The sequence below is a fragment of the Vulpes vulpes genome, chromosome 3 (genome assembly GCF_048418805.1).
Source record: "Vulpes vulpes isolate BD-2025 chromosome 3, VulVul3, whole genome shotgun sequence".
Lineage (NCBI taxonomy): Eukaryota > Metazoa > Chordata > Mammalia > Carnivora > Canidae > Vulpes > Vulpes vulpes.
Window position 1 is genome coordinate 46312922 of NC_132782.1, and position 72089 is coordinate 46385010.

Consider the following 72089-nt stretch of genomic DNA (forward strand, 5'->3'; position numbering starts at 1 on the left):
AATACAGGGAAGTCAAATGTGCTATCATTTCCCTTATATGCTGAGATATTTTGTTATTTTTAAAGAAATATTTCTATGTTTCAAAACCACTGCCTCAATATCTATTACTGAAAAATCCATTCTTTCTCTCATATTGCTACACCATCTTTTCAATATGATATATCTCTGCATATGTGTGGTCTGTGTAGTCTCCTGATGCTTTCAAATACTGTTTTCTATTCCTACACTTTTAAAACTGCTATACATTTATAACATGTAGTAATTTATGATAGGACTGGGCCATTTTTTCCTCATGACTTTGATAGTTAGAGCTTAATATATTTTAAGGCTATGTTGTTAAATGCATACAAGTTCATGCTGCCTACATCTTGTGTTTTTTTTTAATTTATTATTATATAGAGTCTATTTTGATTTAATTGGATTCTATTTTAACCAATAAGATTTAAAAAATAAATAAATAACCAATAAGTTTGTTCTATGAGCTTCCTATTGGTAAGAATTTACACAATTTATCTTTTCATTTAGCAAAAATATCAATCTTTTGGTAATTTTAGTTTTAGAAATGTTTCTTATAAGCAGCAGATAAGTATAAAGAGCAATTATGAACATTTCTTTTAAAGGGCTAGTGTTTTCTAGGCATCCAAATTGGAAAGAAAGAATTAAAGCTGTCACAGATGGCATCATATTATACATGGAAAAACCTAAAAACACCATTGCAAGTAATAAATGAACTCAGTAAAATTACAGGACACAAAATTAATGTGCAGAAACCTATTGTGTTTCTATACATTAATAACAAAGTAACAGGAAGAGAAATTAAGAAAAAATGTCATTTAAAATTGTTCCAAAAAACATAAAATACCTAGGAATATATTTAATCAAGGAAATAAAAGACCTATGCTCTGAAAACTATAAAATCCTGATGCAAGAAATTGACGATGACACAAACTAATGGAAAGATATTCCATGCTCATAAACTGTAAGAATTAATACTGTTAAAATGTCCTTACTGCCCAAAGCATTCTATAGATTCAGTTCAATCCCTATATCAAAATACCAATGGCATTCCCCACAGAACTAGAACAAATATTACTAAATTGTATGAAACCACGAAAGATCCCAAATAAACAAGGCAATCTTGAGAAAGAAGAACAAAGCTGAAGGTTCACAATCCCAGATTTTATGTAATACTATAAACGTATAATAATCAAATGAGTGTGTACTAATATCAAAATAGATACATAAGTCAGTGGAACAGAATAGCAACATTTTTCTAGGTTTGCCTTCTCAGGCAAGAGAAACAAAAGGAAACATAAACTATTGGGACTACATCAAAATAAAAAACTTTTGAACAGGGAAGGAAACAATCAACAAAATGAAAAGGCAACCTACTGAATGGAAGAAAATATTTGCAAATGATATATCTGATAAGGGGTTAATATCCAAAATATTAAAGAACTTATACAACTTAACACCAAAAAAAAAAAAAAAAGAAAAGAAAAGAATCTGATTAAAAATGGGCAGAGAACCTGAATAGACATTCTTCAAAAAAAGACATCCAGATAGTCAATAGACACGTGAAAAAGATACTCAACATCATAAATAATCAGGAAAAATGCAAATCGTAAATCACAAGATACTGCCCTACACCTGTCAGAATGGCTAGAGTGAAAAAGGCAAAAAAAACAACAGTTGCTTACAAGTATATGGAGACAAAGGAGCCCTTGTGCACTGTTGGTGGAAACACAAACTGGTACAGGCACTGTGGATTACAGTACGGAGTTTCCTCAAAAAAATAAAACTAGAAATACCATGCAATCCAGTAATCCCACTCTCATGTATTTACCCAAAGAAAACAAAAACATGGATTCAAAAAGGTATACACATAAGTTTATTGCAGCATTATTTGTAACACCTAGGATATGGAAGCAACCCAAGTGTCCATCAATAGATGGATAAAAAGTAATTGTACATATACATACATACACATAAACACACACAATGGAATATTACTCAACCGTTAAAAAGAATAAACTCTTGTCATTTGTAATGACATGGATGGACTAGAGGGTATTGTGCTGAATAAAATAAGTCAGAAAAAGAAATACTATATGATGTCACTTGTATATGGAATTTTAAAACCAAACAAAAGAAGAAACAGACCCATAAATACAGAGAAGCAGCTAGTAGTTTCCAGGGGGAGGAAGGAGGATCAAAGACAAAAATGGAAAAAGGCCAATGGGAAGTGCAGGCCTCGAGTTATGGAATGAATAAGTGACAGAAATGAAAGGCACAGCATAAGGAATATAGTCAATGTTACTATAATAGTGTTGTGTGATGACAGATGGGAGCCACACTTGTGGTGAGTGCAGCATAATGTAGAAATGCTGAACACTATGTTGTACACTTGAAGCTAATATAAAATTGTGCATCAATTTTAATTTTTAAAAAAACTGTTTTCTGTCTACATTTAAATTTTTCATTATCACAATATACTTTTTATTAAAATTTAAGATTTTAGTTTAACCTTTTAAATATTAATAAACATAATAATAAAGGATTTCTATCATCCTGATAATTGTTTTTAACTGTGATATTAGACCTTAGTCTTTCTAAGCTTAAACCTATCATATTCTTTTTATTTTCTTTTGTTTGTTCCTACTCTAAAATACAGTTTAGCTGAGGATAAAACTCTAAGTTTGGCAACTATTTTCCTTTAATACTTTGAAAATATTCATATTTTTTTCTAGTCTCTATAGTCGTTGAAGAAATACCTAAAACCAATTTCAATAGTATTCCTTTATAAGAAATATGTCTTTCTATCTGGGAAATATTTAAAGCAATTCCATTTTAATGTCACAATTTGAAGTCTGACAATGATATGTCAAGTTGGGCGTTTATATTTTTATTTGACACAGTAACCAAAGAGTTCTTTTATACAAAGATACTAGTCATTTTTTTTCAATTCTGGGAAAGAAAACTGCTATTTTTCTCCTCAATTATTACTTCAGTAATCTTATTTCTATTTTTTGCAACTAGATTCCAATCAGAGTTGTTTGGAGCCTCTCTGTTTTCCATCTCTCTTTTATATTCTTTCCTTATTCTATTATATTTGTCTCCTTATTTTCTCTTTTACATAAATTTCTTAAAACTAATTTCCAGTTAATAAAATTTTTCTTTGGGATCCCTGGGTGGCGCTGCGGTTTGGCGCCTGCCTTTGGCCCAGGGCACGATCCTGGAGACCCGGGATCGAATCCCACGTCGGGCTCCCGGTGCATGGAGCCTGCTTCTCCCTCTGCCTGTGTCTCTGCCTCTCTCTCTCTCTCTCTCTCTCTCTCTGTGTGTGTGTGTGACTATCATTAATAAATAAAATAAAATAAATTATAAAAAAAAAATTTTCTTTAATAGTATCTAATCTAGAGTTTATTTTTTCTTTATCCTTCAGTTTCCAAATACCATTAATTTTATTCTATAGACATGAATACACACACACACACACACACACACATATTTTTGGCCTTTTTGTGTCTACTTTTCTACCTAAGAAAAAATAACATTGTACTTACCTTTGTGGATATTCTAAACATTTCACATTTTTTGCTCACTTTACTGTAAAATTACTTTCAACTGAAATGAATTCAAATACTAGTTATTCATTTTGTTGATAAAATCTTACTATTGGACATTTTTATGCATTTTGGAATTTGGAGTTGCAGATCCAAATTCCAATATTTATGTGAGTTTTTTTGTCTTTTACATCTTTTTATTTAATAATAATTTAGTTTTACCTCTTTCTGCAAGTCAGTTTTGTAGTTTTATTGTATAATGCTATTCTGCATTTCTTTTTACACAATACTGTACAGAATATCTTAGTGCTGGGAGTAAAGGGAGAAGGGCTGTGGTTAGCACCTAGATGCAGATCCTCAATTGCCTATAAAGATGTAGCCCTAGCCAACAAGTCAATGCATTCTTGAGTCACCATTCTACAGGTTTCCAACCAATTCCTCTAAGTCAATAGTCAAACTGGCTGTGGTTTGGAGTCTCAGAAATATCTCATATTAATGCTCTTTCCTCTTAAAGAGTAGGTTTCTCACCTACTTTCTTCTGGACTCAGATCCCGACAAGCCTGTGGCTTCTGTCCACTCAATTTTTTTGTGATCCTGTTCTGTTTCTAGTCCATAGAAATGTTTATCTTGGTTTGTCAGTTATGTTCTTATTTTTATATTTGATCTTTTGTTGCTATGTGTTTATAGTATAGAGAGCTAAATCTGAGTATGAACTAACTAAGCCACTTGTACAGAAGATATGCTGTCTTGGTTTTTTTTTTTTTTTTTTTTTCCATTTTAAACAGGACAGTTCATAAACAAAACAAAACAACAAACAGAAGGATATTCTCTCCTTACAAGGCAAGGGGAAGGAGAGAGATGTGAACACTTTCCCTTTACTATTTCCGTCCAAATACATCATATTATTAATACGCATTATACTTCATAGAGTTGTTGTGAGAGAAAATGTGACAATGTAGAAAAATGTCTAGCATAGGCCTGATGCAGAGTAAACCCTCAATAAAGTTAGGTCATTATTACTAATATTTATCTTTAAAAAATTATTTATTTATTCATGAAAGACACAAAGAGAGCAAGGCAGAGACATAGGCAGGGAGAGAAGCATTACTCATCTTTAAACCTGATTTGCCTATGGCTCAAAACATTATCAGTGCTTTTTACAAATAGATAACAAACATCCCACTGTCTAATAAAAACACAATTCGGGAGTTAAGAATCTCTCAAATGCTCAGTAACAATAAAAGAAAATAAAATCACTCATTCTTCTGGTCTTGCACTTTATTCCTACAGCTACTTTATAAACTGTTATTGGCAATGACTTTTCTTTCTTTCACTCACAGAAATGTAAATAATCAGCAGAATTTTAAAGATCATCTATTTGTACCCTCTCAGTTTGCAGCTAAGGTTAGTCCCCAAATAAACTACTTTGGTCCAGTTTATCTGGCTAATAATTATCATAAGTCTCAAATTCTGGTTTGTTGTCCCTAATCTTCTAATTTTCTTTTCTGTTACCTTAAAAAAAATTATACCTCTCACTAAACCCCATTGTAGACCAAGGAGCCATCTACAACAAAGATCTGGAATAGATATTTTTTATCAGACTAGCTGGATACAAAATGATACCACATCTTTCCCATTGCCCCAGTCCAAATTCCCAACTTCAGCATTAATTTCTTGTTGTATAAATGGAAAGCTTGTTTCCTACTTTTTAACTACCTTCATATTTTCACATACATTTTAAATTTCATGCTATTACAAAAAATGAAGGGCAATGAAATTCCACCCAAACTTATTATGAGCCACAAATAGATCATTTTCAAGTCTTCCAGAAGTTATTACATGCCCAATGATCAAAGCCATATTGCAAAATACTTAAATGTTATGTGAGAGGGAACCTGGAAGATACGTTTTCATTTACTAATGTCTCCCCCTCATGTTCCAACTCTGCCTAATTAAGGAAAACCATATGGGGCACATGCTGCCAATGAATGAGTATACAGTAGCTACCATACTATAATGGATGTGAACATACTGCATGTATCTAATATAGGTATTTTTCATTTTACATAGACCTAAATTTATTAGTCCACTTTTTTAGGCAACAGAATCTCTAATAGCTCCTTCCCCAGGAGAGCTCTTCCTGTTGACTGGCACTAATTATTATAATCATCCTACATAAAAGGCACGACACTGCTGCCATTATGCTCCCTCCTTTTCACAAGCAGGTCCCGATTTTAGAACTGAGCATTCAACAGAAAACTGTCTCAAGGAAGCTCATAAAACTTCAACAAACAAAAGTGACTTGACTTTTCCTATTTCTACAGATACTATAAGATATTTTAAAGCCTAAATTTTCTCAGTTCTGAGGTCTAGAGATGTAAACAGAAAAATCTCACCTGCCCATAAGAAGTATTTACCTTCAAAGCTGAAGGATGGCTTGATGGACATCTAAAAGAGAATTTATATAGGCACGTAAATTCTAATTCTATATATCCTAAACTCTCACTCTCAGAAATCCATTCAGGTCATGGCTGAGTTTAGGAAATTGCATAGGAAATTGATAATGCTGTCTTTGCAATAGTCAGCCCTGCTTTCTAGGGCTTTCCCTCATTTCAAGGCCCCAATTTCCTGTGAAACCAAGAATTCAATTCACAGCCCAAAACTTCTCTCCTCCAATCCCAGCAGCCATGGCTATGTAGGATTTCTTATAACTGTGGAGGAAGTGGGAATAACTCTTAAAAAATAGTCAAAAAACAAATTTTATTAGCCAGGTAACCTGGAAGAAGTTACTTTGCTTCTTAGATTCCTAACCTATGAAACACAGGTAAGACTTACTAGGTTATTATGAGGGGTTTTATAGGTGATACATATAATCAAGTATTACAAACAGTAAAGTAGTATGACATTATGTTAGTCATGTATACATCAGTACAGGTTTTAATTAGTGCACTATCTCTGCACATTGAGTATTTTCTCTAATTATCAGTGTCCAAATTTTTTTAAGTGTCTAAGACTAACAGGGCAGTTTGGGGGCTCGGAGAGCCTTTCTTCTTGCCATGGAAATTGGCAGCTGCCTTCTACATCTGGATGTCTGACATTGTCTCTAAGCCAACTCCGGTATAAAGAACTCCACAGTTGGCAGAGCAGGATGTTTTTTGGTGTTAGGCTGATGAATTTTCATATTTACATTGTTACCTAGAACCCAGAGCTACTTGCTCTAAATCATGGAGTTGTCTAGGAATCACCACAGTTGCCCTGTAAAATAGGTACATGAAATAGCGAGAATTTTTCAACAAGTGGAGAAACCCAACTGAAACTGGCTTAAGCACATAGAAATTCCTCAGCCAAGACATAAACTGGCTTCACGCATGGATGAACCAATGTACTCAAATGATGTCAGAAATCGGCCTTTTTCCACCTCTTGTTTAGCTTGCCTCTGTGTTGGCTTCTTTCTCAGGAATGGTCTCCCCACATGGCAAAATGATTGCCAAGCTTTCATCCCTTGAGATCAGCCACCCCAACAGAATGAACACTTTCATTTTCCAGCAGTTTCCAAAAAATCCCCAGGGAGAATGCACATTAAAAAGGTTTGAGAGGTCTGGCTTAGATTTGGGGCAAAATGGAATTTAAAACAGAGAATAGTTGTTATGAGAAGAATGAAGAGTGGATACTAGTCAGGCAAAAACAACAGATGTCCACTACATCCCTCAGTCTCCATCATTCAAAACACCCTGGGCATAGACCACTGAAGTTTTATCCCTCTAGGGCCCACTTTGTATTTGTTTTCAAAAATCATATTTGTTGGCCAAGTATACAATTACTTTCATAGTCCATTCAGAGGACTATATTAAACAATTTATACAGCAGCAGTGTTGTGTATCATGAAGAGAAGAAACAAACCCTACAGACGGAATCTGACCTTGCCAGATCCCACAGGAAAAGAAACTCGCTTTATGTACAGCTAAGGTTGAGCTGCTGGATAATAACGTGTCATACAATTGCACGTGAACTGTGCTAAATGCCAGGTTCTACAGAAATCAGTGTGATATTTCTCCTAGAAATGAAGTCAACAATTATTTTCAAATTTAGTGCTAGTTAAAACTGATTGTTATAGAATAATTTCTTTGTACAGTTTTGGGAAGAAATGGGTTTTCTTTATAAAAATCATACTACATAAAGCCAGAGTGTCTGCTATATTTTCAAGTAATCTTCTGTGGGGAAATAACTTTCTAAAATTTAGGGAAATGCAGATTAATATAAAATCCCCAAGGTATCACTTGAAAATTCTATAACCTTGGCAAAATTTCTCCATCACCAAAGCCTCAGTGGTCTTACCTGCAAAACAGGAACATCATGTAATTGTTTGAATGTAGGAGAATAAACTAAAAGAGCTTTGAGCATTTTTAATATGAGCAAAGCAAAGAGATACAAAATGCAAAATAAAGCCAAGAGTATAAAAAAATCTACATACTCAAAGAAAACTTTGATGAAATAACATTTTACATAAATATTAAAACATAGTATTATAGAGAAATACTGACTTTTATCATTCGTATGTAAATGTTTTAGAATAAAGTATTTTTCTATAAGCCAATGAGTTATCACAATGGGTTAGATGGCAAAGACAGTTTAGAATTTTTTCTAAAAATAGAATAATAAAATATATATAGACCAAAGCCAAGAATATTAGTCTTGGCTTTCTCTGCAACTTTTTAGAAAACTTGAAAAGTAATTTGGATTCTATATGCTACTAAAGACAGTTCTCCTTGTGTTCTCACCAAAAATGGTTGTATTGGATGCAGGGCGTTACCAGAAGCTAAGGGTTGAGAGTTCAGGATTTTCTCATTTTAGTTCTTCTAATCAGGAACAAAGATCAAACCCACCCACTGGTGACTATCCATCTGGGGTGAAAATTTCTGGCCAAAACAGCAGTGTTCGGGGAAGAGGGATTACCTGCTTACTAGAGAGCATCTCCAGTTCCTCCAGCAATAGCCACAAATTCTCCAACTGTGAGACTGCACTCTCACCTTACATTCAGACAACAGGAAAATCACTGGTAATTATATAAAATTCTATAAACTAAACATAGAGGGAAAATCCATTATAAATACAAGGGAAAATTTTTTTGGTGAGGGAGAGTTCTTTAGAAATCTATTTTTTTGTTACTTCCATGAGTCTTGCCAAACTAGAGATTCAAGCTTTCCGCTCAGTCCATACTTTGCCTTCTGCCCTGGAGTTCATTTATATTAAATCTAGTAAAGTGGCTAAGGACACAGACTCTGTTATCAGGTAAACCTGAATTTCAATCCTAAAGACATCACTTCTTAAGTGTGAGGCTCTAGATAGATTAAATAAACATTCTACTTCTGCTTCCTCATCTGGGAAAGGAGGATAATATTTTTATCTCCCTCACAGAATTCTTATAGGAATGTAACAAGGTAGCACATTTAAAGAGATTTTCAAAGAGCTTTCCCCCAAAATAACCTCATGATAAATGTTACATTATGGATATTATTCCTATTTATTATAAGAAGCATTATTTTAGTGCTTAGCTGAGACAGTAAGTTCAAGAAATCAATCTCATGTAGAAACTCATCATTTAGTAGCAAATGCCATCACTAAGTAGATGCAGATTTACGCAACACGAAATAAAGATAAAGTGAACCTTAACTTTCACTTCAAGGTGCAAGCTGCCCATGGATAAAATGTACATTTTTCTCCTATTGAGGAAAACAAGATCACATTTCTTAGCCACACTGAAATGCAAGAAGAATCACTAATATTTTGTTCTCCCAGCATTCACGGGTCCCATCAGTAAGCAAGTCTGGAAGGACGGACAGTCGTTTCTGTGATGAAATGTTCACCCTTCAGATCTTCTCTCCTGCCATCACCATGTACTCCTTTGAATGTTCTACCTTGTGAAGGTCTTCGTTAGAGGACTTACCACACTATCTTGCAATTTTTTTTGGTTTCGTGTCTGTCTCCCTTATTTGACAGAGAACCCTTTTAAAGATATCTGAATGGGACTCATCTTGTGTTTCCAGAGCTTCACACGCTGCCTGGTAAATCATAGGCAGGCAATAAAAGTTTATCAAATTTAATTTATTCCTACAGGGCCTTTTCAAAGCTCCTTTAACTTATGTATGAATGATTTCTTTCTTTGGAAACATAACAGTCGAGCCATTATTGCAAGCAGATATTCTCCTCCTTTAGGTGGTAAATGAGCAATGTCATTGTCTCCTGCATGAAGCATGTAAACATAGGTGAAAAACACTGATTTTAAAGTTCCCCTATATTTTTTCAAGTTGTTTTCAGGCCATGTCATTCAAGAATACATAAAACTAATTTTACTGTTTTACTGAACCTCAAAACAGCAGGATTTTAAGTAGCCTGTGAGTCATTTGTATTAGTAAATTAGTTATCACTTTGCATATGAATGAGCCTCATGGACCACATTTTAGATCTTATCTGACACCCCAGTAATCTGTTTATGGATGCATTCATCTAGATTTCTCTTTGAGCTTAATATTGTATATTAAAATATTAAATATAGTCCTTAATATATATATATATATTTCTTAATGTGGGTTTAAAATTTTAACTTCAAAATATTTTTTTAGCATGTCCTCTAAAATTTTAACGAGGCTACCCAACTATATGATCTCTCTTCATTATGCTTCTAATATTCTGGCAGAAATATTTTGCGACTCTTCACATCTGATACTGTCCTGGGATTTCCCACTTGAACTATTTTCATCACATTTTCTAAATTCTAATAAATGAAATAAAAATATGTATCTCTTTAAGCTGATGGAAAGTTAAAGCTTAAGCATTTAAGTGTGACTTTTCTTTCAACCTCAAAATAGGTCTTTTTTTCTTTGGAAAGTGATAGTTCTCTTTCCCTAATTTTAAGTATTAGTCATTTTTAGTATCTCATAGTTTTGAAAGTATTCTAACATTTTAACCCATACCGTACCATTTCAGAGCTAACATGCTTCCTCTACAGGTTAGTATAAGGAAAAAGAAATAAGCCAAGGAAACAGAAAACCTGAGTTGTTTCTGCAGCCTCATTTTAGTAGCTAGATCATAACTTGCCTGCTCTCAGGACAAATTTGCCCACCCTCTGCTGCTCACTACTACAGTTCTCACTTTCTCAAGGACACCAGTGATCTTTCTTTGGGACTATCCAGTACTGGCCTACAAGACAAGAGTAAAAGCCAATTATAGTAGATCCACAGAGTCACATTCTTGTGGAAGCTATCACACATTTTCTTTATGCCAAATGTCTAATTTTACTAATTTATTTGCTACACTTCCAAAGTAGCCATAATATGCCAGCATCATATTTAAAACCCTATGAATTAAAAAATAAATAAAAATAAAAAAATAAAACCCTACGAATTGCAACAACACTCACTCAGAATTTACTAAGAGAAAAGTGACAAAATCTATAAGAAAATATATTTGAACAGGCATTATTCAGGTTGTAATTCATACACACTTGTTCATGGACATTGGAGATCAAAGAGGCTCCAAGCTTCGACACATGCTTATGGGGTTCTAATCTGCTTGCTTGGCCTGTTTTCTTTCTGACTGCCAGTGCTATGGATTCCAGCCTTGCTCAGCCAAGCACCCGCAATTGCTTTACCCAGCTCTTTGCTAGTAATCTCTAACAACAATTATAGTTATTGTTCTATTACACACTGAGGCTATAAAGATTTGATAAATCAACACATTCATGTTACCAATGTCTACATTTTTTTTAAAAGTCCACCAGGGGAAAATTTTATAAGTAACACATTATTAAATTAGTTCACAAAACTGGTAATTAAAAACAAATAATGAGCTAGATGTGTTGGAGCAGATATTCAACTTTCTTGGATTTTACATTCTTACATTCAACTACTTACAACTGTCTTTTAAGACCCAAGAACAATAGTAATTTAGAATTTTGTTTCAGTACACATTTAACCACTTCACTGACAAGTCTGCCCAAACAAAATAGCGAGTCAATCAAACAAACGAAAATCACATTACAAAGCATCTTCATCATGGTCTACTTGTAAGAAAAAAATGATGATGTGGGCTCAACTATTTGGTGACACTGTACAACATTGTGAGACCATAACATTGAGATTTCTTAAAGTATCTTATAATTTATCCCTTTCAAATGTAAAACACCTAAATGTTCTTTAGGTTTTGTTTGTAATCTTTTGGCTTATGGTTGGTTTTGCTAAGAGATACATTTTGTTAATGGGATATAACATGACTATCTTCTCTTTTTAAGATTTTATTTATTTACTGGAGAGAGAGGTGACGGAGAGAGCAAGGGAGAGAGATCAGAACAGGGAGGAGGAGCAAAAGAAAAGGAGAAGCAGGCTTCCTGCTGAGCAGGGAGCCAAATGTGGGGCTCAGTCCCAGGACCCTGGGCTCCTGACCTGAGCCAAAGGCAGATGCTTAACCCACGGAGCCACCCAGGTGCCCCAACATGACTGTCTTTTGATAATGAAAGTTTTAGATCATTGAAGTGATTATAAACATTTGACGGCCACTTTTCTTCATCATGCCCAATTTGTCAACACCTAGGTTTCTCCAGATTTGGAAACCTAGAGAAATAACTTTTTTTGTTCAATTTATTTAAACTACATCATATTTTTAGCTCCCTGATTTAAAGTTGAAAATCTTATATTATGGATGAAATATGTCTGTAGTAGGAGTGGGGGAGGGAGACAGAAACACAGGTGCAAGGAGACAGATTTGAAAAAGAGAGAGAGCAAGCGAGCAAACAAGAGCCTATCCTTTTCTTTCCAGAGTCGGGGGAAAAAAAACACAGCTTTTTCCTCTAATAGATACAAATACTTTTTGTTTTCATTTATTTTCTTCTGTATAAAATAAATCAACAGTGTCATTTTCCTAAGATTCTAACATTCTGTACACACTGCTATAAAAGCAGTACAAGGTCTCCTCTGGTACTTTCTGGGAAGTTGGCTGGAGAAAATACCACCTAATAAAAAGAGGACCAACATTTAAAGTCCCAATGTCTAGCCTCAGCTCTGTCTCTCACTAACAAAATGATGACCACCTGAACCTATTTTCTTATCCCAAATGCTTATCATAAAAGATTTTCAGGATGGTAAGAGAAAATAAGTCATATAAAATTTACAGAACCACTAGAAAAATCTTACAAATAAGTGTTAAATGAAATTTTGTTTTTTCTTTCTCCATGTTTCATAAACACTAAGAATCATTTTTAAGAGATAATTTCTTTCTCTTTCTCCACTGCCTGCCCCCAATTTTATATTGAGAAGTCTCACCAAAAAACAAAAAACCTCTTTGTTCTCAGACAGCAGCAACTCACTGCTGTTTAGAGTTTCCAACTCCGTTTCTGACAGAGTCCAAGCGTGTGGAATACACTGATGGCTTCTTTCTTGCCCTTCCAAAGGCCTCTTTAAAATTCTCATCTTTCTTGACCTCTTCGTCGGATCTGACACTGCTAAATCCGCTGCTATTCTTGAGACGTTTTATTCCTGTGGCTTCTGCAATAGCATTTCCTCCTTATATTTCCTAGTATAGCTCTGGCTGTCTCTTTCTTTATGAACAGTTCCTCTTCCTATGCCTACCACCCAAGTCATGAGTTCCCCGTGGTTGACTCAGTCTCCTCTCTCCACTTACCTATTTGACACAAATTGGTGTTTTTTCCCTTTTGAGATTTTAAAAGGATATACAGTATTTTTGCCTTTCCCCCCAGCTTTACTGAGGTATAATTGACAAGTAAAATGGTATATATTTCAAGTGTACAATGTGATGACTTGATATACACGTATGTTGCAAAAGGGCTCCTACAATTAACACATCCATCCCTTCACAATTATATATTTTTTTTAATTTTTGCAGTGACAGTGCTTAAGATTTGATCTCTTAAAAATTCCAAGTATGTAATACCGTATTATTAACTACAGTAACCATGATATACATTAGATCTTAAAGATGTATTCATCTTATAACTAAAAGTTTGTAGGCTTTAGCCTATGCCTTTCCACTTCCCCCAGCCCCTGGCAACCATTGCTGTATTCTTCGTTTCTGTGAGTTCACTTTTTTTTTTTTTTAAGATACCATGAAGTACATGAAGTATTTGTCAATTTTTATCCAAATTATTTTACTTAGCATAATGCTTTTCAGGTTCATCCACGTTGTCTCAAATGGCAGGATTTCCTTCTTTATTAGGATATACAGATATATCTTGATATATATAATTTATATATTTATATATATGAAATTTATATGAAATACCTGTATTTCACATATGACATTTTCTTTATCCTTTCATCTACTGACAGACACTTAGGTTGTTTCCACATCTTAGCTACTATGAATAATGCTCAGTGAACTGGGGAGTGCAGATATCTACTTGAGACACTGATTTCACTTCCTTTAGATATATAACCAAAAGTAGAAAAGCTGGATCATATGATAGTTCATTTTTTTTTAATTTTAGGAAGCTCCATACTGTTTTTGCATGATAGCTGAACCAATTTAACATTTCCACCAATGGTATAAAAGAGTTGTGCTTTCTCCACATCCTTGCTGACATTCATTTGCTTGCTTTCTCTCTCTCTCTCTCTCTCTTTTTTTTTTTTTTTTTAGTTTTCCTGTTGTTGTGATAATAGTCATCCTGCCAAGTGTGAGGTGATACCTCATCATAGTTTTGATTTGCATTTCCCTGATGAATAGTATGTTGAGCACCTTTTCATGTACTTGCTGGCCATTTGTATGTGTTTGGGAAAATGTCTATTTGGACTCTTTACTCATTTTTAATTGAATTATTTATTTTTTGCAACTGAGTTTTACGTGTTTCATATATTTTTAAATATCAATCTCTTATTGTATGTATGGTTTGTAAATATTCTCTGTCATTCCATAGGCTATCTTTCCATTTTTTTGTTTCTTTTGCTGTGCATACTTTTACTTTGTTGTCATCTTATGTATTTATTTTTCCTTTATCACTTGTGTTTCTGATATCATTTCCAAAAAAACCTGTCAAAACCAAATTCAAGGATATTTTCCCCCTGTGTTTTCTTCTCTTACAGTTCTAGGTATTACATTTAAGACGTAATACATTTTGAATTAATTTTTGTCAGTGGTATGAGATAGGTGTCCAGTTTTATTCTTTTGCATAAAAATATCCAAATTTCCCAATACCATTTATTGCAGAGACTATCAATTCCCTATGTGCATTATTTGTGTCCTTGTCAAATATTAATTGACCATATATACATGAGGTTCTGTTCCATTTTTCCATGTGCCAATTGTTACATCAGTGCCATACTATTTTTGATAGCTATAGCTTTGTAGTGTAGTTTGAAAAAAACTCCAGCTTTGCTCTTCTTTCTCAAGATTGCTTTGGCTATTCACACTACTGAAAGGTCATCTCATGTTGCTCTGCCTACTGGCCAATCAACTATTAGTGTTTTATACACACCACAAACTCAGTATTCAAAATTACATTCATCATGCTTTCCTGGTAACACTATCATCAATCATCTTCTTCCAGACTAAACGTCTATGTTTTTCATGCTTCTGTGAGCATTTCTCATAAGTATACATTCCGTATCACTATTTTGAGTTTGCTATTATTCCTTTTTTTGAGTTTGCCATTATTCCTAAAGCAATTATTAACTCGTTGACTCAAGTTTTATTTTCTTTTAGATATTTTCTTCCTTGTGTTTTTTCCTGTCTCTTCCACGAGCCTGCTGCCATTTGTCTATCTTAGCCTGTTTTCCTGTTATATCATCTATTTTATCACTTCATAAAATATGTTTTTAATTCATTTTCTTAAGGTATAAACTCACTCTGAAATTTACTCCTGTTTCGTGTAGTTAAAAAAAAATTATGCTTTTCTTCTCCCTCATGAATGCTATGTCTATTTTCTTTTGTTGCCGCAACTTTGAGTAGGCTCTATGTAGGAGGAAACCATTATTCATTCTTGAATAAGAATTTATTCAGAGCTGGCATTTGCCCAAAACTAGTGTGGGTGGATTATCACTGACTCCCTTCATTGTTCACTTAAACTCATTGGAAGTTCTTCTCAGATCTAAAGCAGAGGCAATTTGAATTTTTGTAATAGCAAGGGTAGAAATGCAGTGTTCTATGGGGAGTGGAGAATGTGCTGCCACCATGAAAATTTTTGTATTAGACAGTCTCCTCTGAAAAGTTTTTATTTTCCCCGAGCTTGATTAAATTGCTTGGGCAAAAGGGTGGCCTTTCTTAGCCAGTTTTGGCTCACCTTCACCAAAAACCTACTATGGCAATACCCAACTTCTTTTCTGATTCTACTCCTTCTGACATTAAGAACAATTCTGTCTGTTGCTGCACAATAAAGATACTTTAGGGGGATCCCTAGGCCCTGCAGATTTTCTATTCATGCAGCTATGGTCACCCTTGGGCACATCATCCTAGAACAATAACTTTATACTGAAAAATAAAACGGGGTCCTGTGTATCTGTCGCATAGCACAAAGCTCTAAATATTTGGTGTTATTTAAAAGGCACATCATTTTCTAAAGCTCCCTCTCTCTGTAAAAATAGATGGATAGACAGAGTTATACTGCTCTTTTCTGAACATTGTCCAACCTGTATGCCTTTTCTCTAACCAGAACACCCTCTCCTATAATGTAAGGAACCTTTATAAAGATAGTTGAATCTAAGTGTCTAACTTAATCTCCTCTCCAATATAAACACAAATAGAGAGATACAAGGGACGGAAAAAATGTGCTAAAAATAGTTTAAAAAATGTGCTATAAGTGCCTTTATATACAGTGAATGCTACAATGGGCACTATACAATGAGAACTAGGCTGTCCCTTTAAACAGACACAGCCAATATTCCTGAAAACATGTCTAATCCACAGCATTTCTCTACCCAAGGCAAAACATAGAATGAACGCAATTTTCTTTTTTTTTAAGATTATTTATTTATTTATTAGAGAGAGAGACAGAGACAGAGAGAGAGAGAGAAGCAAACTCCATGCAGGGAGCCTGATGTGGGACTCGATCCCGGGTCTCCAAGATCACACCCCGGGCTGAAGGCAGCGCTAAACCACTAAGCCACCAGGGCTGCCCAATTTTCAATTCAATATAAGCTTACTTTCTAATGTGTTTATTTTAATAAGATCATAATCAACTAGAAACAAAACTGATCTTCCACGTTTTAAGAAATTTCTCACTCTTAATCAGTGATGGATCATGTGTTAAAAGCTTTTTTGTCTATTTCAAGATGGAAAATATCTGGCAATATTTCAGAAATAATAATGTATGATTGCTGAGAAAGTAGAAGGGAATATGAATAAGAGACAGAGAAACTGGTGTTAGCAGAGAGAAAGGAATTTAGGCATGAGTGTGGTTACACATCACTCTAATACTTGGCATCTGGATGTCTATGACATTCTAGATCAGAGAATCTCATACTTGGTTGCAACTTTGGAATCGAAGTGAGTTTTAAAAATCTATACCTATCTTGAATATGCTGATTTATTTTTTCTGGAACATGATAAGACTTTGGAATATTTTTAATTTCCTCAAGTGATTCTAATGTGCCACAAGGTTGAAAACAACTCTTTTAAGAGGTATTAAAAGAAAGATGACCACCGAGAAAAAGAGGAGGGCTGAAAACAGATTGTGAAGAAGCTTTTGAAGAAGCTAAGCAAAATGCTAGAAAGTGAGTTTCTACCTAGAGATAACAAAAATCAGGCAATAGTGTGTGCTCAACTAAGAAGGGGACTGACTTTGTAGTTGTGCCAATCTATTCTATTTGAGTCTTTCCCAAAGGCTCACCTACAGTCTTGGAACTCAAACGTTCTTCTATCATCCCACCTGGGAACTTATTAAAAAATACAGGCCCACCCCAGGTCTCTGGAACCAGACTTTGCATTTTAACAAGATCCCAAGGTATTTTGAACTCAGATACAAAAACAATATATCTGAGTTCCTCAAGTGCCTTCTTTCTTCTGAGAGAGTAAAACAAAAGGACAGGAAGCTAAGGAATTTGGAGTGTTATCACAACTGGTCTGCATTATGAACAGGAGCTGGGTAGGTGTAGGAGTGCAGAAAGGAGAGGGCAGATGGTTAGGGAGAAATGATGGGAATCAATGTGCTGGAGAGTTGATATGGTGAAAGTTCAGTGAAGGCTGGAGGACTCTTGCAGGTGTTCTAACTAACAATGAAAGGATATTAAATCATGGGAATATGGGAAGATCTGGTTTTCACTTTAGGAGTTAGCCAAGGAAAACAGATAAGGGACCACATAGTTAGTCCTGAAAGATTCCTGAAGGACAGTGAACACTCAAGGTTGATAGTCTGGTAGCTTTAGTGCAGAGACCAATATTCTCTTCAGGTTTTAGAAATTTAGTGTCTGTGGCAAGTACAACAACATCTGGTAGTTTAAAAAAAACTGAAAAAGAGGAATTAGACTTTCATGGATGTGTATGCATGCAAATACGTGAGCATGTGGTATGTGTGTATATGGGCAGAAAGAGTCAAAAAGAGACTGCGGCAGAAGCAAATCTTTCATAGGCTGGAACTATTTTTTATGGAAGTCAGCCATCTTAGCATACAAGTTTAAGGTAGAATCAGGTTTATCTGGGCCTGTGTAATTTCAGGTGCTGATAAACCAAGGATTACTTCCTGGTCTGATCCCCAGTTCTTTGATACTGAAAATACACTCTTTGGGGAGTTACAACAATGCATGAAATTGAACTTGTTTGATGCTAATGTTCCTAGGGACAGAAAGTATAGCCCCTTTAAAGACAAGTGGGCAAACCTATGGACAATGCTTGCTGTATAATTTCTGTGGAATTACTCATGTGAAATTACTATAATGACACTAGGAGAACATGGTATAGGAAACGTAAGACTGTGGATTGTAACAAGACAACTTGTATAGGTTATAATAAAAAGGGAAACAAATAGATGTTCCACTCTCCAGCCTTTATCTTGCATGATGTCCTACAATTTCTTGCTTATAGTCACTTTGCAATACCTCTGTTGGAGATCAGAAGCAGCCTACACATAGTACCCTAACATGAATGACAAAGTCATAACTGGATGTCATGGCTCTCTATAATTTTAGAGTATTATAGGATGAGGAAGGACCAAGTCATATTTATACATCCTTGACCATGGACTCTCCTCTTAAGATACAATGGAAGTAAGGATAGAAGAAAACATTCCTAATTTTCTCCTCAACCTTTGAAACAGTTCCATAGAGAGAAACTTCTAAAAAGAAACTGCAACCAAAGTGTCTTTCTACTTAATGTAATCTTTAATTTAAAATAGATACACATTTTGATGAAGTCCCAATAGTTTATTTTTGTTTTTGTTTCCCTTCCCTCAGAAGATATATCTAATAAGAAGCTACTATGACTTATGTCAAGAGGGCTACTTCCTATAGTCTCCTCTAGGATTTTAATGGTTTCATGACTCACATTTATGGTCCTTAAACCATTTTGAATTTATTTTTGTGTATGGTGCAACAAGGTGGTCCAGTTTTCCCAACATTTGTTGAAGAGACTGTCTTTTCCCCAATGGATTTTCTTTCTCACTTTATCAAACATTAACTGATCATATAGTTTTGGGTTCATTTCTGGGTTTCTTATTCTATTCCAATGATCATTTTGTGTCTATTTTTAAGCCAGTACAATACTGTTTTGGTCACCACAACTTTACAATATAACTTGAAGTCCAGAATTGCAGTGACTCCAACTCTGCTTTTCCAACGTTGCTTTGGTATCAAAATAAAAAGCTTCTGCATAATAAAGGAAACAATCAACAAATCCAAAGGACAACCTATAGAATAGGAGAATATATTTGCAAATGATATTTTCCTCAAATATCTGATAAAGAGTATCTCAAATACATAAAGAATTTATAAAATACCCCAAAACCAAGTAATGTAATTAAAAATGGGCAGAAGAAATGAATAAATATTTTTCCAAAGCAGATATCCAGATAGCCAATAGACACATGAAACGATGCTCATCATCACTGATTATCAGGGAATTATACAGCAAAACCGCAATGAGATGTCACCTCACACCTGTCAGAATGGCTAAAATCAACAGCACAAGAAACAACAGGTGTCAGTGAGGATGTGGGGAAGGGAGAAACCTCCTGCACTATTGCTGAGAATGCAAAGTGGTACAGCCACTCTGGAAAACATTATGGAGGGTCCTCAAAAAGTTAAATGATCCAGCAATTGCACTACTAAGAATTTACCCAAAGAACACAAAAATACTAATTCAAGGAATACATGCACCCCAAAGCTTATAGTAGCATTGTCTATAATAGCCAAACTATGGAAACAACCCAAGTGTCCGTTGACTGATGAATGGCTAAAGAAGATGTGGTATGTATGTGTGTGTGTGTGTGTGTATAATATAATATAATATAATATATTTATATATAATTTATATATTATAAATTATAATTACATTATAAATAAATTATATATTTATATATAATTTATATGATTATATATAATATATATACAATTTATATTATATATATAAATATTAGCCATAAAAAAGAATGAAATCTGATCATTTACAATGAGATGGATGGAGCTAGAGAGTATTATGCTAAGCAAAATAAGTCAGTCAAAGAAAGACAAATACCATGTGATTTCATTTATAGGTGGAATTTAAGAAACAAAAACGAGCATAGGGAGAAAAGAGAGAGAGAGGTAAACCAAGAACCAGATTCTTAACTATAGAGAACAAACAGATGATTATCAGAGGAGGGGTGGGGGTGGGGGGAGGTTCAAAAAGATGTGGAGGTTAAGGAGTGCACTTGCTGTGATGAGCACTGGTTGTTGTATGGAACTATTGGATCACTAAATTGTACACCTGAAACTAATATTACACTGCATGTTAACTAATTGGAATTTAAATAAAAACCTAAAAATAAATCACAGAAAAAATGATAAAATACACATACACACAAAAGGACACATGCACACACACACACACACACGTATATGAGGAAACCAGATTTTAAAAATCTGATTTATAGGTCTGCCTTGAACCTCTGAATGCTTCACTTACTAATTGATGATGATAACCTATATATTTTTGAGGTTCTATTTCCAAATTCATCTAAAACAGTAGCCCTAAAAAAATAATAATAATTAAATAAATAAATAAATAAATAAATAAATAAATAAAAACGTTTAGCCCTTTCCTTTCTTGATGACAATAAGCAAAAAGAAAAAAAGTTGTATGATCTGCCAAATGCACTTTTTTTAAAAGGGGCTATTAGGTTAGGGTTATAATTGTACTTGTTTATTTTAACAACTTGATTGCAAGACAACTCATGTACCATACAGTTCACCAGTTTAAATGGCATGACTCAATGGTTTTCGATATATTTGCAGAATTATGCAAATGTCACTATAATTTTAGAACATTTTTATAATTCCAAAAAGAAAACCCACATAGATTAGCATCCATTTCCGATTTTCCCAAACTCCACTCTTACCTGCTAGCCCTAAATCTACTTTCTGTCTCTCTCTAATCTACGTTCTGTCTCTATAGATTGGCCTACACCGAATATTTTAAATAAATAGAATAGCATAATATATATTCTTTTGTAACCAATTTCCTTCCCCTCATGTGTGTTTTCAAGGTTCATCAGTTTTTGTGTTCAAGTTACACTCCTCTCTGTATGAATATACCACATTTCGTTTACCTACTGACGGATGGATGATTAGGTTGTTTCCTTTTGAGGGATATTATGAATCATGTTGATATAAACATTCATGTACAAATTTTTGTATAAACATGCGTTTTCAGTTCTCTGAAGTGTATATCTAGGAGTGGAATTTTTAGATCACATGGTAACTTTAACTTTTGAAAACTCTCAAACTGTTTTCCACAATGGTTGTGCCATTTTTACATTTCCACCAGCAATGTATGTATATGGGTTCCAATTTTTCCACATCCTGACACTTGTTATTGTCTGACTTTTTGATTCTAGACATGTAAGTTAGTATAAAGTGGTATCTCATTGTGGTCTTGATTTGCAATCCACTTAGGACTACTGTTGTTGAGCATCTTTTCAAGTGCTGATTGTCCACTGTATATATTATTTGGAGAAATTGTATTCAGATTATGGGCCCATGTTTTAATTAGGCTGTCTTTTTATTATTCTGTTATAAAATTTATTTATTCTAGATTCTAGTACCTTATTAGAGGCCTAAATTAGAAATATTTTCTCTCATTCTAGGGGTTGTCATTGTCACTTTCTTGATGGTATCCTTTGAAACATATAAATTTTTAATTTTAAAGATTCTCCATTCATTTTGTCATTGTCACTTGTATTTTGGTGTCACATCTAAGAAGCCATGACCTATCCCAGGGTCATAAAGATTTACTATGATGTTTTCTTCACATGATTTTATAGTCTTAGCTCTTACATTTAGTTCTATAATTCATTTTGAATTACTTTGTGTACATGATATGAGGTAGGCTACAAAATGGTTATCTCAGAATCATTTTTTGAAAATATTATTTTTTCCCTACTGCAACCACGTGAGAATTTTTGTCTAAAATCAATTGACCTTGAATGTAAGAGTTTATTTTTAGATTTTCAAGTCTATTCCATTGATACATGCCCCTAACCTCATGTTAGTACCATACTATCTTGAATACTATAGCTTTACAGTAAACACTGAAATCAAGAAGTATATTTGTTCTTTTTCTCAAGACTGTTTTGGCTTTTCTGTGTCTATTGCATTTCTGTATGTGTATTAGGATCAGTTTGTCAATTTCTGAATATAACAAAACAAAAGGCGGACAATATTTTAATAGGGATTGTGTTGAATCTGTAACAACATTTGGGGAATGTGTTTGTTTCCTATATATTTTGTAACAAATTACCAAAAACTTGGTGGCTTTACACTGCACAAATTCTATTCTCATAGGGTCACCAGGGTCACACTCTGGAGGCTCCTGGAAAAATCTGTTCTTTATTTCCTCCAGCTTCTAGTAGCTGTGAGCATTCTTTTACTCACTGGTCTGTCTTGAAACTCTGTATGCTTACCAACTTATGATAATAAGTTAACAGTCATCACTCCAATCTCTGCCTCTGTGGTCACAATGTACCTTCTCTCATCTGTATCAAGTCTTCTGCCTCATTCTTATAAAAACAATTGTCACTGGATTTGTAAACCAACCTGGATAGGTCAAATCCAGGATGACCTCCTCATTTCAAAATCTTTCACATAATCACTGATGGAAAGACTCTTCTTCCAAGTAAGGTAACATTCAGAGATTCCAAGAATTAAGAAGAGGACATACCTCTTGAGGGGGTCACAATTTAATGCACTACAAGAACTATGGCCATCTTAACAATATCGCCTTCTAATCCATGAACATAGACGTCTTTCCAATTCTTTTTATAGTTCTGTAGTTTTAAGGGCATAAAAATTGCACTTCTATTTAACTCATTCCCATTTTTTGCTGCTTTGAAAAATGGAATCATTTTATTTTGGGGATATTCATTTTTATATAATATCTACAAATACAAGTGATTTTGCATATTGATCTTGTGCCTTGAAATTTTGAACTCATTTCCTAGTTGTAATACCTTTTTAATAAATTCTATAGAATGTTCTATAGAAAAAAAAAGAATGTTCTATAGATAAGATTGTTTTATCTGCAAACAGTGTCATCTGCAAAACTAAAACTCAATTGTTTTATTTCTTCAATTCTAATCTGGTTGCCTCTTACTTTTTTGTCTTGCCTAATTGCCCTAGCTAGAACCTTCACTACAATGTTGGCAAATGGCAAAAGCAGATATCCATGCCTTGTTCTTGATCTGAGAAATAAGTATTCACTGTTTTTCACCATGGACTATGATATTTAACTATGGTTTTTTCATTGATATACCCTATCAGGTTAGGAAGTTTCCTTCTATACCTAGTTTCTGTTTTGTTTTGTTTTTTCTTTAAAACATGAAATTTTTGTCTTTTATTGATATGGTATACTACATTAATTGATTTTTGGATACTGACCCAGCTTGTATTCCTATGATAAATCCCACTTGGTTATATTGTATAATATTTTTTATATAAGACTAGATTAAGCTTTCTGGTATTTTGTTAAAGATTTAAGCAACTATACAGACACTATTTGTATGTGTTCTTTCTGTAGGGGTTAATTTCTTTGTCTCACACTTTTCAAGAACTAAAAAGTTCTTTTAAAGAATCACCCTGCTTATAATTATCCTATAAATTTTCATGATGTTTCTCAACATTTCTCATGAACCATAGTGTAGAAGACACTTACCTCCTTCTCACTCCTAAGTATGATTTAAATCATATCAGGTCACATCCTGACCATTCTTTTTCTTTATTCTTATACTGATGCTTAAAATTTCATTACAACTGCCTTCCTTGGAGTTAAGATAAAAGTCTCCAACAAGGAGGTTCCTATCCCCTGGTTATTTCGATACTGATTACTGCTTTCAGAACTGAGTTCCATAGGTTATAGTGATTCTCAGCATGAATGAGGAAAAATAGAGCTAGTGGTATTGCTCCTTTTTCCACTCAGTTCAGGGAACTTGCAGTCTCTACAACTTAACACATCTCCAGGGCTCGCAATGACTTCTCTCTCTTAGAAGCCGTGCCTAGGGAATATATGCCATATCTCCTCATACAAAACTCAATGGGTAGAGGATATAAACTCATATATAAAAATAGAGATAATCTGCCATTACCTAACTATATGGCTTTAGGCAAGTTACCTATCTGACATCAGTTTCGTGGAATTACTGTTAACGTTAAATAAAAGAGTGTATGTGTGTGTGTGTGTGTATGTGTGTGTGTATCAAGTGTCAACACTGTGCCAGAAACTTAGTTAACATGCAATAAACAGCATCCTTTTGTTATTAAAGGTGGGTGAGGATTAATGTAAAATATTTAGCAAAGTACTTAGGACATATGAAAGATTGATAACTACCCAAAATATTTTGGTATTGTTGTTGCTGTGATGATGATAATGTGTTTAAAAGTCAAAATAATCTCTCATTGTAATAGCACCTAGAGATAAAGCATTAGAAAGTGCTTTGGACAATAATTTTAAAACCCAAATTTTATCTGGAAATATCTATACAGCAACAGCAGCTTTTTAAAAAAGAGAGAAAGAAATGTAAGGTGGAGGTCAAAGAGCTCCAGCTGTTAGGGAAAAGGATAAAGATGGACTGGATTAGGGTCAAAGAAACAAAATCTTTCTGGTTCTATCCCTTTGCAAAATCTTCATTAAGATGTAGGCAAAATGCCCAGCCTAAACCCCTAACTAGCATCTTAACTTTTTCTATAAACAGGAAATCCCAGGGAAGAGGTTTGGACCCATGGCTACCTAATAACTTTTCAACAGTAGAGCAGCAATGCTTTTCAGAAGCAACTTCTCAACAAATAACAAAGATAGAATGAGCCCTGTGTGACCCCAAGCAAATCATTTAACTCCATTGAGCCTCATTTTTTCCATTAGCAAAATAATACTACCCCCTATCTACCTTTAACGTGTTGTTAAAGATATCTTTAACGTGTTGTTAAAGATAAAGGAGTGGATTCTCCAAAGCACAGGGAGTTCCTGAGATTAAACAAGCTCTATGAACACAAAGTGCAATCACTTAATACTTTACAAGTTCTTCTGTTTTTGCTTTGATTTTGATATTGAAATCTGGAGTGATTATTTTGCAGAAACTTTTTTTTCCCCTGTTCTATCTTTTCAGTTATTAGGAAAGAGCTGCCTAAATGAAAGGTCTTGCTACAACTTCAGAGTCAACAGTACACACGATAGCATATCTTGGGAAAATTCTCTGAAATATCTATCATAGCTAGAGACTGAAATTTTTCTTCCTCATTTGATAGGTTTATAAGATTTGTATCCATTCAACATTTATTCAGCCTAGACTCTCTGCCAGAAAATGGACAAGCCCTGAAAATATTCAAAAGAGCAGGTCCCATCCTAGGGACAATCTAATTAGGAAAACAAATGCACAAACCAAAAGTCAAAATGTGAAATTGTTACAATTGACTATTTTCAAGTTATTATTGGAACGTGAGAGTGGAAGTGACTAATTTGTTATTTGTTTTGTTTTAATTGATAAGAGTCACATAGACCAATTACAGCTCCTGGAGGCTCCTTGGAGCATTTAACAACCAGCAGCTGGGTAGTGGAAAAATCAAGAATATGAGCCTAGAAGTTAGAAATCCTAAACCCTGGACCCATTTCTACTTTTTTTTTAGTTGAGTGAACCTTAATTTCATCATCTGCAAAATGAATTAGTTTGCTAGGTGACTGCTAAGATTCCTTCCAGCTTCCACATTTATGAAACTTTTCTAATATTATATTTCTTGCAGTTTATCTTTTCCTCCATCCCCTCAGTCCTAGGTCTCAAAATCTGAAGTTAAGAGAAATATATTATTTATCTTCTTTTATGGTGGAAAACCAACACTATTATCAGGTAATATGGGAAGTTCATAGACCACTGTTCAGAAATTAAGATTTCGAACTGACCCTTTGTAAACCAGCAAAAACCTGCCCACATTTGTGCTTTTCTGCTTTCTGGAAGACGCTTCCGCCGTGTCAAATGTTTTTATAAGGTTATGAAACAGATTAGTGTATGTGGAATGACAGTGCCAACAACATTACAGTATGTAAATGAAGAGCCATAACAGAGCTTCCTGAAGGAAAATGATGAAGAAGTTGGCTACATCGGCTACATATGAAAAATTGATCAACAAAATACAAAATAATGAACAGCCCTAGGATATTACCACTCCTTAAGAAAACATTATCTTTCATTTCAAAATCTCTGTCATTGACACTGAAAATACGTAGGCCTCTATGACCCTGCAGAATTTTCGAGTCGGGACTCACTAGCAGAACAGACCCCACAATAAAATAGTTCAGACTGCCAGGAAAGGGCTGGGAAAGTGACAAGAAACAAACTGCCTGCTGGGTTGAGAACTGTCAAAACCTCACACACACACACACACACACACACACACACACACACACACAAATGGGTATTTTAAAGAAGCCAGTATTTGAGGGTGGCAAGGGAAAAGGGGAATACTTGGGTTCCTCCTTACCCTGAACTTCAACTCTGGATTTTGGAGGAGTTAAAGGAAGCTTTATTTAGAATAATAGTTTAATCAAAGCCCACATTTCTATGAGCTCATGTCACTCTTTCCTTGCAGCCAGCTTAGCTTCCTAGCATGCCAGGAACAAAAGCTCTGCTGGCAGAGGAACAATCCTGACACAGTGTATATGCTGCTCTTCCAAGGCATTTTGTAAAACCCCACCTCCTGGACCAGGGATGCTGGTACCCCCAAACCCCACATGCCTTCACAAGCCATCAGATAAGGGCACTCCACTCCCATGGGATTTTCCCCCTCTTGTCATGGAATTATTGTGTTGCTTCTGATTTTCCTTTCAAAGATTTTTAATTGACATTTCAAGTAACATCAGACACAAACTCGGTTTGTCAGCATGGATGTGCTTTGTCTCTCCTTTTAAAAGAAAGGCTTCAAGCTCAGTAATTAAAATGCTGATTAACTTTTAAATACTGAAGTGTTTTATTCTGCTTTTGAGAGCTTCATGCTTCAAGCTGTGATTCTTTATATGGGTCTGAGGGGTGTTTCTTCTTATTTTCAAATGTGGAGTCTTGAGAAAAAGGGCAAGCGAAGCTCAGTTGAATGCACCAGGGATGTTAGGAACACAAATGAATCCCAAGGAGGAGTGTTAGTTCTGTGGAACATTAACCTTTGCAAATGCCAGTGGCTGGGAGGGTTTGGAGCACTGACCTTCAGGGATGGTGACGGGGAGAAGATATAGGGAGGAGACTGGAGAAGTAGGAAAGAGCCGAATCACAGGAATGAGCTGATTTAATCCCAAGTAATAGGCAGAGAGCCAACGTTATTAAATAGAGGTCTAATGTAATCTGTTTTTTTTAAGTGTTTTAAAATTGTTAATTATCTATCCATGTGTACGTGTGCATATGATAGCTGGCACACAGAACGATTATGTGCCAGATAATATTCTAAGGGCTTTACATAGTACCCTATGAGGTGGTATGATTGCTGTCCCTCTGAGCTGAGGCACAGAAAGTTAAGTAACTTGCCCAAGGCAACACACCTTGCAAGGGGCAGAGCCGTGATTTATACTCATGGAATATGATGGAAGCACTTGTGCTTTTTAGCCACTTTTGTAATACTAAATCAATGACTAGTCGGTCTAAGGTTACTGAGAGTACCCCAGGCCCACAACACAAATTCTGTTCCAAAGAATTCATATAGAATATACTCCACGTTTTAGTCTTCTAGGTAGACAACATTAAGTACAATGAATTCCAGACTATTTTCCATTTTCCCAGTAAATGAGAGATTTCACGTATTCATGGTAAGTGTGCTCTAGTTGCCTTACTTAAATTTTCCTTGGGGTAATGATGATGACAATAACAACAAGTAACAGACATAAGGCAAAAAACTGTTACCCTCAAAGGTTCCCTTTCACTTTTCTGCTTTAATTGACACACAGGTACTCCCTGAGGGTACTTCTTTCTTTTTGGCCATTGTCACTATCGTATTCTGTCCTGGGGGTAGAAGTGGTATCTACCTGGATCCTCTAAGTCACAAATCACTCAGACAAAATTTCTTTCCTTCTCCCTCAAATCACACGTGCTCTTCCTCCTGAAATCATCTAGTGACCTTCAGGAAACCCCTTGCCTAGTGACTCCACCTCCTTTCTATCAGCACTGGCTCCTTGTCTTCCCTCCTCACCCACATTAGATTCCATGACTCATCATCACAATCCTGCTCCTCTTAATACCTCCTGTGATCTTCCCTCTCTCCATCACTCTTGACTAGCAAAACCTTTAACTAAACTCAACAATTTGCTTTTTCCAGGCCTGATTCTTAAAACTAGAGAAGAGCTTCAGCACTTTAAATGTGGGACTGCCAACTTCAATTGCGCTTCCAATTCCACTTGGCGCGCCTGCCCTAACCCCAGGTAAATTATTTGGAAAATTTAAAGATGCCTGGGCCCTACCCCAAAGCAATTAAACCAACCTCTAGAGTTTAGACAAAGTTTAAAGTGTCTTTGAAGTGCTTGAATGATTCTAATGTGCAAAGTTAAATCACTCTCCCCAATCTTATTTCAGACTTCTGTGAGACTCAAATAGAAGCCATTAGGTAAGAATTTCTTCACTTTTTCTACAGCAGATCCACAAAACACTGCCAATTCTATCTCCACATTATACCACAAATCTGTCCACATCTCACCATCTCCACTGCTACAAACCTGGCCCAAGCCACCATACCTGAGCTCTGGAGCTTCTCATTCTCTACCTCCCTAATTCTATTCCCTATAAAGCATTCTCCACCTGTCATCTATACTATTTTTTAAATGTTAAAAACATTCTATGACTTCTCATCTAATTTAATCCAAGCTCTTTACCAAGTCCTTCAATACTTGTGTGATTTATCCTGTTTAATTACAAAATTTTGTTCATTATACGTGTCTCCTCTCCTCTCACAGTGTAATTCAGACACTAGCCTCCTTCATTCCACAAATCAGGAGACTTCCATAGCTGCTGCTTATAGCACAACCTCTAGCCTACCCTCATCCCTGCCTACACTTTTAACGTGGTTAACTCCTACTCATATCCAGGCTTTCAATCTAAGTATCTCTTTCATGAGAGAACTTCTCTATTTCCCAATAAAACTTTGTTCCCTCTTCACTTCCTTTTTCATAACATCCTGAGTTTTCCTTCACAATACATCTCATTTTTTAACTATGTATATCTCAAGTTTATTTTTAGATATTTAATGGATATAAGGTCAGAAACCACAATAGAATTGGTCTCTACTACCTACAAAATGCCTGGCTTAATGCTTGTCACATGGTAGAAAAGCAGTCTGCTGATCTGCTATCTGCTGATCATCTGCTATATTGAAAAAGTAATTTTCAATTGCCTTGAGTTTGTTTTCTAGGGAATCTTGGGAATTGCTTGCTATAACTTTTAAAAATTAATCCAATTTCCTTATTATAATTATACTATATTATACTATTATCAAAAGATACTAGAAGTACTTCAAATTTGATTATATTATTAATCAGGTCATATGTTGACTGTTCTTTCTTCAACAATTCACGTGTAATGTTTTCTGATACCCAGATGATAGTCTACTCTGCAATTACAAGACATCTAAGACTAAACAAACATCATTATATGTTTCCATCTGATAAAAAAATTTAACTTTACCTATTATTTTTTTACTGTCACTTTGACCAAATTAAATAGTTAAACACTAATTCAATTTTTTCCATCAGTTCAAAGGGCCATCTTCTAGATAAACCAATCCTTTTATTGACTATATTTTTTATTTAATTTACTCTCATCCGTGTAATTTCATTCTATCTTCTTTGATTTGGCCTTTTATTAATTTTCAGGTTGAATGTTGAGCTCATTAATTTCTAGCCATTCTCCTTTTCAACTAGAAAAATGAAGACTATATGTATGTATGTGTGTGTGTGTGTGTGTGTGTGTGTGTAGAGATCGGCACACTCTGCCTAGAGGCCAAATCTATCCATGTTCTATGCCCCTGAATGTAAAATGTTTTTTATATTTTTAAAAGAGTTTTAAGTACAAAATAAAAAGAGTATGTGACAAAGACCACATGTAGATCACAAACCCTAAAATATTTGTTCTCTGGGCCTTACAGAAGAAAAAAAAAATCTAATCCTGATTGATAGACTGTTTTAGCTGTATCCTATAATTTTGTTATATAGTATTTCCATTATCATTTCATTGTAAATATTTCTATTTCCCATTATAATTTCATTTTGACCTATATGTTATTTAGAGGTGTATTTTTTGACATTCCAATAAGTGACATTTTGTATTTTGTTTCATTGTTTAAGCAAACTTAGTTTCTTTTTGGTAAGATTAGTTGCTTTATGACTTACCCCATGATCAACATTTTTACATGATCTATGTGTGCTTGGAAAGAATATCTACTTTTTAAATGTTAGTTGTATGATTGTATTCACATCCATTAGATCTAGTTATTTAATCAGTTTGCTCAAATCATCTACATCTTTACTGACATTGTGTTAATTGATCTAGTAACCACTAAAAAAGATGAGCTCCCATAACACTGGTCAATTTGTTAATTTGTCCTTGCCATTTCTAATTATTTTGCTTTATGTATCTTGAAACTATATTATCAGTTGCATATAAGTTTAATATTTCTGTATCTTTTGGTGACTTGACTTAGTAATATAGATAGACATGATTAGCAATGCTTTTGACTTCAAAATATCATATACCTATATCAATATTGATCTATGTAGTATTTTTTGGTTCATCTTTTTACATTACTTTCAAACTTACTGAATCACTATAAATGGAAGTTAATTGAAATATTATAAATATATGTAGACCTGCCAGTTTTTTAACTGGAAGGTGTATTTTATTAAATTTATTTTGATTACTGATATATTTAGATTCTTTTCTATCATCTTATTTTGCATCTTGTTTTTCTACTATTTCTGCTTAATTTTTCCTTTACTTCACACTTAGTTTTAATTCTCATTCCATTTTTTTCTAGGAGAAAGGAAGTAATGCACTATAATTCCATGGAAATATTCAAATGTGTATTTGACAAAATCTATGGTTAGTCAGTTTATTGATAACAAGGACACTACAGGGATCCCTGGGTGGCGCAGCGGTTTAGCGCCTGCCTTTGGCCCAGGGCGCGATCCTGGAGACCCGGGATTGAATCCCACATCGGGCTCCCAGTGCATGGAGCCTGCTTCTCCCTCTGCCTGTGTCTCTGCCTCTTTCTCTCTCTGTGACTATAATACATAAATAAATAAAAATTAAAAAAAAAAAAACAAGGACACTACAGTGATTAAACTGCAATTATTTCCTTTATATGCCACAAATTGACAATAATTTACTTTGTCTTGCTTATTTTCCTTCAAATTAGACAATATTAATGTCATACATATTCATTTTTGCTTAATCTAAATGTTTACCATGTCTTCCTGCTTAAGTAGTCTTTATATGGTCAATCCTCCTATTTGTAGTTTCTATATTTGTGAATTTACCTATTTATTAAATTGTGTAACCCCAAACTTAACCATTGTAGCACTTTTGTAGTCATTTGCACACATACACATGCTCATAACAGCAAAAAATTTGAGTAATTTAATGCATGCACTCCTAGCTGAAGTTGAACAAGGTGACAGTTCTTTTAGTTCTCATTCTATAAACATGTATCCTTTTTGTGGCCTATTTAGTGTTGTGTTTTCTCATATTTGTTGGTGATTTCACTGTTTAAGTATAACCGAGCATAGTGCTGAGGTTTTGCCTAGTATTCTTGAATACAAAGAAGCTGTGATATCTCTTCCAAAGAAAATACTTATGCTAGATAAGCTTTGCTCATGCGTGAGTTATGGTGATGTTGGTCAGGAGTTCAATGTTAATGAATCAACAGTATATATTAAATAAGGTATCTTTAATACTCATTAAACAGTCATAAAACTTATATCTTGATTGGCTAGCAAAAATGTTATGATCAGAGACTCAAAGAATTTTGACTATTTCCACTAGGAGAAATAGTTTAGTATTTGCTAATTCAGTGTTCACAGCAACCTAATAGAACATAACTGCAATAAATAATAAGAATCAACTGTGTTATCACTTTCCTTTGGAATACATTCTTTAGAGATATCCTAATGGGGTTCTACTGGTTGTAAATATATTCAGCTTTCATTTCTTTAAGTATATCTTTAATTTATCTTCATTCTTAAAAGATAATTTTACCAAGCATAGAATATTAAATTGATAATTACTTTTTTTAACACACTGATAATGTTTTTCCATTGTTTTCTGCATTCCATTATTCCTACTGAGAAATCAGCTAGTAGACTAATTAATTGTTCTTTCTTAAGTAATCTCTTTTTTTTTTTTTTCTGATTACCTTTAGACATTCTCTTTGATTTGCTGTTCTGAAATCTGTTAAGCTTTTTAATTGGTTCTTCATCAGTTCTGGAAAGTGTGCATTGATTTTTTTTCCCCTTTGGATATTATATCTCCTCCATTTTCCCTTTCTGGGACATTTTAGATCTTGTCAATCTGTCTTCCACCTATCTAACATTTTCTATTTTTTTTGACTGTGCTTACCTGTGAATTTTTTTTTTCATTTTAGTTTTCAAATCACTAATAGTCTCTTCATCAGTGCCATCCTGAATTTTAATGATCCATTTATTTCCTAAGTTCAATTATATGTACACTTTTTTCCAATATTAAAGTTTTATTTTATTTCATTATTTTTCTTAAGTCTGTCTTGTCCATTTTTATATGTTTGCATTTGGTTCTTCCAGGCTTCTAGACCTAAGACCAATTGCAACTAAATTTTCAACTAAATTCATACAGTATGAATTCTTACCTTAGACTAAAAATGCTTTGGAGTGACATTTTCTTTTCTTACTCTATTCTAAGCCAAGAATGATACAGACACAATTGAATCCATACTCCTTGCAAGGGAATTATCTCTGTAATTCACCAATTGCTTATCATATCAGAGAATCCTGATTTATGCAAGGTGAAAGGGTGTTTCTAAATCCATTTGAATAGGAAAAGGTCCTCTACAATCAACAGAGATCCTCAGGATATACATTAAACTCAGTACTTTCAATACAGTACTTTTCTGAATTCAAAATTACTTATATTTATGCTCTTCCAAAATACATTTAAGGACATTTCCTTAAAATATTTCATTATGTACATCTCTTCTGCCATACAGCCAAAAAAGGATGTAAATCAATGTTTCTAATAGAATTTTAAAAATATTTTTATTATGATTACAGTTAAAAGAAGGATCAAATTCTTTTTAGGTAATCCTTATGCTTTTATATTAACTGCCTTCTCAAACTAATAAAATAAAAAATAAAAAGTAGGTAGATAGATAATGTATATATTTCAACCTTACTATAATGCATTACTACATACAGGGCAATGTTGCTACAGTAAGGAAATAGTGATAATAAAAAATATGATACATATGTTATGGACTGAATTGTGTTCCCCCCAAAATAATATGTTGAAGTGCTCTCCCCCAATGTGACTATTTTTGGAGATAGGGCCTTTAGGAAGAAGATAATTAAGGTTTAAAGAGGTCAGTAGGATGGGGCCCTAATCAACAGAACCGGTGTCCTTCTAAAAAGAGACACCAGAAGAATCTACACCGAGAGAAAAGGCCATGTTGAGGATGCAGTGAGAAGGTGGCCTTCTACAAGCCAGAGGAAAAGAAGCCCAGCAGAAACCGAACCTGCCACACCTAGATATTAGCCTCCAGTACTGTAAGAAAATAAATTGCTGTTGTTTAAACCACTCAGTCTGTGGTATTTTGTTATGGTGACCCTAGCAGACTAATACTATATATGCACAGACATTTAAAAATACTAAGTTTTAAAAAGTACACATTCATAACAGAAAGATATAGTTGCAATATCATGACTGCCTTATAAAATTTAATGGAAGTGTTTTCCAAAACAATATAGAGCAAAGCAAAACAAAACAAAACTTCCTGATGTGAGTAAAACTCTACGGACAAGTCAAAAATGTCAATAATTGATATTATACTGCTTAACATTTTTTATGCCTCACAATAAAATTTTTCACTGACATCTCATCTAGAAAATAACAAGGATTGTCCAAAAAACTAAATTTGTTCAAGCAAGAAAACATATCTTAGAAGCAATGCTTTTTTTAATACTTTGTCAAATACATGAAGAAAGACAGGAAGTAAAATTAAGATTATTTTCAAGTAGAAAATGGAAACAAATTTTTAAAGTTTTTTAACTCAAAGGACAATGAAAATAAAACATATTGAGAACTGTGAGATGCCATCAAGGCAGTGCTGATAGAAAAATTTATGGATTTCAGTGCATATATAAGAAAAGAGGAAAAGCTAAAAACTCCAAGATCTAAGCTTCCATTTCAAGAAGCTAGAATAAGACAGCATATCAAAACTTAAAAAACAAAAGAAATGAAATACACGTTAAAAGCAGAAATCAATGAAATTACTAATAGGTAATGAATATAAAATCAAAAAAATTTAAACCCATAAGTGCCTCTTTAAAAAGATTAATAAACTTTACAAACTACTAGTAAGATTAAGCAAAAAAAAAAAAAAAAGCACACAAATTACCAACTAAAGAAGACAAAGGGAACTATAGACATTAAAAGGAAGTAAACAGATATTCATAATTTTATACCAACAAATTTGAAAATTTGGACAAAATAGACAAATTCGTTTAAAAATACAACTTAGTAAAAAATTAAAATTTTAAAAAATATGGTTTAGTAAAGTAGACCAAAGATAAAACAGAAAATCAAACTACCTAGTTGAATCCATTATTTAAAACCTTCCCAAAAATATAACTCCAAGCCCACATACCCTCATCCATGAATTCTTCCTAAACGATCTAACAGAAACACTTTTATATAATAGAGAAAAAGAAGAAGAAAGAAAGAAAGAAAGAAAGAAAGAAAGAAAGAAAGAAAGAAGAAAGAAAGAAGAAAGAAAGAAAGAAAGAAAGAAAGAAAGAAAGAAAGAAAGAAAGAAAGAAAGAAAGAAAATTGTCCCAACATTTTGGTAGGAACTAGCACAATCTTGATAGCAGAAGCTGATGAGGACCAAAGAAACTAGAATTACAAACCAGTCTCTCTCAAAAACACATTTCTAAAACTCCTAAACAAGATATTATTAAATAGAACTCAGCAACACCTAGTAGGAATCACACAACATGTCCAAGTGAAGTTTATTCCAACATTTGGAATTACGATGTTTACAATGTAATTTTTTCTAAAATATTAAAAATCTCTTTTTCTAAACCAACCTAAACTGTATTGATAAAAGCCAAATTAAAATACCATGGTATAACAGTATTTCTGAAATATTCTCAAAGTATATTTATATGAAAGTCTTAAATCAAAACTTACACTAACAACTAAAACCTAGGTTTAACTTGATGCTGCAGTTGCATTTTATCTCAAGAAACAAAAGTAGCTAATGTTATTCCCAAGAAATCTTCTATGCTTTCTCTACAATGCATCTTTTCTTATAAATCCAATGATTTACACATCATCTTATAAATAAAATTTATAAGTGAATTACAACACTATTTTAGCCTATTGCACACAAAAAGAATGTTTGCACTTTCACATTACCTGAGAGCAATATATCTACTTTTTGTCCAGTGTTAGTAAATAATCAAAATATCATCAACTTTTTACTGTACAGCCAGAATTTCATATCTATCAAAATGACAACACCAAATTTAAACCTGCTAGCATCAGGTAGCCTATACATTTCTGCCCCTAGAAATATGCTGAGTTTATATTTCAAGCAAATATGGTATGAAATTAATTAAGCTATATGCTCAATTTCATTACTTTCAAAAAGAACTACTTCTCTAATAAAAGAAACTTCATCTCTCTTGAGTTAATTAATTAAATGATATATCATACAATCAAATTTTAACATAGTCACTAAAATTTTCCAGTAGGTTATTTCAAAATAATAGGAGTCTTCAAAATCTTACTCAAAGCAATAAATTACAGTTAAGATCAATTTAATACTATATCCCATTATGGTTTTGAATGAACTATTATTTGCAACTTTGCAACTAACCAACTGAGGGTTTTATGGCTACATATACTGTTGTTAATCAAGTTTTATTTTCTTTATTGGTCATAATAAAGCATTAAGAATGCTCCTTAAAATGTTCATAAACCTAATTCATATTTTTCACTTGAATCATTTGTTTAATCATCTCAGGAAAGTCCCAGACACTGTAAATAGATTTAAGTATCATATTTTTCTAGTTACCTAAAAAAATTAAAAGCTTAAAGTTAGGATAATATATTATTAAGTACAGAAAGACAATGTTTGTAACCAAGATACTATATTCTTGAATACCAATAAAAATTTGGAAAGTTATCTATTGAATGCTCACTGCCAGTCAATTTTGTACCCATGTAATTTTGCTTTATGTAGAAGGGATAAGTTAAGAGATATTTACTTGGAGAGATAAATAATTGAGGAATAAGTTCCTCAATAGTTTTTGGAGAACACGAATTCATCTATATGGATGCTGCCATTATAAGATGTCAGATGACATCATAAAAAAAGATTTAGATTAGAGTCAAAGCCCTCAAAGAAAAGGTGGACTTCCTGTAAGTTCAGAAGAAAACAGTAACCAGAGGAGCATTGAGTTGACCATCAGGTAGCATATACCTGAGAGCAGAACAGTATAAAAGTGACAACAAAATTGGACAGCCATGTGCAGAAGAATGAAACTAGACCATTCTCTTGCACCATACACAAAGATAAACTCAGAAAGGATGAAAGATCTAAATGTGAGAGAAGAATCCATCAAAATCCCGAGGAAAACACAGGCAACACCCTTTTTGAACTTGGCCACAGCAACTTCTTGCAAGATACATCTATGAAGGCAAGGGAAACAGAAGCAAAAATGAACTATTCGGACATCGTCAGGATAAAAAGCTTCTGCACAGCAAAAGAAACAGTCAACAAAACTCAAAGACAACCTACAGAATGGGAGAAGATATTTGCAAATGACATACCAGATAAGAGGCTAGTATCCAAGATCTATAAAGAACTTATTAAACTCAACAGCAAAGAAACAAACAATCCAACCATGAAATGGGCAAAACACAGAAATTTCACAGAGAAATACATAGACAGGGCCAACAAAAACATGAGAAAATGCTCCACATTACTTGCCATCAGGGAAATACAAATCAAAACCACAATGAGATACCACCTCATGCCAGTGAGGATGGTGAAAATTAACAAGACAGAAAACAACAAATGCTGGAGAGGATGTGGAGAAAGGGGAACCCTCTTGCACTGTTGGTGGAAATGTGAACTGGTGCAGTCACTCTGGAAAACCGTGTGGAGGTTCCTCAAAGAGTTAAAAATAGAGCTACCCTATGGCCCAGCAATTGCACTGCTGGGGATTTACCCCAAAGATACAGATGTAGTGAAATGCCAGAACACCTGCACCCCTATGTTTGTAGCAGCAATGTCCACAATAGCCAAACTGTGGAAGTAGTCTCAGTGTCCATAGAAAGATGAATGGATAAAGAAGATGTGGCCTATGTATACAATGGAATATTCCTTAGCCATTGGAAACAACAAATACCCATTTGCTTCAACATGGATGGAATTGGAGGGAATTATGCTGAGTGAAGTAAGTCAGTCAGAGAAGGACAAACATTATATGGTCTCATTCATTTGGGGAATATAAGAAATAGTGAAAGGGAATAAAGGGGAAAGGAAAGAAAATGAGTGGGGAAATATCAGAGAGGGAGATAGAACATGAGAGACACCTAACTCTGGGAAATGAACAAAGGGTGATGGAAAGGGAGGTGGATGGAGGGATGGGGTGACAGGGTGATGGGCACTGAGGGGGGCACTTGGTGGGATGAGCACTGGGTGTTATGCTATATGTTGGCAAATTGAACTCCAATAAAAAAATACAAAAAAATTTTAAAAAGAAATAGAGAAAAAAATAAGAGTGACAACAAGAGCAAGGAGAACATCAAAAGCAAAACCTAATTCAGTATCTGACAGAGATTACACGCTCATTATATATTTGCTGGATAAATGTTTGCTGAACAGATATTTGTTGAACAAGTAAATTAAAAAATAAGTCGATAAAAGTATTAAGACCATTTCTGCTTCCTAATGTATCTGGGTATGGGAGAGTAAGATTATACTCCAGAAAAGAAAAGCGTGGAAAAAAAAGACAAGAAGAAGGAAGGAGGGAAGGAAGGAAGGAAGGAAGGAAGGAAAGAAGGAAGGAAGGAAGGAAGGAAGGAAGGAAGGAAGGAAGGAAGGAAAGAAGGAAGGAAGGAAGGAAGGAAGGAAGGAAGGAAGGAAGGAAGGAAGGAAGGAAAAGAAAGTAAATCCCTCAAAGAAGAGTTTGGCATTTATTAAGTCAGGGAAATAATAGGACATTCTAAAAAGGACACATTTAAGAATGAGAGAAGGGATTCCTCAAGAAATTAAAAATAGAGTTATCCTACAGGCCAGCAATTACACTACTAGGTATTTACCCCAAAGATACAAATGTATTGATCCAAAGGGGCCCCTGCACCCGAATGTTTATAGCAGCAATGTCCACAATAGCCAAACTATGGAAGGAGCCCAGATATTCAGCAACAGATGAATGGATAAAGGAGATGTGGTATATATGTGCAATGGAATATTACTCAGCCATAGGAAAGGATGAAATTATACCACTTACATAAACATGGGTGGAACTAGAGGATATTATGCTGAGTGAAATAAGTTAACCAGAAAAAGACAATTATATAGTTTCATTCATTTGAGGAATATAAGTGCAAAGGATCATAGGGGAAGGGAGGGAAAATGGATTGGAAAGAAATCAGAAAAGGGGACAAACTATGAAGGACTCTTAACTATGGGAAAGAAACTGAGGATTGCTGGAAGGGTGGTGGGTGGGAGGATGGGGTAACTAGGTGACAGGCATTATGGACGTCATGTGATGTGATGAGCACTGGGTGTTATATGCAACTGATGAATTACTGAACTCTACATCTGAAACTAATGATGTACTATATATTGGCTAACAATATTTAAATTTAAAAAAATGAGAGAGGAGATATAGAACAGAAGGAAAGGAGGCAGATCATCAGCGCCTAGAATAGTGACATTATTCTCAATTGATGCTCAAAAGTGCCTATTAATAGGATTAATGGAATCCAAGAGAAAATTACTATGGAAGCACAAGTATATCACTCTTCAGGAAAATATTTCATACTACATACACCCTTAACACCCTTCAAAAACAAGTATATGGTATGTTTTATGATTAATGAAACCATGTTTAGCATTTCACCACTTGTCCCCAGTACCAACTATGGTGTATGATACATGTAGGAATATGTATCAGATATGAATGAAAACAGAAGGAAAGAAGGGAAAAAGAGAAAGAGGGAATGAAGGAGGAAAATGAGATGAAGGGAGAAAGAAGGGGAAAATGATGGATAATGGGGGACAATGAGGTTTGAAAACAAAGCCAACCACCCTTTTCCTTAAATTTTATTCCATGAGGCAAATTTCCAAGAATGTAGATGCAAAACTCCTCAAAAAATCTTAGCAAACTGAATTGAACAATGCATTAAAAGAATCATATACTAACTACAATCGAGTAGGCTTTATTCCAGGGACGCAAGGACAGTTGAACACCTTCAAATTAATTGTGACATATTACATTAACAAAATGAGGAATAAAAATAATATCCATCTCTATAGATCCATAAAAAGCATCTGACAAAATTCAACACCCATTCATGATAAAACCTCAATAGCCTTGGTACAGAGGGATCACACTTCAAAAGACAAGTCTATATATGACCAACCCACAGCTAACATCATACTTCCTGATCCTACAGGAAGTAGAAAAGGATTATCACTTTTGCCACTTTTATTTAACATAATCCTGGAAGTCCTAGCCAGAACAATTAGCCAAGAAAAAGAAAGAAAAGACATTCAAATTGGAAAAGAAGTAAAACTGTCATTTGCAGATAACATGATATAACACATAGAAAATCCTAAAGACTATCAAAAAACTATTAGGCCTAAAAAATAAATTCAGTAAAGTTGTAGGATACAAAATCAATTAAAAATCAAGTGTGTTGGGATGCCTGGGTGGCTCACAGTTGAGCGTCTGCCTTTGGCTCAGGGCCTGTTCCGGGGTCCGGGATTGAGTCCCACATTGGGCTCCCTGCATGGAGCCTGCTTCTCCCTCTGCCTACATCTCTGCCTCTGTGTGTCTCTCATGAATAAATAAATAAAATCTTTTAAAAAATCAAGTGTGTTTCTATACACTAATAATAATACTATAGAAAGTGAATTTAAGAAAGCAATCCTATGTACAACTGTATCAAAAAGAATAAAATACCTAGGACTAGATTTAACCAAGGAGGTGAGATTTGTACACTAACAAATATGACACTGATTAAACAAATTAAGGAAGACACAAATAAATGGAAAGATATTCCATGTTCACGAGTTAGAAAAATCAGTGTTGTTAAAATGTCCATAGTTCCCACAGTGACTTACTGATTCAATGCACTGTTTTTTAAAATTTTGATGGTATTTTTCACAGATATAAGAAAAGCAATAATAAAATTTGCGTAAAACCACAAAAGACCCCCAATAGCCAAAGCAATTGAGAGAGAGAAGAAAAAGCTAGAAGTATCACATGGCCTACTTCAAACTACACTATAAAGCTATAGTAATCAAAACAGTGTGGTATCAGCATAAAAACAGACATAGGTCATTGGAACAAAATTAAGAACTCAGAAATACACCCGTGCATATATGATCACAATTAATTTATGATCAAAAAAGCCAAAAAATATAAAATGGGAAAATGAAACTCTTTGCAATAAAAGGTGCTGGGAAAACTGGACAATCATATGCAAAAGAAAAAAAAAACTGGACCACTCTTACATTATACACAAAAATCAACTCAGAATGGATGAGAGATTTGAATGATAATCTGAAACCATGAAACTCTGTAATAAAACAAGCAGTAAGCTCCTTAACATCTGTCTTGGCAATGATTTTTTGGGCTTCATAACAAAAGCAAAGGCAACAAAAGCAAAAATAAACAACTGGGAATAAACCAAGCTAAAAAGCTCTTTAAAGTAAAAGAAACCATCAACAAAATAAAAAAGGAAATCTATGGAATGGGGGAAATGTTTGCAAAACATATATATGATAAGAAGCTAACAGTCAAAATACATAAAGAATTCATACAACTCAATAGTGAAACAACAAAAATCTGGTTAAAAACCAGTCAGAGGGATCTCAATAGACATTTTTCAAAAGAATATATACAGATGGCCAACAGTACAACAAGATACTCAACATCATTAATTATTAAGGAAATGCAAACAAAACCACAGTGAAATATTACCTCATACCTGTTCAGATGGCCCCTATCAAAAAGACATAACAAGTGCTGGCAAGGATATGTTGCAAGAGGAACCCTTGTGCACTACTGGTGAGACTGTAAATTGATTTAGTCACTATGGAAAACAGTATTAGAGTTCCTCAGAAAATCAGAATAAAAATACCCTATAATCCACCAATCCCACCTCTGGGTATATATCTGAAAGAAGCAGTCACAATCCCAAAGAGATATCTGTACCCCCAATTCACTGAAGCATTGTTTATAGAAAGTGAGGTATGGAAATCTAAGTGTCTATCAAGGATGAATGGATAAATAATATATGTATAATGTTATGTGGCCATGAAGAAAGGAGGAAATGCTGTCATTTACAACCACACAGATAGGCCTTGAAAGCATTATGCTAAGTGAAATAAGTCAGATAAGGAAGGACGAATATTACATGGTCTCACTTTTATATGAAATCTAAAAACAAAACAAACAAACAAAAAAACACACACACACAACTCATTGAAACAGCATAGACTGGTGGTTACCAAAGGTGAGGTTTGGGAGAAGGGAAATGGGCGAAAGTAGCCAAAAGGTATAAACTTGCAGATATAATAAATTCTTGGAATGTAATATACACAGCATGGTCACTACAGTTAACACCACTGTATTATATATTTGAAGATTGCTAATAAGTGGATCTTAAGTGTTCTCATAAAAAGAAAGATAATTATGTGAAGTGATGGATGTAAACTAAATTTATTATGGTAATTATTCCACAGTACCTACGTATATGAAATCAAAATGTTGTACACCTTAAACTAAAACATTAAATGTCAGGTGTATCTCAATAAAACTGCAAGAAAAAATAGATAAACTAATTCCTTGAATCATTGTCTAGGTTTTGGCAAAATGCAATCTCACCATCTTAATTCTAGACAATGCCAAGTGTAATAAGTGTGTTTTCAAGTTTCCAGATCAGTATGATTTTAAATTTTGTCCCATTTTTATCATAAAAATGATAAATTTGACAAATTTGGTATCTCAGTTAAAGTTCAGAAATTTATGATCAATATTCTAATTTAAGACCATAGGGACCCCTGGGTGGCTCAGCGGTTTGGTGCCTGCCTTTGGCCCAGGGCGCGATCCTGGAGACCCGGGATCGAATCCCACGTCGGGCTCCCGGTGCATGGAGCCTGCTTCTCCCTCTGCCTGTGTCTCTGCCTCTCTCTCTCTCTCTCTCTCTGTGACTATCATAAATAAATAAAAATTAAAAAAAAAAAAGACCATGAATTTTATTAATTTTATTTATACTATATGACCTTTAAAGTTATGCTGTCCTACATTTGAGAAGAACCTCAAATCATTTTCTCTCCTAAACAAAGAGACCTTCCCAACATGCTAAAGAACTAAAACTTTTGCTGAAACCCCTAAACCTCTAGGAAGCTTAGAAACCTCATAAGACAGCCTTTCCCTTTTCAGCCACTTGTTCTACTTGGCAGACCAGTCATCATCAATTACCAATTTCCTATGATAGTTCTCTCTTGCCAATCTCCTTTGAGAGATTGTAAAAATAATGAAATACTCTTTAATTGTAAAAGTAATGAAAACATTATTGTTTAAAAAAAGTATTTAAAGAATGCAGGTAAAGACACACAGATCCCTTTGATCACACAACTTAACGGTCTTTAAAATCTCATTCTTCATCTAACTTGAGACCTAAGTGCATATATCCTAATGTCTTTCTTGCTAACAAACAGTATCATTTTTCTCCCTAGAGTTTCCTAAGGACTTTTAAACTAAATCTAAAGACTTTGAAAGAAGCTCTAGCAAAGTTAACATCTATCATCTATCCATCCATTTAGTAATTTATTTTTAGAAAGTTATTTATTCAGTGACTATTTTGTTTGGGACCCTGTGCAGTATCCTAAAGATATTACAGTGAATAAAAGACACATTCCCTGTCTTAAGAGCTTACTACTTGGTATAAGAGGCGGGTACAGAAAGCTAACTTATGTGCCCCATACAATTATCTCAGTCAAATTCAGATTTGCCACATCTGCATGTGGACAAGTCTTCCTCATTTATGTTGTTCCTAATTTATTTTGCTGGAAATATCCAAGTATAAATTTTGTTAGAAACATCCACGTGCTGAGAATCAAGCACCCCAGGGAACATCATACCATGAATCTTTAGAGCCAGAGCCAAAAAACACCACATTTCTTATTTCATATAGCATGGAAAGTTAGGGGTTTTTTGGCAGGTGGGGTGGGGGGAGGGTCCTGCTGCAACTAAAATGCTTCCTTTCGAAAATACATCAATTATTGAATCTTAGTAATGGAAGGAACCCTATAGATTATCTGGTCCATTTGCCTATTGCAAAAATTGCTTCTCCAACATAAGTAGTATATTTTTGTATCTCCAGGGATAAGAAATCTACAAACTTATGAGGAAATCGGTTCCATTATTAAATGGATCTTAGTTTCTAAATTGAATGGAAATAGGTTTCCATATAACTTCTGTTCACTTTTCCCATTTCTAATATTTCAATCCATATACACCAAATCTGCCTCCCTTCTACTAATATTCTTCAGACTCTTAAATATGTCAGGGAAACAAAACTAGATGAATGTGTTTGTATTTTGACATAGTCAGACTTTATTGAGCAAATATTACTGGAACTTGGGTTAAAAGATGTATGAATGGCAAACAAGTCTTGAAAGTTAATGACAGAGGTATCTCCCCTGGAGCTATTTATTTATGGTTCAAAAGGTAATAGACCCAGGGATCAGCAGCTTTTCTTCTTCCCAGAGATGATTTATATTGTTTATGTTACAGAGCAAAGCACTGTCTCATTCCTCCTCCCTCCCTTCCTCGGTCTCTGTCTCTCTCTCTATCCTCCCAGAGGTGAAGAATAACAGCTGTGCCATCAACCCCTAAATAAGCTCCAAGATTCATAATTCTGGAGTTCCTGTCCTCCACTGTATGTGCAGATGACATCTTTCCTCATTATGTCAGCCCAGGGGGGTTTGGGAGGTAGGGAACTGATTAAAATGTGAGTAATTAAGAGTCTGTCTCTGAGCCAGAAACCTCTCATTTCCTGTCAGAATAAAATAAATAAATACAGATATAACAATTTAGCAAAAAATAGCTATTATTAAGGTTTCTCTTCTTCAGGCTGAACATCTTGAGATTCCTTAAGCCTCAAGCCAATTATCAATCTCCTCAGCACATTAATAGCTATCCTCCATTAGCATGCCAATGTCATCCATAAAACAGGTCCCTAAAATAAAATAATAACTAAAAGATAAGAAATTATGTATCAGTCTTCCTAATCCAACTTTATATGTTTTTATTAGTATATGCTAATGAGTCCTGCTCTATGTCTTTGCGTTGATGAGGCATAACGTTAGTCTTTCTTAGGCTACATTAACTTGAAAACCTATCCCCAGCTTTCTGCAGTTCTGACTGTATATGTCTCCGATTATATTCCTTAGCAGTCTTGGAATCCTGCCTATAGGCTACTAGAGGAGGCCCGTAGCATTTTGAGTCACAGCAGTGTCTCAGGAGAGTGAAAGTAGGTCCTAACATCTGCTTTCAAGTGGTCTTCAAATATGATTACGTAAAAGAAACTGAATTATGAATTCAACTTTTAAGTAAAGTTATATATTTGTACCAGGTGAACTCTTTACAGTAAAGTGAATGTTACGGTGGGAAGAGAGGTTACTTAAGAACACTCGTCCTTATTTAACATAAGGACAATAAAACCAAAGTAAAAGTTTGCCTAAAACCTCATAGTATGTGATAGGATGGCTTTAAACACGAATTCTTGGGCAGCCCTGGTGGCTCAGCGGTTTAGCACCCCCTTCATCCCAGGGCGTGATCCTGGGGACCTGGGATCAAGTCCCATGTTGGGCTCCCGGCATGGAGCCTGCTTCTCCCTCTGCCTGTGTCTCTGCCTCTCTCTCTCCCTCTCTCTCTCTCTGTGTGTGTGTGTGTGTGTGTCTCATGAATAAATAAATAAAATCTTTAAAAAAAAATTAAAATAATAAACATGGATTCTTGAAGACTCAGAATTTGGATTGAGCACAGTATCAAAATGTTTGGCCAAATATTACATGTAATAATCATTCTTGAGCATAAACTTTTATTCATTTAATGTGATTATTTTCTTATGTCTCCTAGAAACACCTGAGGATATTTCCTGATCTGACACATCAGGTGCTATCTCTAACACATTTACAGCTCTGAAAGAAAGAGACAATTTACTCAATAGTCATGTATTGTCTGCAGTAAAGAGAAACTTGAATAAGTAGAAAGGCATTTTTTAAAATAGATCTCTTATTAGAAAAATGTACCCATTTGTGATGTGATCTTTTGCCTACATGACCAGTATGACTCCCATGTTTTCTTTCAAAAGATCTCCACTATATGCTATAAACAACCTAGCCTATAAACTTTCCAGGATAGGATTAAGCGTCTTCTACAAAGCAGCGACCATCCTAGAACTCATGTTTTTAATCATTGTCCAAGTCAATTTGAAATTTCAAAGTAATTAATTCTCCTCCTTTAACAATAATTATCAGCAAGGATTAATTTATATAATTACTATAAAATAAAACACAGAGGATCACTTTTTCTTTTTCTTTTTCTTTTCAAAGATACAGACACTCAAAGCAATGCATCTTTAGTCCTCATCCCCAAATTCCTCACACTCTATAGCCTGGCTTTATTCTAAACGAAGGGAACAATTTTATTACTGTAACTGGTAATACTCCTCTTAGCTTTGCCCATATTCATTATTTTGAGTCTGGTTGTTCTTTTTTCGAAGTTTGCATCCGGGGTTGAGCAGCTCTCCTAAGGAGAAATTTTGTGTCTGAACAGTGGGCCCCTGTCTTTAATGCCAGAGTTGACAGGGTACAAGAGTACTCAAAGGGAGTTTACCTAGCAAACGTGCGTATTGAAATTGGCAACAGCCCATACTTCAAATGCCAGCAACTCCCAGTGTGCCTTGGAGTGTCAGCTAATTTCAGCTACAAAATGATTCCTATGGTGGGTTTCTTCCATTAATTATGCTTAAGAAGCAGCGAATTGTAGGCATGGGGTTAAAAATAACTTTTTCCAAAGGTTTTCAGGTTGTATTAAGGCCCCTTTGCACTTCATTGTCACTGAAAAATGGTGATACTCACGCCTTTGAGGTGCTCAGCAGTGGGTCACGTCTCTTGTCTCCTGTGGCAGCTGATCCATGTGCTCAAGTGACAACACTGTGCGGCAAGCCCAGCCTTTCTAAGAACCATCCTGCTTGATGTCTTTCTATTTTTTTCAAGATGAGGCTCTATAGAGGGAAAATAGTGGGTGAGACGATTATCATTATTATTATCATTATCACCATTATCAATCTCTGAAAATCAGGCCATATGTGTTTTCCTGAGATCACTCTCCCTCCCCGACAACAAGCCCACAAAAATAAACAAGACAAACAAAAATAAAACAGTGGCTTAGCATTCACATCAGCACTTTTAATATAGCCCAAATTAGTTTAGCTATAGCTCAAAAAACACTTCATTGTTTCAGGTTGTTAACCACAATGTCTTATAAAATGAAGCATGTTTACTGTCATTTTGCAAAAGTCATTTCTTCCTTTATGAATTTGGCAACGAAGAATTTCAAAGATACCAATGTGGGATTGTTATCGTGCACCAGCCAAAGCTGTCAGGCCTCATTACCTCCAAGACAAAAATTACAGACTAATGCATTAAATGCTTGAATAGAAACACACCGCGCACCACCTCCGTTCTGCGGTAATGGGATGACACCAGCAGCCCACAAGCTGAACTACAGCCCTCTCCCCTCCCCCTCCGCATCGCAGTGCACAGAAGTGCAGAGATGATAAACATCCCAGTCAAAATCCAATTGCTGGATTTATTGCCAGCAGGCCCCAGCAGCGCTGCTGTTCCTGTGAATGCAGTGCATTCATTTTTAACAAACCCCATTTCAAGGGGTCCGTCATGAAGAAAACACACTTCTTATCTGGCTGAGTATTAGCATAGCAGCTCCCAGCCCCAATTTCTCTCTTAAAAAGGGAACTAGAAGTCAATTTGAGGGGTTTGTTCTGATTCTATAGAACAAATCGATTTCAGTGATTGCATAATGATGTCATCCCGACTGAAGTAGATTGATTTTTTTTTTGATATTTTTAATTTTCCAGTCACTTCTTCAAAATGCACTTTTGTTTCTCTACAAGGCTCATACTTTCAGACTTTACAGATAAGTCCTTGAATGCATTTTGCATCCCTAAAACAGACTGGTGAGGTCATAGTTTAAAATCCATCACTCTGACCATGACTGTGAACTTTCCCTCTTCCACCTTGTTCATCTATCGGATGCACCTGGCCAACAAAGAACTCCAAGTGAACTCCTCCTGCCTGAATGTGAGCTGTGAAGTCTAGCCTTAGCTTCCTAAATCGTTAATGTTTATGGTGGACACCTGCAAGATGGGGGCTGGCAAAAAAGAAAGTGATGGAGCTTAAATTATAACAGATAAATATGTTGATCTGCCCATGGTGCATAGAGAATCTGAGCCTCATCCTAAACTGGAAGGAGTCATTCTCTCGTCCTGACCAGGCACATGTATAAACATACCTCTCATATATCTAATGTGGAAATTTCCAAAACTGTCAAACCGTGGAAAACTTGCAGGAAAGACCACTCGGGAGTAAGGTAAAATAGGAAGGCACATGGTTGGGAGTGAGACTGACCTAGGTGGGAAGCATGGCTTTAGTACTTACCAGCTGGTGACCCTGGGCAAGTTTCCTGACCTCAGTTTTCCTTTCTGTAAAATGAAGGGCAATAATGCCTACTTCATAGGGTTGTTGGGATGAGTAAGAACTATAATGTATGAAATTCACTTAAAATAGAGGGCACACTATGGGGTACCGGGGCAGTTCAGTCATTTAAGCACCTGACTCTTGATTTCAGCTCAGGCCTTGATCTCAGGGTCGTGAGCTCAAGCCCTACAACGGACTCCACCGTGGAGCCTACTTTTAAAAGGGGGGGCTGGGCCACAATGGAAAAAAAATCAATGGTGGTTAAAAGTTATTACCTTGATTTTGAATAATTATTTTAATTCATTTATTAGGTATTTTCATTTGCCAAAATGTTATGAGCTTTATGGTCATGTCATAAAAATCCAGGCTATTATACTTTCTGAGCAATGTTTTCTAGGCAATTACTTCTCTCTCTCTCTTACCCCCCATTTTTTACAAAGTTGATCAACAACATTTAATGTCTACTCAGCTGTGAACAGCTTTCAAGTATTAACTCTGAGGCTATGGGTGAGTATGTGACATGGAATGCACATGGACATGTGGACATAGCTTCACTCTTAAGTCCACACCCCACATTCTACTCCCCCCCACCCCATAGCTCTACAATAGCCCATCAAAAATCAATCAGACTGCAAATACTTTATTGTGCATTCATGTTTTAGTTCAATATTTTGCTTCTGCTCTCATAGTATAGTACACATTAGTGGCTTCAGAATATAAGTTAACCTAACACTTATTTTCTTGATTAACTATGATGACCAATGTAGCATATATGAGGTGCTGAAACAGGTCACCAAAACATAGCATCTTCCCTCCAGGCCAGTGCATTCATTTCAGGAGGAAATAAAATGATACCCAAATGGCTAAAATAGAAGGTGAAATGGCACAAGTGCCATGTGAGAAAAATAAAATCCCATGGAAATTTCACATACTAAAGGGACCAGAAATGGCATCTATGAGGTCACATGTAGCATAAGCCTTTGTGTATTCTTAGGCTTTCTTTAAGTTGAAAAATAATGGGGTGGGTTAGGGGAAGAATAGGTGCAAAGGAAAGGACAACGATTCAAGAAGAGGAATATTTATTTAGGAGGAATAATAAATGTAGTTCCTATTGTAGAGGATCTCAAATGTTTTGGTAAACTTTGGCCCTAAAATTGTAAGCAATGGTTAAACACTAAACATGTTTGAATGAGGAAATTATGGGATTTTTTAAATTGCTTTAAAAAGATGAACCTAGTAGCAATGTGAAGGTAATATGATAATAAGGAGCAAAGAGATCTTGGGACATCAGTGGCATCCTATTTCAGGAAATTATTAACAAAGGCCCAAACCATAAGCCCCTGGGTGAGCCAACATAGTTCACCTGGTACAGTACCTATTATAAAGCTTTGTTCAATCAGGTACTTATCAATTCTGAAGGGGATAGATGCATTCATGTTAAATAGCCCGGCCATCCCCTTTTTATGAACAGCAACTCCTCATCACATTCTCTTTTCCACATAGCCATGGAAAAGCCTAAGATGGCTTTACCGTAAAACATGGTATACATGTTCTTCACCTAGTTAATTTTTATAAAGATACTCTTTGGGTAAGGTAAAATAATAATTGGAAATAAATCAGAGAAATGAAGGAAATAAAGGTAATAAATGGATAAATGCCAGGGGGAAATGATTTTGCAAAGAGGGAGAACTTGCCTGTCGCCTCTGTAGTGTTAGGAAGAAGGCACTCCACCTTCCTGCATTACAGAGTTAACCATGATCAAAGAGCAGGCCCGTAACTAACTCCATTTCCAGAGTCCTGTTTCAGAGATGCCATTATAGGCCATAGGTGACTGTGAAATAGCTCCTTTTCTTCATTCCTGGGAAAATAACTAAAATTTTCTCCTTTTATAAAGCATTTTTTTTCTTCAATGGACTCAACATGTTCTTTTAATAATTCTTTCTTTTTTAAAGATTTTATTTGAGAGAGAGAGAGAGAGAGTGAGTGAGTGAGAGAGAGCATGAGCAGGGGAGGGAGAGGGAGAAGCAGATTTCTCTGCTGAGCAAGGGAGCCCAACACAACATGGGGCTTGATCGCGGGATGCTGGAGGCCTGAGCCACCCAGGCACCCCTTAACAATTCTTTTAAACAGCCCTCTGAAGGAAAATATTGTGCAAGAATTATCATTCTATCTTTACGTATGAGGAAAACAGAGGCAGGGAGATTGAGTGTTTTGTCTGAGGCCACATAGAAAGTCCATCTTAGAGCCAGGAACAGTCATCTTCACTGTGTCTCCAGAGCTTTGGCACAATACTGTTTCATGGTGAAGTACGTTCCTTGTGAGCCATGTAAGCGATAGCAAACATTGCAACGATGCTCACATTCTAGGTGCTGATAAATATACTCCAATGTAATGAACACCACGAGTGAGAACTAAGCTTTCTGAGATGAAGGTCATTAGTTTTACTCCCCTCTCTCCCTCTCCTTCACATATATAACTTCTTTATAAACTTCTAGTATAATCTATACTTAGCCTTTAAGTTTTTATTTACTTTCTCTAGTTTCTCACCAAAGGTGAAGTCTAAAGTATAAGATTTTTCCCAATGGGATAGCATGCTTCTCGGAAACACATAATCCATTTTTTTTCTTATTTTATGGCTCTCACAATGAAAAACAATACAAAAGTGTTGTAAGTTCCAGGTATGTTATTTAATGCATTCAGTTCTTATATCAGAGATGATCTAGGTTGTAAATAACAGAAAACCCGACCATCAAGGACTTAAATGGTAATTATAGTTTATTCAGTAAGAAGTGTGGAGGTTAGATGAGCCCTGAAGTGATTCAGCAATATAATGCTGTCATCAAATGCTCAGGCTCCCATACTGTTGTGTTTTCAATAATGACTCTTTTTGTTACCTCACAGTGGTAAGAAGCCTGCTGTAGGTCATGCATCAAATCCTTATTCAAGAAGGGAAGAAAGAAGTGGGAAGTGGCAGTACAGGAAGCAACCTTTAGGAGCTTCTCTTTTATTAGGAAACAAGAATCTTTACCAGAAGCTTTCTAGAATCGTGTTTGTATCTCAGTGACTAGAACTGGATTATGAGGCCATCTTAGTTTAAAGTCAAGCCATCTTAGCTTTACAAGCAAGAGAAAGAAAAGGAGAATAAGGGTGAGAAACCAGCGTCAACCACAGCTCTAATATCAATCATTGGAGATTCGTAAAACACGGTATACATGTTCTTCACCTAATTAATTTTTATAAAGATACTCTTTGGGTAAGGTAAAATAATAATTGGAAATAAATCAGAGAAATAAAGGTAATAAATGGATAAATGCCAGGGGAAAATGATTTTGCAAAGAGGGAGAACTTTGATATGACTGGATAAACTAAAAGATATTTTTTACAAGAAAAATCCCTATATGCTTTTGAAATATGCTGTGACAATCATGCAGAGAAATTCAGCTTATCTGAGCTCACATTTGGAGTTCTTAACTTTTTACTCCTCCTTTAATAATAATACCATGGCCAGGATTATTTTACAAAGATAGTTTCACATGGCACGATTTATACCCTTTGAGGAAAATAATTCTTAACTTTCTAATCATCCCAAAAAACACTGGAAACAGTGCTCAAGTACACCTCAGAGATTCTTGATGGGTCTGCACAACTAGGGCCGCCTATAGACCTTGGGCGTCAGAAATTTTCCTCTGGCTGGCCCTAGCTAGAGAAATGACCAAACCATCAGGATTCAACAAAACTCCAATTGGCAAACATGCAAGGCAGAGCAAGAAAGCCTTTTATTTTATTTTTTATTTATTTTTTTAAGAAAGCCTTTTAAATGGCACCTCAAACCTGAGAACGTTAACAACTTCCAATTGCTACTGCCACTGTTGTACACATTTTAAATAAAGGTATTTTCATTTTCAGCTATACCCTGAAGCAAGCACATCCATCCAGAGTGGCACCAAGTTATAAATTTAATAAATAAGAGAATGTCTTCCATTGTGATATCTTAATGCCAGGCATGAGAAAGGCCTTTTCTCCTCAGATTCCTGAGCTCCAGTAAATACTAAGTGTTCTCATTGGTAAAGAGAGAAGTTGGGCTGAACTGCTGGTTCTCTACACAGCTGGTGTTTACTCCCCTGAAGATAACAGGATCAGCAACAGCATGGTAAAAAACGTCTATGGAGCAATTAGAATGTGTCAACCCCTGTGCTAAAGGCATGATGCGCCTCTTCATTTACTCCTGACAATTACTCAGTGAGGCAGACAACGTTATCCCATTTTACAGATACAGAAACTGAGGGTAAGTGATATCAAGTAACTTATCTAGGATAATATATCTTAAGTCATTTGTCAGAGGGCTAGCATGAGGACCAGTTATAAAATCCAATGATTTCTTTTTATTTTTAAGATTATATTTATTTATTCATGAGAGGCACAGAGAAAGAGAGAGAGAGATTGAGAGAGAGAGGCAGAGACAGGCAGAGGGAGAAGCAGGCTCCATTCAGGGAGCCCAATGTGGGACTCCATCCCGGGTCTCCAGGATCATGCCCTGGACTGCAGGCGGCGCTAAACCGTTGAGCCACCGGGGCTGCCCCAATGATTTCTTCTAAAGCCACTGCAATTCATAGCAATGCTTGGTAAGAAATTCTTCTTTTTATATTCTGGCATTCTGGGACCACTAGAAACCTCTCAACCCAGTAGATAAAAGCATTTCTAATGTAAGAGTATATTTCAGACAGTATAGTGCCATAGTGCAGATTCTTAATAGATGGTAATTAAATTGAAATGCACTGTTTAGCCGCTTGTGTATCTTTCTTTTCCAAGAAACATTGCCTTATTAAAATAAAAGTGAATACAACAGAATGGAGCAACAAAGCGTTTCAAGTTATTGCCACCAGAAGCCTTTATATACCATCAGCCATGAGGCATATTCTCTAATAATGCAGGCCCAGTAGTTATAGGCAACCAAGTGGAGTCAAACAGTTCAGAGCTTAATTGCCTTCTAAGTTTTTACAACACCAAGAAAAGGCTTGACCCTACCAAGCAAGCTGGCAGGAAAATATGTCTTCTTAAAGCCTTCTGACCTTGAAGCACTCATCTCAAAAAACTTCTTCCACCCATAGGCAGATACGTTTATCCATCATCTTGTGTGTGAAAGAAAATGAGTCTACAGAGACAAGTTTCAGTAAAAGAATTATAGATTTAGAAAAAAAAAACACTTGGGTGCATTTGCAGCCCATTTCTCATTTCCAAAGGAATCCCATGGGAAATGCCACAGTGAGAATATTTCCAGAGCTGAACTCCCTAACTATCTACACGTCTAAGGGATAGCGGGCTTCGGTGGATTATCTGCATACCAAACAGCAATTAACACTCATTTACAAAGTAGCATAGTTTCAGCAAATATGGATTCAGTTTTACCTAAATAATACTAAGTTATTAAGGTACCTATTCATTATTTTTATAGGAATTGGTCTCTCTTGTCCTTCACCCTTAAAAAATAATTTTAATGCTATGCCCCTCAATACCACCTCCCAAACACACACACATACACACACACACACACACACAGATGTTTATTGTGGTTAAAAGAGCAATATTTTGGAAGCTCTAGTTGCACGATTGCTTAGGATATGATCTCTTGCCCGACACCATTTACCTGATTTTACTGTTTCTTCTTGTGTAAAAGACATAACAGGGCAGCCCAGGTGGCTCAGCGGTTTACTGCCTGCCTTCCACCCAGGGTGTAATCCTTAATCCTGGAGTTCAGGGATCGAGTCCTGCATCATGCTCTCTGCATGGAGCCTGCTTCTCCTTCTGCCTGTGTCTCTGTCTCTGTCTCTCTCTTTCTCTCTTTCTTTCTCTCTCTCTCTCTCTCTCTTCTCTCATGAATAAATAAATAAATCTTAAAAAAAGGACAGTACAATCTGCATTTAATCGTCATTATGTGCAGTAGCTACAAACTTGTCACAAACACTGAATGAGCAAATACTTAACAATTACTCTTAGGGAAAATGCAGGGTTGGGTTCCTGCAAGTCTCTGGTCACATTTCCATCAGCCAGTGAATATTTACCTTTGTTATGTATGTCTCTGTTTTAAGGCATCTTTTATAATATATATTGATTATTCATTAACATTGAACTTATGGTCAACAGCACTGTAAGTCATCTTGAAAGAAGTTTCCTAAAACACATTTTTTTTTCCTCTCTGTAAGGTACATCACAACCTTCTCACAGTTAGGAGCATTATACAACACTTGAGCCTTGTGCTTGGGACCATATTAAAGGGCAAAATCACCAACAAAACATACAACACTGAAAGTAGGGACCCAAAACCCACTGGACTACACAAGGGACATGTTTCAGTATATGAGAGCTGAAACAGGAAAGCAGGACAAAGCCTTGTTCACATACCATGCTTCAGCGGGGAACATCAGCATTGGGCAACTCAAATTTCCACTCGCCTTTGTGTGTCTGGCTTGAAGGTGCTCAGAGTATTGATTTCGGGAACGCAAATAAATTCTAGCAAATAGGTAAACACACAAATACAGAATTGGCCAATAGCAAGGATATCCTTGGGAATATTAAAAGTTAAATTCTGCTTCTCTTAGATATAATTCTTTAGATTAAATAGAAGTCCTGGAAGTTATTTGTCCTTAACATACCCAGGGAGTGTAGACCTCCTGCTCCAACTTTTGCATGACCTTAGGTGTCAGAAGATGAAGAGAAGGCAGTGCTCCAACAAAGATTCATGAAGGTGCCAATTTGCAAGAGCCCAAGGAGCCAAAGCAAGAAGGCAAAAGCTGTTTCTGAATCGTTTACGTCACACTGCTTCTAAATGACTTCCACTCATTCATTTGTTTAGCTAACAACTTAATATCACAGGAATTTGGCCAGGCAGCAGGGACACAAAGAAGGCAAGATGGCCACTCTTTTCCAGGGCTGTTCTAAGCTTTTCGGGGAATGCACATAGGCCAGATTTCTAGCTCTATCTGCTTACGTAGGAAATGGCAACACAAGCTTGTGTTTGCTTCCGTGTGTATCTTGTCAGACTAGACTGTACTCCTGGACAGATCACATTGGGAAAATGGGGTGAAGATTAAAGCAAAATAACAACTACCCCCCATTCCCTAAGGGTTAGTAAAAGGCTGTAATGCATGTGAGAGCAAGATGGAAATTGTCAAGAATATATTCAGGTTAACCCACTATTATTATTGATGATGGGAACAAAGCTTTACTGTTAGCATAAGTCACCAGCCTCGTAAGGTGGTTGTTTGTTTTCCCTGAATGAATGACTATTTTGAAGAAGCACCACAGATTGATTTTTAGAAGGTGAATGTTTTTTAAGACATGCTGAAAGCTACTGGTATGTGCTTCTCCCCTGTGGTTTAGGGATTTTCAGACCATCAATATAACTATGTAACAAAGCATTTATCATGCCTCTGCTAACAGAATGTAAGTTGAAATTCAATGCTGGTACAAATAATTTATATTCCTGGAATTGAATTTTTAACATATAAAATTAAGAAACAGCAACACAAGTTCATTTATAGATGATCTGTGTCTGAACCTACTGCATTGAAAGTTATTCACATCTTCTCGAACTCCCTTTGTCAATGATGGTAGCGTCATCAATCATTCTAGTCAGTATGTGACAGAAAAGAGTTTTAAATCATATCTTAAAGTCAGTTTTTCATCATCCTTTTCTTAACCCTAACTATCCAATTCTCAGGAGTTGGATATTGTGCATATTTTTATCCTCATTTTTACTGTGCTCTACTATTTAATAGGCAGCAATGAACATCCTAGAAACTATCATAAATTCCATCTTTTCTGTTTGATTATATAAAAAATGTGAATTGGTAAGAGAAGAAATGATTGTACCATTTCTTCTTTGTTAATAGAGTGCCAGAGCATTTATAAAGGGTGTTTGCACATCAAGGCAATGTCATTTCCTACTTTTATAAATATTACAATTCTGAGTAGAAGAATTTGACCATAGTAAGATATGCATAATCATGTGACTATCACTTATCTTGGTATTACTATTAGCACAATTGTTTATCTACACATATCTTACTGATTTACTCGTACTTCACTAGTAATCATTGTTTAAGTAATCTAATTTACTCATGCTTCAACTGTCCACCCAAACTAGCTAAATTAGATTCGCATGGAAAGAATAGTACCCAAACCCCCTCTTTTTAAAATTGTTCTTTAAATATCTTTTGCACATTCCAGTGAGCTGTTGCTATTATTTAGGGTGTTATTCCTCATTACTCCTGAGGAGGCCACAAAAGAGAGAACCCACTGAAGGAAATATGATTCAGAAATAGAACACGACCCAGTCAATAAGAATCTGGGTACAGTTCTGCACATCAAAAAAATTATCAATTTTTCTCAATTTGCAGAAAACTAATGGGAGATGCGAGAGTGGCAAATTATTACCTAGAATGTGGTTATGGGACAAAAATGATGTTGAAAATTTTTAAATAATAAATATCATCATCTAAGCAGTCTTTGATGAATATCAAATGGTGGCATAAATCTGATATGAGCTTTTACCTTAACAGTTGTATATTAAAATATTTTTAGAGTCTTTCTACAACCCCTGAAGGTGTTTCTGTGTTTTTGCTTTTTTTAATTTTTTTTTTTTAAATTTATTTATGATAGTCACACAGAAAGAGAGAGAGAGAGAGGCAGAGACATAGGCAGAGGGAGAAGCAGGCTCCATGCACCGGGAGCCCGACGTGGGATTTGATCCCCGGTCTCCAGGATCGCACCCTGGGCTAAAGGCAGGCGCTAAACCGCTGCGCCACCCAGGGATCCCTGTTTTTGCTTTTTTAAATTAACTTCAGGCATTTTTCTACACGCATAACTATAGAAAGATACTTGCACAAGACAAGGTTGATGGGTTTTCTATGGGATATCTATACTGAAATATAAGGTAATGTAGCCTCCTGTGGATTATGAGACCTGGGAAATGGTCAGTTGTCAGATGAACCTGCCTAATCCTAAAGCATGCTCCCAAAGAGCCAAGACCAGTCATCCATTCAGTGTTTAGATGCTTATTGAGGGTCTACTACTTGCTAGGTTCTGTTCTGAAATAATGCTGGTAATGGGAATCTGATCATATTGCCTAATTTGAATGAAAATTCAAGTAGGATTTCATCCTGTGCCCAGTGATTAATACTGCCACATATTACTCTGTCTTTTAATCAAAGAATGGAAAGCAAAGTCACACTGAGTGCTATGTGTTGGGTAACATACCAAAAGCTTTTGTTTTGTTTTGCTTTGTTTTATGAGTGACCTCATTTAATCCTCTTTTAACCCTGAGAGAAGTTCATCTAACTGTTACAGATGAAAAAACTGAGTCTCAAAGAGCCTAAACACATTACTCCAGTGACATGCAATCTGGAAATGGCAGAAGTAAAAACAAAATCCAGTTAATCTGAGATATTCCATACCACTCTTCTTTAGTCTTCAGAGTTATATAGACTTTTCTATCTTCAGGAATCTAACTGTACTAAAGCAGAAACCCTTAAGGAGATCATACCCCGTGTTCCTATCAGGGAATAGATGCCTTCCTTTCCAGTCAGTGCTTCAGGAAAAATCTACTGTCACCTGTACACTAGAATAAAAGCCAAGAATGGCATTATAGCTGGAGAAGAGATCAAGAGCCTAGAAAAAAGGAAAGAGGGAAAACAAATTTAAAGTTCTATTTCAAGTCTTACCAAGGGCCAGCCTAGTCTATGTAATTCTTCTTTGATATTTCGTTACAGTGGATTTACCAGAAACAGATACATTCTTAAGCTACATAAACCTACAAAATCCCTAGGAGAAAAATGGGGTTTCCCCCTTTTGGGATTCTGATATATACAACTCCCAAAGTCCCTGGGAAATAATAGGTGATCTTAGTTCTCACATTTTTGTGTTTCTTTTGTTTCATTGATTGCAAATGGCTTTGAGTATAGACTCCCCAATGTGTTTTCCAAGTGTTTTTCTTCTGCATAAAACATGAAATTGTCAAGTGTGGAGGACTACACAGTTCACTGCAGCCACCAGAAGTCATTGATTCCCGAATTTATTTTTTTCCGGATTTCAAATCTATTTTTCATGCTGCTTGTCATATAGGGTTGACATGTGTCACAGGATGCTGCTACATACTGAAGTGATGCATAACCATCAGGCAAAATTTTCGAAGAATAATGCATTTTAAATGCCTCTCTATTGGATCTGATACTCAGACAATTGCCAAAAATCAACATCTAGGGAGTAATCTATATATAATAAAGATATTTCTCAATCTGACCTCTAAAAGCTAATAAACAAAAATCAAAGAGACAGTCTCCAGCTTCATTATTTGCTGACTTTAAATGCATAGAATTAACAATGTTTATTAAAATGTCATTGAAAGGTTAGTTGATGATAACTTTCCATGTCTTTTCTTGATACTTAGAGTCTTGGATTTCAGGACTCTCATTTAATTGTGGCACTGATTTTCTCTGAGCTATCTGCAGATCCCTTCGTTTACTAAGGATCAACTTTCTCATCTTTTAAATCCTGCCTCTTCTCTGGAAATTATTATGAGTCAAAGGAAATGAGCACTATAAGAGGAAAGTCATTTTCATTCTATAACATGACATTTATCCAAGGATTCCTATAATAAGGTGAATATATATATTCTACATTTATAGATAAAGCAGTATCACTGTGTTAGGTCAATAGAATAACATTGATGACAAGGTAAGTGGTGGGCATTGCCATACCTGGTGTACCATGGTCCGTGCAGGAAATCTAGATAGATTACAGATCAAGAGAATGAAGTCACCATCTCTGCTTCACTGTGAAATATATAAAGCAAAAATATTCATCAAGCCACACTGCCTTCTCTATCCTAACACATACAGATGCTTATACATACCGTTATCTGGACTCATGTCCCATAGAGAAGCAGAGTCAAAATGCTGGCAAAATCTTCTCAATGATCAAGTTTCTTTGTACAGAGTGAGCACAGTGAAGTAAGGCTGAAATGAGTTAAATATGAATATGGTGGGAAAATACAGTATACCTGCTAATGACTTATTAGATACTATTTTTCCATATTAGTAGTGTTCCTACTTGACACTTGACTTTGAGTTTTTCAGAAAGAAAGCAATGTAATTCATCTATTCCACATGGCTTACGTGGCTATGTATTTGGTGCCCACTTATCTCTTCTGTCTCAACTCTTGCCATTTGTTCTCATTATTTCCACTGCACAATTACTCATATATTAGGTTGAACTACATAGAATTGCCAATATTGAACCTTTTAGACTATAAAAACATAACTTTAGTTTACTAGTCTCACCATGTTACATCTCTCTGGACTCTAGCCTTTATTCAGTTAGCTCCTCTTCACTTGCTTCTCCATACCCAGCCCCTTCCTACCTTGGCTTGGCTAATTCTGACTCATCTTTTAGGCCTCTATTCCTCTTTCTGTAGAAAATTTTTCAATGGAAAACAAGGAGGGGTTCCATGCTCTTCCTAATTAGAAAATACAAAGGATCTAACCTTTGCTGTTCTCACATACAGCTATCTACGGAATCCATTCTTTGAAACATAGCCCCATTGAATTGCTTTATCTGATTTATTATTCTGTTTTTGACAATTTATAACACACTAGAAATACTTGCATAGGTTGGGAATTTATTCATTTTTCATGGTAATTAAAACTTATTTTGATGACGTTCACCTTCCTCAGCCAAATAAGCAATCACAAATACCTGCAGCACATGTGTTATTCTCTAAATTGCATAAATTCCCCAACCTCTATACTTTTTGCTCAACAGCTTTTTATACAGACAATAATCTCTATTATAGTCACAGAGAAAGCTATGTTTTCACCTGATTAGTCATCAGTACAATTTCAGGTGCTGCCAGTCCCTAATCTGATTCTTACCGATATAGACTGATTATCTGTTCTGACACTAGGATGCTTCAGGGAAAGAGCTCTACAAGATGCTATTATACACCCAAATATTACTCCTACTGTAGCCTGAGCTTGAGTCCTGCAAAATGGATAAAACTTCCCAAACTCAACAAAAATCTATTGCTCACTTTTAAGAGGATATTTCTAATACATTCCCAGTAGATTGACAATAGTATAGACCCGAGTTTTTATTTTTATTTCCAGGAAAAAGGATCACTATAGGATTACAGCAATCACTGAGGTAGAAGAAAAAGACAATCTAAAGGTTCTTCCAGTAAAAAAAAAAAAAAATAAGTAAACCCCTTGACACAACCGTTAATTATTATCAACTAGAGCTACACTATAAAGATCATAGATACAAGGAAATACTGAAATTTGGACAATAAAGCCATTTGGACCACCAACAAGGTGATCGTGTCAGGGTTACTTAAGGGAATTTCTGAAGAACATTTATGGAAGAAAAAACTTCTAAACTTAATACAATTATAAACAAAGCTGAAAAATATAAATAAACAAATAAAGCACCCAGAAAAGAGTAAAATAAAGTCTTATAAATGCAATCTTTTCCTGAAATATGCTCATAGACATATCAAAAGGATAAAGAAATGAACTCTAGGACTATATGTTTTACATCAAAATCAACCTGATTAAACAATCTACTGAGTGAAATGTGTTTATTTCATTTAATGACTATGTACCAATATTTATCAAGTACCCGCTGCTCTACTGAGCACTAAGAAAACAAAATCAATTAACAGAAATTGACACTCAGAAGCTTTCAGTATAATACAGAATAAGAATAAACAAACAAAAAGGAAAATGTATCTAACAAGCACCATGATTCATAACTCTATGTATGGAAACACATGGCAAGGGATCACAAGGATATATGCCTGTAGGACTTTAGCAGAACACACAAATTCATAGGACAGTCTTAACAGTATTTCTCACCACACTGATTTGGTTCCAGCAACCAACATATTTTACCAACAGGCAAACAGTTAAGAGAACGATTTCAGCTACATTTGGCCAGGTCAGAGAGTTCAGGTATTTTCTGGTTGTTGTTGTCGCTGCTTAATGGCTTTTGATTAATTAGCCACAGAGACATACTATGGTGGACAACTACTACTTAGATTTATGCTCATAATAATTTTCTATGCCTCTTGTTTCTGAAAGGTCATAGCAGTTTTCATTCTGTCCAACCCCAACAACCCCCCACACACAAAGAGTTTAAAATTAAAAGGCCCTTCATGTGGTGACAAATAACAACAATAATGATCAAATCACCTCACTATCCAGAAGAGATCATTAAAAAGGATTATTGTACTATAACATAACAAAGAAAACAGCAGGCAGAGAAAAATGAATAGAGAACTGTAGGTATATATTTTAATCAAAGTCAGGACTGATTGATTTTTTTTTCTTTTTCTGGAAGTAAAGCTTTTGAGATGAGCTTAATTCTTACACAGAAAAACCCAGGCTGAAAAAGAGGCTTCTTAAGTCAGGAGGGAACATATCTTTGTCAGGTGGCCTTTGAACTTGTTGAGCTGAATCTATCAATGGGGTCAATTTCATTGCACCTTTTAACCAGATATAGATAGTTTTTCAATTTAAAATGAGCACCTACCTTTAACACCAAGAGCCATCAATAATGTAGAATGTGATTTTGCCCAAAGGGTGAAAAAAAGAAATTCTAAATCTTATATACTTTGAAAACCTACTTATGTCATCTACTGAGCATTTTTAGGGCTGGTTATGTGTGTACACCTTATTTTGTTCTAAAAAATAAAAATACATAAGATCATTACCTAGAGAAGAAGCAAAGCACTTGCCAACAGTACCAAAATAAAATAACATTTCACGTGCCTGATGATCCTGATTGAAGTACTAAATTGCTACACTTTGAAAATTAACATATGGACTTCCTCTTCCGCCAAATGGAGTCACAGGAAACAGTTTTACTTTCCTGACTAAAACTATTTAAAATCTAGAATATTTGAAAAAACGGTTTTTAAACATTGTCCATTAGGCAATGCAGAACTATGATTCCTGAGAGAAAGAAAGAAAGCCCTATAATTGCCCAATTTACGTCCTTGAAAAAGTTTCCAAACTGCAGCAGCTGGTAGGGGACCAGAAAGATCCTGCCTATCTCACTGAATGAGGAGACAGAGCTGGAGTCCAAGGAGGACAAAGAGTCTTCAAAGGGCAGAGAATTGGAAAGGAGAGAGCTGCACAGAGAGAAAAGTTCCAAGATCTGTCAGGCTCCCAATCTAGTCTTAGACTGATTAATTCATGCTTGTGAGGGAACTATGTGAGGCCCAGATAAGGATCCCTGGAATAGATTAGGGATAACAAATCCTCAGAGTTTACACAGGACTGGAAATAATTTGTGCTGCCACCAGCTAGAGTGACAAAATGTCTTGTAGTTCACAAGATATTATTAGGTACAGTAACCACAATGAGCTACAGAATGCTTCATTAGTGAAGAAAAATCCAGATTAGACCTAACAGAGATGTGTACCCCACTCAAAATAAATCTGAAAAATAGACCCAAAAGGATGAAAACTTAAGTGGGTCTCTGAACAAAGCTCATGAATATTTATTGGGATACAAAAATAGCCAGCATCCAACAAAGTAAAATTCAATTTTGATATCCAAGGGTATCCAATCGAAAATTAATAGCATGCAAAGAAGCAGGAAAATAAAACCTATAACAAGTAGAAAAATAAATTCATAGAAACAGACCCAGAAACCACATGGATGATAGAATCTGCAGACAAGAACATTCAACTGGTTATGAAAGAGTTATTGAAACTATATTACATATATCTCTAGATGGTAGATGAAGATTGAGTATGTTAAGTGGAGACACACACTCAAATCAAACTTCCAGAAATAAAAACTACAGTTTCTGAAAGGAAAAACACATAGGATGGGATTAACAGCAGATTAAACCTTGAAGAAGATTATTTAACCTTAAGGTATAGGAATAGACACTATTGAAAATGAAATATAAATAGAAAAAATGTACAGGAGAAAAGGGAATATTATATCCTGAGCAATGAGACAACTTCAGGCAGTCTACTATCATGCAGTTATAATCTACAAAGGAGAAGAGAGAGAAAAGTGGGAGAAAAAAATATTTAAGAAATAATAGACAATTTTTTCCTAGTTTTATATAAACTCACTGCTCGAAAAACTTCAACAAATCTCTCATACTTGAAACATCAAGAAAACCACCCAAGCTTAACATAATCAAGTGGCTTAAAAAGTGACAGAAAAACTTAAAAGCACACTTTTTGTACAAAGGAAGAATAACTGTGCTTCTCATTTGAAAGAATGCAATCCAAAATAAGTGAAGTAATATCTATAAAGTAGTGAAAGAAAAAAAATATATCACCCCAGACTTCTATACCTAGCCTTATTATTTTTCAAAAATGAAAGAAAAATAATTACTTTTTCAATCATCACAATGTTGGAAGAATTAATCACCAGCAGATTGGCACCTCAATTAATGTTAAAGGAAGTCCTTCCGAGTGAAAGAAAATGATACCAAATTGAAATAGAAAAGAAATGAAGAGGTAGCAGGCAGAGGAGCCATTACCTGAAATCTTTATTCCATCAACCCCCTGTCACATCCTCTGTGGATTTTACTCTGAGCCGGGGAAGTTCTGGGTTTCTTTGATCCAACACCCTATGGGGACCAACCCATACAAGTTTTGTCTGCTTTGCCTATTACTCCAGTTGATGAATGGTCTCCTGCAACTGTCGAAGGACACTTTTCCCGAAGGCCTCTTGATCTGACCCCTCTCACATCCTCCAGTATTTTATTCCTGCAATAAACCACCTAATCTGTATCATCAAAAAAAAAAAAAAATTTTTTTTTTTTAATTGCAAAAAGACATGATCTTTACTGGTGCATAAACAAAGAGGTAGCTAAAAAAAAAAAAAATGCCACCATTTTTCTCAAATGTTATCAATTACAGAAGACCTCAAAACACATTCTGATTTGGAAAAAAAAAATTCTTGCCAACAGTTAAGAGATGGACTAATTTCATCGCTTTCATAGTAGCAAGTCTTCCCCAGATATTAGTTAACAAGCAGAACTATTCCCTTTATCCTTTTGTCACCAGAGATAATTGCTACATCTCTATGCAAACATGATGAACTCATTTTATTAGTCAAATAGTTGAAATAGCAAATAGCAAAGAAATGAAGAACACAAGAAGGAGGATAAACTCTTACTATGTAAAAGGATGCTAAAAATTGAGACCCAATATGATAGATACTAAAGACTAGACAGATTGCCATGTGCAAAATTTAGAATAGAGAAGGTCAAGAACTACCTTGGTGACTTCTACTCCCTCAGCCCAGTAAGACATGAAGTGGTCAGAGGCTTAGGAGGGAGGATTTGTTGCCAACTTCTTTGGGGAGTGTTGCCAACTAGGTTCTCACCATCTCCTTTGGTGGGAGATGTGGAGTACTTTCCCTTTATCCCAAGCTTGAGGAAAGGGATGCATCCGGAAACACTGGGAGAACTTATAGTTGGAGTCATGGGAGGATTGTCCCTATGTTACATCTGAGAAAATTTAAGTCACTTAATGCTGCAGAATAGAAATGAATGTATAGTTTCTGCTAACTCCCAAGTTTCTAAGAGCAAGGGGTATGAGGATACTTCCCACTGACTATAGGAGAGAGGGCCAGTATGACATGATCTTAGGTGCTCTCATACAGAACAACCTAGAGGATGTTCAGATGACAGTAGCCAGTACATGGATGTGGAAGTGAACACCAGATTCTAGAAAAAGGTATGGTAAGCAACTATCTGGAAGAGAGAAGCATCTGCCCAGGTCAGGAGAACTGCAGAAAAGTGATCCTCAGTGCAGCAGTGAGAATTCATGTAAGTGCCCCAAATGTCATCCTTAACCATCTGTTAAACTAAAAGAAATGCAAAGTCACTCAGCCAAGAATCACCTTAAGCTTTTTGCCTCTCTCATCAACTTTTTTCATCTGTTATAATTTATCAGGGTACAAAACAATAGCTATCCCAGGTGGGGCAGGAGTTCTTTAGATGGGAGAAAGCAAAAATCAACCACAATCCCTCATCGAAGGCAAAAAGCCACCAGCTACAGTTCACAACACAGGCAGGGGAAGAAGATATACTTTTGAAGAAAGATTATGTTGAATTTTCCAAAATCAACAAATACTTGTTTAAAAAGAAGAAGAAAAGAGCTACGTTTATTAAGAAGAAAAATCATGTATATCTCATTTTTTAGAGATTATCTTGAAATCTGTTGAGTTTTGAAAGAAAATGTGTATATTTTCTTCTTGTAGGTATGAAGACAATTTGCGAAGGTACACACCAGGAAATGGTAAGTAATTATTACTTCTAGAAGACCAAACATTGAGGATAGGAGAGAGCTTTCCTTTTGTATCTTTTATACTATTGAATCTTTTTGTTTCCTCACCAGGTACCTCATGGCAGCACTGGCAATGGCTACCCAATACCTACACCCCTTCCTGCCAAAAGAACCCTGATTTTGTTCAGGACAGCAATGTACCTAGCCCCAAGAGATGGATCTCAAATAATCTACACTAGGTCCCCTGTGAAATGAGCTGTATTTCAGTTCTAAAACAGAAAGTCACCAGTAAATACATTGTATGGCATTGACTTTTCACTTTGTCTTCTCATTCTGCCATGAATGCAGACTGATGCCTGGAGCTGGAGCAAACATCCTACAGCATTGAGACACGGAAAAATAAATCACAGACTCTGATCTTGACCTTGGGGAACTAGTAAATCAAAGTTACAACCTCCCAATCTCTTGTTATCTAGGAGTGTAGGTATGTTCTTACCAGTGTTAGCAGCATCACTTGATAGCTTCTTAGAAATGCAGAAGCTCGGGCCTCGCCCTAGACCTAATGAATCTGAAACAGCCTGTTGAGGAGCTCCCCAGGTGAGTCACAGATACGTCAGAGAGTGAGAATCACTGCTCTGCAAAAATATAACTTCCTACTGAAGTCCTTGTCAGGTATGATGTTAATTGGAGCTGAAATTATTTAAATCATATGTGTGTGTGTTGCATTCTCAATTGAAAAAAAGAACTATTTGAAAATATAAATCATAGTATAATAAAAAATATTTACATAAGCTTTTAAAAATGTTTAGGAGCTATTTATTTCTCTTTAGCATAGGTACAAAAGAGAAACAAACAAACAAACAAACAAAAAACAAAAAAACCTACCACAATAAATGAGGTTTCTATTCCTTTCAGAATGAAAAAAAATTCAAATTCCAAATGTGAAGGATGCCTGGGTGGCTCAGTGGTTGAATGTCTGCCTCTGGCTCAGGGTGTGATCCCCGAGTTCTGGGATCAGGTCCCACATCGGGCTCCCTGCAGACAGCCTGTTTCCCCTCTGCCTAGGTCTCTACCTCTCTATCTGTGTCTCTCATGAACAAATAAAATCTTTAAAACAGAAAGCTATGGCTTAACATTAAAAAGGCTTATCCAATTTTGCAATGATACAGATTTAGGTATATAGATACAGTCAACTTTTAAAAATTTTGTTAAATTGTTCTTGTTTACTCTAGATTTGAATTTCATCAAATGTAAGCTCTGCAATATTTTTATCAAAGTCAACTCTCTGTGTATATTTTTTTTTCTGATGTTTCAACCCCAGATGGTGACTTAAAGCACAGGCTGAAATCACCTGCACTTGGTAAAAACAAGCTCCCACCACCAGCATTTCTTACGTCTGCTGGCTGCTCACTTGAACTTTTTACGTGTCCTGGCTCTACTGTAAGGAAATTTTGGGTTCAAATCCCAGGACTGAACCATTGCATGGAACCAATCCATTGCAACAGGACTATCAACTGTACAGTTTTCCTTCCTTCTACATTTATTTAACCCAAAGATTTGAAGTCTCAGTCACCAAAACTTTTGCACTAACAAAAATTTCACAGGATAACTAAGAGAAGCAGAAAGAGATGACTGAATCAATCAGTTGTATTCCCATATTCTCAACATATTCACAGAACAGAAAATGAATCTATTTGATGACCCAAAAAGCTATACAGTGTATTCTATAAATATACTTTTAAATGTGCATGCAAGGTGGAAGTGGAACAAGACTCAGGGAAATAACTTATGCATGTAATCTGCATCAAATAGGTAACAGCATCACTGCCATTGAGATTTCATAACCATGTTTTACATAAAGAAGAAAGGAAAAGGATATTAAAGTGACTACACCTTGGTTTCACACTGATGCTGAAAATATCAGAATGATTAGAACTTCATAAAAATCCCAACAAACCGATTGTGTGTTGAAAAAGTGTGTTCTTTTTTATTTTTATTTATGACCACCTTCAATACCTACTTCCAGAGGCTATTTTTCACCAGATAAAGTCTGAAGGATATTGTTCATCTGACAGCACTCTAGTTCTCTCCACTTTCCATACATATGTATCTCTGTCTCCTACTTGCCTCTGAGCCCCATCCCCAGGATTATGCGTGGCTCCTCTTAAACACTCCATCTTTGTTCTCTATTTAGTTCTGTGTTAGCCTCACTCTGCTTCCAGTACTCATAAAAATACAGGTGTTCTGATGTGCTTATGCTGTTCCATTTTATTCATTGGATGCCCTAGAATTTTCTTGCTTGCCTCTGAGAGACTGGTTTTTAGAGATGGAAACCAGAACTGAATTGGTGGAGTTTCCTTTCACAGGGATGGGGGTGAATGGTGAAAATATGAGAATTTAAAAATACATGTATATAAGAACTTGGATTCCTTTCTGACAACTATTTCATAGATTTTGGGTAAGTCTCCTAACTTCTCTGGGTTTCACGTTCTCTGTAAAGTGAGGGGTTTGCTCTAGATTCGGTGATCTTCAGAGTCCCATCATGTTCCACCTTTTAAGCCCTCTCCTTGTCCAATCTTCCAACCACACCCTCAACACCAGACACAAGACTCAACACCCTCATTGCCAGGCACAGAACTAAGAAATTAAGTTTAGATGGAGCCACTCAGAGTTCATGGCTCATAACACTCAAAATCCAACTGCAAAGGCCTTTCTATCATGATTGTGTTTTAAACTACAGGTAAAAGGTAGAAGCCCAAGTACAACTTTAAATGAGTAGACACCAAACTGTCCTACCTTTAAGCGATGCTCCAATTCAGAAACAGGTTTCTCCTCCAAGATTAATTACTGCTGTCTGACACTATTACCCATTGAAATGTTCTATAAGACCACAATACCAAGAGTTTCAAAAAGTGTCACACACCAGCAGTTCCTATTACTGGAAACACGAATATGACAACTGAATATAAAGTGTGTGTGTGGGGGGGGGGGAGCTGCCCCCAGGTGTTTTTCCCAGGCCTCGCTTGCTCTTGCACAGGGGCTGATGAAAGCGGGCACTGACCTTGGCAGGACTACCCAGGACATCTTTCTAATAGGTTAAGGTTTCTTCTAAAATGCTCTGGAAGGGAGGAAATAAAGAGGAATTCTGTTGTCAACAACCAAATGTGCCTCTTTGTGTCACTTTTTCAGTTTCATGACACACATATCTGCATAGCAATTGCTAGAGAAAAATCTCTTTTTTCCCATCTAATTGGATTGAATTGCTCCTAGATCTTTCTTCTAGTCCCGAAAGTGGTCATAAGGGGGTGGAATATCTTAAGCTAAAAGGTAGAATTATTTAAAGCGCTCACAAACAGATTCCAATGCCACTGTAGGTGTTTCCCCCCCCTCCCTCCCTCTCTCTTTTCCTCTCTCTCCCCCCTCCCTCCTCCTTCTTTCCTCCTTTCTTCCCTCCTTTTTTCTTCTTTTTTTTTTAAGAATTTTTTTGAAAGAAAGATGATTAGAGAGTGAGTAGGGATGGGGATGAGGAGGAACAGAGGCAGAGAGAGACACAGAGTCCCCACTGAGCAGGGAGCCAGATGCAGGGCTAATTCCAGGACCCTGAGATCATGACCTGAGCTGAAGGCACAGGCACCTAACTGACTGAGCTACCCAGCCACCCTTCTTTTCACTTTTAATGAGTTTCCTTGGTTATATTTTTCCTTATGAACATCCAATTATTTTGTTTTCACTTTGCCTTTGGGTGCATGACTGCTCACGTGTGGCACTGAGCTGTGCTAAGGTATAGGTCAGTAGGAGCCCCTACATTAGGAGAAAATTGCTGTAGTTTTTGGAAGCCTTTACGTGGGCTATACAACCCTCGGTGTGGAGAGGAGAAAGGAAGAAAACTGCCTTGAGGCTAAATCCGTTCTTGGGAATTTGAGGAAGCCTTTCTCAGGGTGCTTCACATGGCTTTCTAGACCTTTTCTACTTTTTCCCTCTTCTTTCCCTCCCTCTTCTCCCTCTAAGAATGCCAAAAAAGAGATCATCCCTAATGAGGATATATGCAAAATGATAAGGTCTAGCTGAAAACCAATGAAGGAAATGGGTAAGATCTTAAAGGGTCACATGTCATATACTCAGAGGGTGTTTCAAGGGAATGGGAAGAAAATCATTATGGACAGGGACCAGCACTTTACATTTTTCGTCTCCCTCACCACAAATAAAACTACCATCCACAAAGGAGGAGTTCAATAAAGAAAACAAGCACAGCAATTGAGAAAGGTCAGAAAGAGACAAATTTGACAGAGGATTCTGAAATGGGTTGGAGGAGGCAACTCTTCATTTAATCTCAATGTACTTCTTATACTTTATCTTCATAGAGGACTCAGGGAGGGTGCTTTGGGTAACCTGAAGGAGTACAACTCATTTATTGATCTCTAGTTGAGACGATGACCACTGCTCTCTTAATGATTTGAGAGGATATCAGGGAATAAATCCAAGGAAAACTTGAGTTTCAAGGAAACTATTATAATGTAGGGGCCAAGGGCAGCCCACTCATGACAAGTCACTTTGGCATAAAGATTATTTGGAGTTAAAGAGCAATCAAAACCCAACAGATTTAGGAAAAGCTCTTCACCTCCCCCAGAACTACCTAAAAAGAATTTAGATCAAGAAGATGCTCCAGGAAGGAACTGTTATCATAGATTTAATTCCATTTGGAAATGAATTAGATATGGTAGACAGGTAGGAATCTAACAAGAGCTGTTTGATCAAAGTCCTCCTCCTCCGTGTCCCATAGATTCTCAGCAGCCCAGTAAACATTTGTTTACCAAACATTTACTCTTCTGCATTCTTCCTGAAGATTGCATTCCTTCTCTTTAAAGACCCAGACCCCTACCCCCATCTCCTTAATTCAGAATGACATATATACTTTATTTTGCTTGTTTTTGGAATTGCTATGTCTATGCAAATTCCTCACATATATGCTATTAAATTTGATTTTCTCCTGTTAATCTGTCTCATGTCAATTTGATTCTTAGTTTGGCTAGAAGGACCTTGAAAGGAATTCTTGCTCCTCAATAATTAATTTTATTATAGATCATGTTAATGAAATGAATACATCTTATATTCTAAGATTTAAAAAGAAACACATGCTTCCCTTCATTTAATTTCTCAATTATTCATTTACCATAAAATATCAGTAAGTTAAATATTTTTAAATAAAATCAAATTGCCACTTCCCTTCAGTTGAGGTTTTCATTTTAATATTTCACTAGAAAGTTTATACTTTCACTCACGGCTGCTATTAGAGCAATAGGTGAGATAATGGCATTCCAGGACAAGTAGCCTGATAGACTCTACTTTCCTTGAAAGAAATGTTGAAAGTAGTAATTTCTTTAAAGATAAAATCTATTTGTTAGCTTCTTTAAATATTCTACTCATTCTTAAGAAGAAAAATTAGTTTTTAATACAGAATAGTTTTCTTATCTCGAGCATATACATTTTCTGTATACTCTCATTAAAATCCAACATATTATCCAATACCTACTAAAAGTAAAATTAAACACACACACTCATATGTAGGCCACCACATATGTACACCAGCATAGAACAAGCTGTATATGGTTAAGCTCTCTACTATCAACTAGGTCATTCTTCCTTCCTCCAGATTGCAATATGGATTACTGGCCAAGACAAATTTGTCACCATTGACCATACTGCTGGGATGGAAATGGGAAGTATTATTCACCAAATCATCAGAGATTTTATTTAGAACCATAGGTCACTAATTTCACTTAGAGCCAGTGCTCATTTTTTCTTCCTCTATCTCTATTCCATATATTATATTAGTTTCTTCTCCTACTATATCCCAACCTCCTTCCCATGAATATTTTTTTTATCTTCTCTTCTCCTTGAAGTATTTGGCATGTGTGTTCATAGTAGATGATTAATAAATAATGCATTGTTTAGCGTGTGTGTGCGTGCGCGCGTGCCAAGGCTCATTTAGGTTGAAGGTAATTTCATATAATGTGATCAGAAAACAAGAATGACCAAACCTTATTACTATATAGGCTTTTAAGAGCAGGTTTATTTGTTTATATGTGATGCAGTAAGTGCCAGGTTGCTACTCTGAGTAATGATGCTTCGTATCAAACACACTTTGCCAAGGATGTTTCCTACAAGAGACCATACATGTATTTTTCCTTTTAAAATATTTTCAGAAACTCATGACAACAAAAGATGGTCCCTCTAATTATTTCCTTGCCCAGGAGTCAATCACCACCCTAAATTCCTAAAGCTGGT